At 42.2% G+C, this 69558-nt stretch overlaps 6 protein-coding genes across 12 annotated transcripts in view; 5 read left to right on the forward strand and 1 right to left on the reverse strand.

The window, feature by feature from the left end:
* Window positions 1-6416: 6416 nt before the first annotated feature.
* zmynd19 (zinc finger, MYND-type containing 19) lies at window positions 6417-9426 on the forward strand. The gene is made up of 6 exons (XM_080869339.1): window positions 6417-6697; window positions 7738-7797; window positions 7882-7988; window positions 8643-8783; window positions 8932-9112; window positions 9205-9426. The coding sequence occupies exons 1-6, from the start codon at window positions 6647-6649 to the stop codon at window positions 9346-9348; spliced, it is 684 nt and encodes a 227-aa protein (XP_080725465.1). The 5' UTR covers window positions 6417-6646; the 3' UTR covers window positions 9349-9426.
* Window positions 9427-16317: 6891 nt separating this feature from the next.
* On the forward strand, window positions 16318-19229 carry tmem141 (transmembrane protein 141). Its single transcript, XM_080867274.1, has 5 exons — window positions 16318-16494; window positions 16650-16716; window positions 18166-18249; window positions 18374-18484; window positions 18687-19229. Exons 1-5 carry the CDS (start codon window positions 16441-16443, stop codon window positions 18746-18748), a joined length of 378 nt encoding a protein of 125 aa, XP_080723400.1. The 5' UTR covers window positions 16318-16440; the 3' UTR covers window positions 18749-19229.
* A 13034-nt stretch (window positions 19230-32263) lies between these two features.
* On the forward strand, window positions 32264-43854 carry sapcd2 (suppressor APC domain containing 2). 2 transcript variants are annotated; one of them, XM_080875464.1, is made up of 6 exons: window positions 32264-33318; window positions 36472-36605; window positions 39009-39155; window positions 42136-42237; window positions 42961-43080; window positions 43182-43854. In XM_080875464.1, exons 1-6 carry the CDS (start codon window positions 32511-32513, stop codon window positions 43308-43310), a joined length of 1440 nt encoding a protein of 479 aa, XP_080731590.1. In that variant the 5' UTR covers window positions 32264-32510; the 3' UTR covers window positions 43311-43854. The 2 variants fall into 2 exon arrangements, with proteins under 2 accessions (XP_080731590.1, XP_080731591.1); XM_080875465.1 differs by having other exon boundaries at window positions 42964-43080.
* Window positions 43855-46729: 2875 nt separating this feature from the next.
* On the forward strand, window positions 46730-53042 carry hcar2 (hydroxycarboxylic acid receptor 2). Of its 4 annotated transcripts, XM_080869074.1 has the most exons (3): window positions 46730-47841; window positions 47978-48083; window positions 48875-53042. In XM_080869074.1, the coding sequence occupies exon 3, from the start codon at window positions 49875-49877 to the stop codon at window positions 50757-50759; it is 885 nt and encodes a 294-aa protein (XP_080725200.1). In that variant the 5' UTR covers window positions 46730-47841; window positions 47978-48083; window positions 48875-49874; the 3' UTR covers window positions 50760-53042. The 4 variants fall into 4 exon arrangements, with proteins under 4 accessions (XP_080725200.1, XP_080725197.1, XP_080725199.1 ...); XM_080869071.1 differs by having other exon boundaries at window positions 46730-48946; window positions 49825-53042; XM_080869073.1 differs by having other exon boundaries at window positions 46730-48083.
* A 126-nt stretch (window positions 53043-53168) lies between these two features.
* Window positions 53169-57455, reverse strand: LOC308388374 (uncharacterized protein). Of its 2 annotated transcripts, none has more exons than XM_080869047.1 (2): window positions 57144-57455; window positions 53169-55959 (listed from the first exon to the last, which is right to left on the reverse strand). In XM_080869047.1, exons 1-2 carry the CDS (start codon window positions 57340-57342, stop codon window positions 54368-54370), a joined length of 1791 nt encoding a protein of 596 aa, XP_080725173.1. In that variant the 5' UTR covers window positions 57343-57455; the 3' UTR covers window positions 53169-54367. The 2 variants fall into 2 exon arrangements, with proteins under 2 accessions (XP_080725173.1, XP_080725174.1); XM_080869048.1 differs by lacking the exon at window positions 57144-57455 and adding an exon at window positions 56049-57129.
* A 1815-nt stretch (window positions 57456-59270) lies between these two features.
* Window positions 59271-69558, forward strand: part of LOC308392211 (uncharacterized protein) — a 12763-nt gene continuing 2475 nt past the window's right edge. Inside the window, exons 1-15 of one of the 2 annotated variants that reach the window (XM_080875150.1) lie at window positions 59271-59399; window positions 59596-59654; window positions 61180-61825; window positions 62179-62251; window positions 62360-62690; window positions 64281-65210; window positions 66333-66413; window positions 66514-66626; window positions 66726-66784; window positions 66864-66953; window positions 67045-67088; window positions 67170-67336; window positions 69000-69070; window positions 69188-69333; window positions 69431-69558. The exon at window positions 69431-69558 is cut by the window's right edge and continues 17 nt beyond it. In XM_080875150.1, the coding sequence (XP_080731276.1) occupies window positions 61331-61825; window positions 62179-62251; window positions 62360-62690; window positions 64281-65210; window positions 66333-66413; window positions 66514-66626; window positions 66726-66784; window positions 66864-66953; window positions 67045-67088; window positions 67170-67336; window positions 69000-69070; window positions 69188-69333; window positions 69431-69558 (2728 nt within the window). In that variant the 5' untranslated portion in view covers window positions 59271-59399; window positions 59596-59654; window positions 61180-61330. The remainder of the gene's footprint in view (window positions 59400-59595; window positions 59655-61179; window positions 61826-62178; window positions 62252-62359; window positions 62691-64280; window positions 65211-66332; window positions 66414-66513; window positions 66627-66725; window positions 66785-66863; window positions 66954-67044; window positions 67089-67169; window positions 67337-68999; window positions 69071-69187; window positions 69334-69430) is intronic. The other variant, XM_080875151.1, reaches the window with a different exon arrangement.

Genomic DNA, 69558 nt, shown 5'->3' on the forward strand with positions numbered 1-69558 from the left:
CAAGACTTCTGGAACAATGTCCTTTGCAAGATGAGACCAAAGAGACCATTTTTGGCCATAAAGAATATCAATACAAAAATCTAAATTTAACAAAAATCAAACAAAGCATATCAGCACAAATGCCTCATATGAACTGTCAGTGTGGTGGGGGAGGGGAGATCATTTGGGCTTGTTTTGCAGTAACAGCACCTGAGCAACTCTGTATACCAAAGTATATGTCAAATGTGAGGCCATCTGTGCAAGAGGGATCCTAACAACAGCAGCAAATTTCAACAGAATAACTTAAAAAGAAAAGGAATAAAGAAATTCTTACATATTTGCTCTTTTATTAAGCATTTCTTCTACATTTTCAGTCTAACTCAAGCTGCTTGGTTTGAGGTTTCTGTAATACTGTTCCTGATCTCCAGAGGGCGCTGGCTCCCCTTAACTAAACATAACGTGTGTTGGTGTGAGGTTCCAGACTGAGAGACCACAAAGATTATTCTAAATGAGGACTCTACATGATAGGCTTCCTTAAAAAGGATTCATTTTTAATGGCTTCATATTCCAGATTTTCCATGTTTTCTCGGCACATTCACTTTGAAGAAAAAAAACTAATGGCATCTAAGCCATTAGTTTTACTTTGTCTCTTTTCTGCAATTGCAAAATTGTTAGGATGCTGTAATCAGGGGTGTCGAACTCCAGGCCTCGAGGCCCAGTGTCCTGCAGGTTTTAGATCTCACCCTGGGTCAACACACCCAAATAACACGATTAGTTTATTAGCAGGTTTCTGGAGAACTACAAGAGTTGAGGAGGTAATTTAGCAATTTGAACCAGCTGTGTTGGATCAAGGACACATCTAAAACCTGCAGGACAGCGGTCCTCCAGGCCTGGAGTTCGACACATGTGCTGTAAATTGTCATGATCCCTGGGTCTTGACCCAAGGTGTTGTTTGTCTGTGTGTTTTGTTTCCATTTTATCTTTAAGGATCACATCCCTGCGTCTCTCTGTGTTCTGTCACCATGTTTGTCTTCTGTTCCTGTAAAGTTTGCATGTTTTAGGCTCAGTCTCAAAAGTAGTTATGCTTTCTGTTTTATTGTGATAACCTCTTGTCTCATGTGCATTGTGTTGACTTTAACTTCCCTTGTCATGTTATTCCTGGTTTGCTCCCGCTGTGTTTTCCGCCCGTTTCCTCCTCCCTCGTTATCTGTGTGTATATATTGTCTTAGTCTTCCTTTGTTTTGTTGTCCCTTGTCTCACCTTTGTAACTTCCTAGTTAGCAATTTTCTAGTATCTCCCCAGTTTAAGTTCTTTTACATTTTTATGTAGGGAAGTCCATAAATAAAGCTGTATTATGAGATCAGTGCTGCTTCTGAGTCCTACAAAGTAACAAAATGTTTGAACTTGGAAAAGTAATTTTTAATTTGATGGCAGCAACAGATCTCAAAAATGTTTGGGACAGGGTTGTGTTTCTTTTAACAACAGGTCATAAGGTCTAGAAACTATGAAGGCTAGCTGATGGGCTTTTGGTAGAGAAATGTTGCACCTCACACTATAGAAGTGCAGGCTTTTGAATTGAGTGCTGATAACATGCCAAATGGTCCCAATCCTTTTTAGTCTAGAGCAGGGGTCCCCAATCCCAGTCCACGAGGGCCGGTGTCCCTGCAGGTTTTTTTTTTTTTTTTGCCTGTCCCATTTGGTTCTTTAGCCATCACAATTGTTGTCTGAAGACCAACAAGGATACCCAATGGATTTATTTTGCCAAATGGATCATCATGGCATTGCCGTATTGGTCCACTTGATCGACCTTTGTTTTTATTATTTATTTTATTTTATTTTCAGTTGTTACAGACAGGACAGACATGAGTGAGGGATAGGAAAGGGAGAAAGAAAGAGGAAGAAAAAGAAAAACAGAAGGGGAGAGGGACAGTGAGAAAGGGGAAAAAATCTCCTGGATCACCTGTTGAGAGAGAAAGAATAGAAAACAAGCAAAAAAAAACAAAGCAACATACTAAACACAACACCATCGCATTAATCTAGCTAAGTGTAAACAGCAGTACTACTAATACTAAATATTGAATGTTGTTGTGCAGCATGCAGGACAGACAGCACACAATGTGCTTTGAAGTAGCAGCCAAGAAAGGTGTAGTTTATGTCTATGAACAGTGAACACCCATGTGCACACCTGTGTGGATCAGCGCGCTTGTATTCAAATGGTTTTCACATGTAATGGTCTGCAAGAGGATGTAGAGAGCCATAGCCCTGTCCCCCAGGGCATGAAGCAGGCATGGAGGAGATCCAGGCCCCAGACATCCAGAGGCCCCAGAGTGCGAGAGCCCAAGGAGGACCACCAGAGGGGCATCCGTGCCACCCTCATGGGAAGGGCTGGGGATCCCCAGACTAGGGGTCACCCAGTAGCCACCGAGCAGAAGCTAGAGGGGGCTGCACTGGCGTGCCCGCCGGCTCTACCGGCAGCCAGCTGTGCCAGAGTGAACCGAGCCGCAGGCCCAGAGGCCGGAGGCCCGAGGGCCCCCCGCACCCCGGAAGAGGCCTGACTGAGCAACAGGCGCCAGGCCCCGCCAAGTAGCCACCGGGAGTGAGCCGGTACATACCTGAGCGCCCAGCCCCGGACACCCTGCAGGTTTTAGATCTCACCCTGGGTCAACACACCTGAATCAAATGATTAGTTCATTACCAGGCCTCTGGAGAACTTCAAGACATGTTGAGGTCATTTATCCATTTAAATCAGCTGTGATGGATCAAGGACACATCTAAACCCTGCAGGGACACCAGCCCTCGTGGACTGGGATTGGGGACCCCTGGTCTAGAGGATGCAGCATCCAGAATTTCCAAAAACAATTTCAAATTCTGACCAAAGAACATATGGCTTCTTCTTTGAATGATGGAGCTTTAATCTGCATTTTTGGATGCATGGTGTTGATAGGCAATGGTTTTTGGAAGCGTTCCTAAGCCAGTGCGGTAATTTCCATGACAGAATCATACTTGTGTTAGTGCATTTCCACCTGAAGACTTGAAGCTTTCAGGCTTCCAAGATTGATTTTTGGCCTTTATCCTTGCGCGCAGAGATTTCTCCAGGTTCTCTAAACCTTTTAATATATTACACACTATTCATGACACAATACTCAAAATCGTCACATTTTTACACTGTGGATCATTATTCTGTAATTGTTCCACTACCTGTGGATGCAGTCTTTTGTGGACTGGTGAATCTCTGCCTCTCTAAGATGCCCTTTTTATAACCAGAACCAAAATATTCCCGCAGGTGTTTCTTTTTATTACCACCTACTTTTGCAGTCTTTTGTTACCACATAACACATTTCTGGGATGTTTTACATACATTAAATTCAAAATAAGCCCATATTTTTCATGAAATAATTAAATATTTGATATATTTTTTATGATCTGTTGTCAATTTAAAAAGGGTTTTGAGAGATTAGCAAATCATTGCAGAATGCTTTTATTTACAATTTGCACAGCCTCCTAACTTTTTTGGAATTTGGTTAGTAGTTCCTGAAAACCCCCTTTTGTTTGATCATCTCTTAATAAATCTAATTACACTATATCTACTTCCTTCTCTAATATATATCTAATATCAACCAACGATTTCTTTTCAGCAATGTAGCCAGGCTGCTAAGAGTCAGAGCTCTCTTGAACCAAGTATTACTTTAATAATAATGACTTAAAATGACTTAGGTTAATGACCTCCAGGATACAAAGTATTGAATAATCAGGCCCCACCATATGTTAAAGACCTCATAACGCCATATTATCCAAACAGAGTACAGGCTTACTTATGGTTCTTTGTGTTTGGCAGAGGCAGACTATATGTATTGTGAAGAGTGGACCCAAAATGCAGACGCGAAGGAACTTGGACCAAAGCTTGAGTATTAACAAAAACCAAGCAGTTTAATAAGACTGGTAAAAAAGGTACAAACAAAGGGCAAGGCATACTAAAGTAAAACTAACATTAACCTAAACTGGGAGAACTAAACAAACAAACAAACAACAAGAAAAACCTAGACATGAAACATGGCGTGGACAACAGACGACCTGACCAGGAATGAACAGAAACACACAGACTAAATACACACAAGGGTGATTAGGGGAAGTGGAAACACATGGGGAAACAGCTGACACTAGTCTGACATAACAAAACAAAGGAAGCAAAGCTGACTACACTGACATAGGACACAGACCTTCAAAATAAAACAGAAAACATGAGACAATATAACCTTGACAACATAAGACACGGAGCATGAAACACATAAAGGGCAAAAGGAGACTAAAAGAAACTAAACAACCAAATAAACAATCTGGAGCACTCAGTCCAAACACAAGTGCATAGGAGTTCAAGAACATAGTTCAGGAAGGCGACCCAGATCTCGGTAGAACAGGAGTTCATGGCGAAGCTGTTCAGGTGGCTGACCAGGGGGTCGAGGGCACAACAGTCCGTAGTTGAAAAGTTCAGGGGGCCGACCCGGAGGCTGACAGCACAGGAGTTCATGACCGAAGAGTTCAGGCGGCCAGCCACAGGTCCAGCGATGGCGACGGAGCAGATCAGGGGGCCAGCCACGTGGAAAGTGGCGGTGGTGAAGCGGGCATGGCTGACCACACTTGGATGACTTGGCAGGCGGCTGGCGGCATGGACGAGACCTGTCAGGTGGCTCAGTCAAAGTCCAGACAGAAATGCTGTGGTGTGACCTTAAGAGAGCTATGTGTAAATGAATAGTCCGTCATAAAGAAGAGTGGGGTAAAATTCCAGTGCATTTATTTTACACCATATCACAACTGCTGACAAACACAGAATCCAGTATAAGGTGCTGAAAAGCCAAAATGTAATGGGGTTGTGTAGCAAGAAATGCTACACAATGTAGGAAGAAATGCCTTCTATTAACTATGAGCAAATGTTATGCAGTCAGTGAATTAAGTGATTGTAAAAAGAAACTGATCTTTCAAAATACACAAAGAACTATATCAGATTCAGTGCGTCTGTGTAGGTTCTCAGTCGTCCAGGTCATGGTAGGTCTGGCTAGGTCAGCTATATTCCACACATGTAAAGAAAGCTCTTGAAACATGTGGTTATCTCAACTGGGCCTTCATTAAATCATCAAAAATGCACAGAAGAGAAGGGCAGACGCCAACTAGGGACAAACAGAAAGACAGCTGGACAGCAATATTGTTTACCCTTGTGTAGCAGGTTTGTCAGAGAAACTTGGAAGAATTTTCTCCAAACTCCCAAACACAAGGTAAACAACATAGTGTATGCTGGGCAGTGCAGTGAGGCGTGTTCATACCTCAGTATTAGAGAAACCAAACTGCAAAAAAACCCCACAAACACATGGGCCCAAGACTCATCTCTAAGCCTGCACTTAAAGGACAATGGGCAGTCTTTTGAGGACGCAAATGTTGACATTTTGGACCGAGATGACAGATTGTTCGAGAGAAGAGTGAAGACACCCATCTACATCCCCTGTAAACGACCATCGTTGACCCCATTACCAGAACATAGTCTTGAGATCCCTTCCCAGGCTCTTAAACCCCCTTCCACACTCAGCCTTGACTCAGGTGACTTCAGTAGCTCACATGGGTTGAGCCAAGATCACACAGTGATTTCACCCATAACCCCGGGTGACAGTGAAGATTTCACCCTTTTTTCACACCTTGATGATGTGATTACTCACATGATCAATAACTGGTTAATGACCATATCCATGGCACACAACACTCACTAAGGTTTAAATAACCGGGACTCTCCACCTTTTGTTAGTAAAACAAATTAATCAATGAAAGATGAAACGTCTTCACAAACCTAAAGAACTGCAATTACCTTTTTAAGCTCTCCATATCAGGTTTTTCAATTTGTTTTTTGCTCCTTAGATGCTAAAGTAATAGTAAACTATCATCTGAACACTGGCCAATTTTCTCATTTTATTATGTTTTTGTTCTTGCATTGAGCTATAAACTGAATACACTGTGTACTTTATCCTTGATCCTGAACAGTAAGTGGCCCAGCTTTCTACTGACTCTTTTTTTTGTCCTTTTCTCTTTATTATATTTATCTCTATTTTTCCAGTCTTATGATGTTCTTTTATCCATGTGTACCAGTTTCTCTTATTCCACTGGGCTCAGTGTTTACCTTATGAATCATTGTTAGCCTCCTCTATAGGCTTACGCAATGCACATTCAATGCCTGTCGCCAAATTTAGCAGCAAACGGCGCATCATGACGTCAAAGCCCTCTGCAATAATCCCACCCAGCCATCAAACATTTCGCGCGAAAATGGCTGGAAGTGGTCACGAGAGTGTGATGACGTTATAACTGAAAATAGGCGGTCTTTTGAAACTGCCGCTTCCTATTTGGCAGCGTGAGGTGACGTGTTGTATTAAAAAGCCTTAACGCCACGCTTGATTGGACGCTGCGGTTAGAGGTACCTCCCGCCCCTCCCAGCAGCGGCAGCTCGTTCGGCTTTCCTGCGCCAGCGGCGGTGTGTCACCGAGGCTGGGCTGCTGCCGGAGAGATCCGGACTCAGAATATACCCAACCATTTAACGCAACCTGGCAAACGGGGCTAAGAGGCGGGTTTTGAACCTGAATACAGTTTAGGCTGGACCCTACGCTTCTTCTTGTCGCCTCCGCCCGTCCTCCTGATGTCGGATTTCAAGCTCGGGATCGTACGGCTCGGCCGTGTGGCCGGGAAGGTGAGCTGGATCCCAGGACTGCCATGTGCGGCCGGGGGAGGGCCCGCGGGGAAGAGAAAAGTCACCAGAAAAGATATAGTTAGCGATGCTCAATCAGCTCTAGCCAACAGAGTTGTTTATTATGAAGCAGTCGCAAATGCGGGAGTAGTTCGGCTTTACCGATTTAAAGGCGTTTGAGCGGATTAGAAAAGCCGGCCGTGCCGAGCCAGACTGGTTTCTCAAACTCCGCCGCTAACGCTAATTAGCATGTAGCGCGTTACGCTAGCCGCTGGCTAACATTTAACGACCAAACAGCGCCAGAAACGTAAACACGTGCTCAGTTTTTGTCACAGCCGCTGTCGGTGGACTGGAAACCCCTCGGCGGTCGTGTCATACCCAAACACTCGGCGGTGCAGTTAGCAGAGCCACGCTAGCCATGTTACTAGGATTACCCTCAAGTGTCGGCTAATGAGGAAGCCATTGCCATCAACTGATTCTTTTGTGCAGTGTGACAAAGCACCGGTAGGACGACACTGCCCAACATCTGTGCCTGTGTCGGCTTTGGCTTTAATCGTACTAATTAACGCTTGAAGCAGAAACTGTGGCGAGCGGTGGGTCAGAAAGCGCTCCCAGCTGCTAACGCTGAAGTCACGGGACACACTGGGAATAAACCGTATTTGAACCGTGAGCAGCCGGTTGCCCACCTGCTGAGTGGCAGGGCTCCGGTCACTCAGCTGTAAACATGATGTCACTCGTGGAAACGCCACACACATGCAATCATAGAAAGAAGAAAGTGTCACACAGGTTTCATCTGCTTCATGTTGTGTTGCTGGAGAAGAGCTCAGGTGTCTGTGAGACAACTGGGACTGCTTCAGAAACGTGTTGCTGCTGTGGTCAGTGTAAAAAGTTTGGAAGGTTGAAACTTGTCCTAGAAGTAGTGCCCCCGTTTATGACTCTGCTAGTGCTAATTCACAAACAATAAAGCTCCCCTGAGAGTGGGGATGCTGTTGTTGCAGTTGTAGGTTTAAACATGAAAATGAACCTGAATTTTCTTATTTCAGACAAAGTACACGCTGATCGATGAGCAGGACATACCACTGGTGGAGAACTATGCCTTTGAGGTAAGCGTGTTTGAGTTTTCACTACTGCTCTGATATCCGGATACAGTTGAGAAAAAATATAGAGCAGTGTTTTTCTGTTTCCAGGCACGCATGGAAGTAGATGCAGATGGCAATGGAGCTAAGATCTTTGCTTATGCTTTTGACGTCGGCAAAGGACGCTGGGCAGGAAGGCCGCTGCACGAGCTGCTCTGGTAAGTCTGTTTAAACTGTGTCAAGGTGTTGTTTTTTTCTTCTGTGACTGCATATCGTAGTCGTTTACACACTGCTTTAACAAGCGACAGGTCTCAGGTTTGCAAGCTTGTGGACTTGCATCTGGGATTTAAAAATAGACAACCTGCCAAATCAAACATGTGGAACTGCCTGCTGGAAATGGCTTCTTCTGTGGTTTATCCTCTGCTGGAAAATCTATGAGCATGCTTCTTGTGAAAGCGCCCTCCATTGTAAGGCTCATCTTAGTTTAATCAGTGTTAAAGTTGTCAGATAAGATAAGTGGGTGCTCATGAGAATTGCTTCAGCTTAACAAAAGTAGGGGAAGGGGCTAAAATGGCAAAACGAATTCTCTCGGCGCAGCGACACAGGTGTCACTTAAACCATCAACTGTTTAGCGAGCTAGCTTTTCAGTTTTATCACTAGTCGTGAGAAATAGAGGTTGTATAGTAAACTAGTGCATGCTCAAGCTCTGTAGTGGACTTGGCTTTCAATAACGCTTCATATTGGATAAGAAGTGTTCTGAGCTAGCATCAGCTCCTTACTGAGGAGTCCTTGGAATAAACACTCTTCTTATCAAAGGTCAGATTTTCGTCCTGCTGGTTGCAGACTGGCTAACTTTTAATGTCTTTACCCAGGGAGAAGCACAGAGGAGGCATCGCCCCTAGTTTTCAAGTTATCCACATCAACTCTGTGACGGTGGACAACCGACTAGACAACCTTCGACTGGTTCCAGTAGGCTGGAGCCCTAAACCAGAGGAGATTTCCAGCAAGCAGAGGTAAAACATTGCTTATAGGTACATGTGAAAATGCTAGAAAGGACACACTGCTGTTGAGGGGAAATGAGTCTTAAATCCTTTTGTGATTTATTCCAGGGTTATCCAAACAAGTAATGCATGCCGAACATTTCTCATGTTATCTGTACAGAGAGCAGTCCCTCTACTGGCTGGCTATCCAGCAGGTACCAGCCGACCCTGTGGAAGAGCAATATCTGGAGCTGAGTCGCACACGTTACTACAACGCAAATGGGGAGCTGGTGGAGGAAGAGGAGTGTTCTTGCACCTACTACGAGTGTCACTACCCTCCTTGTTCGCTCATTGAGAGGAGGGTATGTATTCCAACTCGTGTAGCAAAGCATTCCCATTCGAAAGCTCCGTGCTCTCAGAGCCAAAGATGATCTTCTTCCTTGTCTTTCCACAGCTGCGGGAGTTCAACATATGCGGCCGCTGCCAGGTGGCGCGCTACTGCGGGTCCCAGTGCCAGCAGAGGGACTGGCCGGCCCACAAGAAACAGTGTCGCGAGCGTAAGCGGGCGCTGGCCCTGGAGTCTGAGCCCGAGCGGTGATCCGTCTTCATCCTTGCTTGGAAGGGGAGGAGGAGGATGATCATCGGGGAGGGAATGGGGTTACACTTGGGAGGGGGAGCGGGGATTAAGTGCGGGGTGGGGGGGGCTTCCTGAGAAGAGACAATGTTGATTGGTTGAGTGATTGAAGGAGTTCAGGACTGAGAAGACGAGGGCACGGAGAATAACGCAAAAAGACATCTGCCACTTCCCAGGACTGGTAATTCTCCATAGCTTGCTTTTCATGTGGATGACAGGGATGGGATTTTTTTATTTTTTATTTTTCGGTTTGTTGGTTTTTGTTTTTTTTGGGGGGGGGGGGGGGGGGTCTTTGTTTTCTCTCGAGGGAGAACCTCGGGCACTACCTGCTGCTACGGTTTTGTATGTAAGGAGGAGAAAGTCATCTTGTTGATGAACTGAACAAGCTTCTCCGGACCACAGTCGGAATACAGACCGCCGTCATCCCATTGGGTGTCACTTCGTCTGTCCAAACAGGGGACTTGGGGGGGCTGCAGCATCTGTCATTCAGCTGGTACAATGGGACATGGACCTTTTCACTGTATCGCTCCCTTTTCTGACCTCTCTCGTGCACACGGCTGCTGCGCTCACAGTCATCGACACTTTAGCTGCCATCGCCGCGGCCTCCCTGTCTGTATTCCCCACACAGCAAACCACGACACAGATTATCAGAGATTTCACAGAGTCCCACTACCAGTATTGTGTGTGTGTGTGTGAGCGCCTGTGCTGCCAACATGTACAAAAAAGGACTTTGAGGTGGTCACCATTGCTAATGAGTCGAGGTTAACGGACATCTTTGCTCTACTTAAAGGGGGCCATATTACTTAATTTAAAAATGTCCTATTTAATTATAAATTGGTGGTCTGACAGTAAGATCATTGTTCTGTAATAAAGTAGCTGCCAAATAAAGGCGTCACTTTTTTATTTTTTATATATATAATTTTAATGGTTAAAGACTTCAGTTTGTGCTGGAAGTAGGTGGTGTGTGTGTGTGTGGGGTTTTTTTTTTTTTTTTTTTTTGTTTTGTTTTTTTTTTTAAGAATTTCCAGTTAACATTTAAAAAAGAAAAGTGGTTTCTATGGAAGCTTGTTTCTGCAACTGTAAAAAAAAAAAAAAATTAAATAAATACATTTGGGGTGGAAACAAACAAAACTAAAACATTTTTAAATTTATTGCATTTATGTTGAAATTTTGACTTATGAACTCAGTCTTCTGAGAAAGTAACTGGCGTTTTTGTTTGTTTGTTTTTCTACTTTGGCAGAAACCAGCTTCAGTACGACCAGTGTTGTTGATGCTCTTACACACAATTTGTCCCAGTAAAAGTGAGCACTGATGGCGTAATATAAAAGCAATTTATTATTTGATGTTCAATAGCTTAACCTGTAAGAATGATCTTTACCAAAGTCTTCTCTGACCTTCCGTAGCTTACCACTCCTGTCAGCTGGTATAAATCCCTCTTGGGCTCAGTTTGCTGGGTTTTTTTGGGGGGGAGGGGGTTGTTTCTTCCGAACAGACACCTGCCTTTTCAAACTGTATTTTTACATCTCCAGGGTTACGCTGAATGTGTGCATTGATTGGCGAGGAGGAGCTAGTGCTCAGTTTCTCGCATGTGTGTTTGTAAGGGTTTTTTTTTTTTTTTTTTTTTTTTGAAGAAAATCTTATCTATGGAGCTATATTTATTTTAAAAAATTGATTGTGAACCTTTCTTTTGTCCTGGTGATATTTGAAGGCATAAGTCATCGTTATAAAAAAGTGCTCATTGTGGGACCTTTTTTTTTTTTTTTGTTGTTGTATATCTGTGAGGTGATGAGGTTAGATGGGCTGAAACATTTCATCGCTGTTACTTGATTTATTTTACTTTCCTGATTCTAGATGGATGATTGAATGATTGAGTTCTGGCTGTTGCCTTCCCAGTGTTTTTTTTTTTTTTTTTTTTTTTTTTTTGTAAATCCCATGAGAACACTGCACACAGTCATGTGACAAAAAACAATCTTCCACGTGAGAGGTGTCTTGGAGTGTAAAACTTGAATCCCTCCCACGGCCCTCTTTTTGTGACTTTTATTTTGGAAAGTGGTTTGATGAACTGAACCATTTCCTGCTCTGGAGCTTTTTTTTTTTTTTTTTTTTTAATAGACATGGTGGTCCTTGTCGACTTTATCCACAAATCACCTGCCTTCCTTGTGTTACCTACAATGCACACCTGCTTAATGTGTCCTCTTGTTTCTTAGGTGAGAATTCCCAACACTTAATAAGCATGTGTATATGTGATTTATTTGCTTTCCTTGTGTGTGCGCGTGTGTGAATGTGAAAGTTTTTGAACACTGCACTAAAATTTGGCTCTCGTGTTGGCATACCTGTCGTAGATGAGGTGAGGGGTGTGGTGTGGATTTGGACAGCGTGTACAGATTGTGTCTAAAATAAATTTTTATTCTTTTTTTTTTTTTTTTTGGGTAAAAATATACGCATTAATCACCTAGAAATAAAGAGCTACAATATGTGAATGGAAGTACAACTGGGATAACCGACAGTTGCTTTTCCAATGTTAAATGATAATAAATAAAAATGAACCTCATTTGGTGGAGTTTGGTTTGATGTGCATACAGGGGCCACATACAGTGAGAGCAGGGAGCAGGTAGAGGTATGCACTGCAGAGATCGGTGATAAAAGCGAGACAAGGTGAATGAGAGGGAAGGTGGACAGGTTTAAATACCTGGGGTTGACATCCAACGCAATGGACAGGGCGCAAGAAGGGAGTGCAGGCAGGGTGGAGTGGTTGGAGATGAGTGTCAGAGGGTTATTTGTGAAAGAGGTTTAGAGGACCATAATGAGACCTGCTGTGATAACAAACAGGAGGCTGCGGTGCAGATGCTCAGTCTTTCTCTGGGAGTTAGGATTACAAATGAGTACATTAGATGGACAGCTCAGCTCGAGTGGGTTTGGACATGGTTTTGGTGCAAAGGAGGGATAGTGTTTTAAGGCGGGGGGGAAAGAAGATCACAGTGGTGATGGAGGCAGATGATCCGCTGTGGTGACTCCTGAACGGAGCAGTTGATTCCTAAAGTGTCTTGATTATCTGAACTCTTGGTATCACAAAGAAATGCCTCCAAGTACTAGAATAATTCATTAATTGAGTGGAGGGGATTCATCTGTGTAACTTTGTCATGCTCCGATCAAAAATATCTACAGTCACCAGTTCGCACCCGAGTTATACTTACAAATGTGCTGTCTTTCTGCTGCCTCAAAACCATACATCATTGCAGGTGTGAGCATCATAGTCCACAGAAACTCCTGCCTGACCTCATCTGTCAACCTGTCCATCACCATCGCAAACGAAAATGAACTCAAAGTCAATACGTGATGTAATCCACCTCCCCATCTTAAACCTGTGTCAATCCTACTGCACTCCTCACCGCAGTCTCACCACCCTCACTCCAGACTTCCTCATACAGTACCACAGTTCCTCTCTTGGCACCAGCCATACTGCTGCTCATCACTTCTCTTCATGACTGAGCATAACAACTCTTTCACAACTCTTTTAGATATTACAGCGCTGCACATCAGCCTGCTTCTTGACCATCAACACTTCATTTCTTCAAGCATGGTGTTAAATAATCTGGTCTTAAAGGCAACTGCTCTCTCTCCACTCTTCATAGCTGCCCTCACTTCCTCTGCACTTTACGATTCTCTAACTTTCCTCACTCAGCATACCCGGGACATCTTTCCCTTTTCTGAATTCACTTACGATTGAGATGAATAGTCACACAAATAGGGTGGCATTGGCAGCATTTGACAAATCAGAAAGGGAGGAGGGAGGTCCACGGATCATATGACTTTTCTTCCGCGGAAAACCATCACTGTGAGTGCCACCTACTCCAGACATGTCATCAAAGGGTAATAAAAAAATCTCTAAAGAGCATAAAAATATACCAGCAAAATCCAACACTGCTGTAAATGCAAATTCATCAGCTTAAATACAGTTTATGATTTTGTCACTGAGTGAGCTCTCAGTGCTGTTGATTATTTATAAGGTGACAGCAGCACATTAGATCTCTGATACTTTAAACTGGATCCATTTAAACATTAAAGCGTGCTGTGGACATCGCTGCAGTTTGTCGCAGATCAAAGTGCGATGAATGTGATTGGTTGAACGGGTTTCCTTTGTGTGTTTCCAGGAGTGTAAAACAAACCAATCAGCCGGTTAGAATGAAGCAGAACAACATTTATAATATTTTTTATGTCATTACGAACATTCCCGCGACAAAGAAACATTACACGACATTTATAAAATAAAATAAAAAGTACAGAAGTAGTACAGAAGAGTCAGGGCTAACCTGCAGTTACTTGGACAAACCAAAATCAGGTACGGGAGAGTCCGCTCGCTACTACTTCTTTCTCCATCTTTACCTCAACTTCCAGCACTTGTTTTCTCAGCTCCATTCTCTTCCGCGTCAAAATTTCTCGCCCGAACAGGGACTTGAACCCTGGACCCTCAGATTAAAAGTCTGATGCTCTACCGACTGAGCTATCCGGGCTCTGACGTGTGTTCAGCTAAAATGTAGACTTTACCAGGATGTAGTGTATTTAGCTATTTTTTTCATGTCCGCTGTATATGTTTCCATTCAGTCCAAAAGACCTCCTGGGGTAAAATATTCTTTTCATTATTATTATTATTATTATTATTATTATTATTATTATTATTATTATTATTGTTTTAATTTAGACCAAACTCTTCACAAATATGCATGTCTTGTAAATAACCCACTAAAATTAATACTAAAGATACAAAAACCAGCTTATGTTCTGTCATGCATATGATGTCTTAAAAGATGCATATAAAATGTAGCTAGTTTGCAATAATGACTGACGTCATTAGTGCTGCCTGAGAGGGGCAGCCAATCAGGAGCAAGTTGCTTTAAATGGAAGGAAAGAGATTATTTTGAACTGTGAATCAGCAAAGCTAGTCCACTTTAAGTAAAAATAAATACACTTAAGAGTATCAAACCCAAAATTTGACCAAAAACATACCAGCTGTATTATTTTACCCCAACTGTCTGAGGCAGAGCTATTACTATTTTATCACTCTGTTTCAAGGCAACAGACCCGAGTCTTAAATAGAGCCACTGGATAAATCAAAGGGAAAGGAAGAAAATAAGTAATCAGATCAGTATTTATTTTCAGTTACATTTTACATTTTATTGTGAAAAATTTCTTTATTAGTTATATGAATGAAAATAGAGAAGCTGAGAAGATTAAAGGGGAAGTCGCTCTTTAATGGAGCTGCTGTCTTCCATCACGTTGCTTTGGCACTGACTGAACCTATTAAGCCTATTAGCTCACTTTTAATCTCAATATTTATGCTCTTATTGTGAAAGTATGATGAATAATAAATGAAACATTATATGCATCATCACAGTCACCACCTTGAGAGCTAATGTTTTCTTACAGTCTATGCTTCATGTATCTCCAGCAGTCCTTTGCCCTTTGTTTTCTCTCCTCTGTAACAAGCAACAGATGTTCGGATGCTCTGCTGTGGCCTCCCTGTAACTCTACCCTTGGTGTTGTTTCTTGGGTCTCAGCAGTTGGATTCTTTCCATCTGCCTGTTCTTTCTCTTCTAGGACAGAAACTGCTCTCAGGTCTTTAAATCTTTTAGGCCACTGTGGTGTCAGAGTTCAACAGACCGGTCACAGACATCAGCAGAGAGTCTGGGCACTTGCAGATTATTGAGATTTGATCTATCTGACATTTTTGTAGTGCTAACAAGAAGAATTTTTATTTCTGAGTATAGATTAGAGACCATTTTGGTGAAGTAGTTCAACAGTGAAGCCCAGTGGTACCCAACAAAGGAGATAAATACAATCCTGAATGAAAAGTTTGATAGTTCAAGTCTGCATTTGTGCTGAAAGCGCCACATGTGGTGGTTTAGGTGCCCTTTGTTATGTGTCTGCTAGGCAAAGAAGTTTGGGTAGCACTGGCTAAACCATCTTTTTTAAACGTCGAGATAACATCCGAAACACCCAGAGGTCAGGTTCTGCACATGCGCACAACAAAGAGGAGAAAACCTTATTCTTATGGAAATGAGGAAAGTGTATTTCCATAAGAATACATTTTTTGCTTTGTGTGTGTGTGTTCCTTGTCTACTGCACGACTTAATGCTGGTATTGTCTGTTGCTCTAAATTGTGGACCTTTACCACTGCAGAAGATAAATCTCCCCATCATGTGTAAGTACAGCACTTAAATTTCTTCAGTCTGGGGGAAAATCTTAAATGGACCCTCTCTAATATATAAGTACTCCTTTCAGAATGAGTGTTTGTTGTCTCTCATATTATATATATATTTTTTCTTACTGTTGAACTTCACAACACCAGGCAAGGATTTTTTTTTTAAATGTTTTAATCTTCTGGGAGCTTGCATGATTTGTAGCCTCAGTTTCCTGTTCTTAGTTGACAGGAGTGGCAGTCTGCTTCTAGGTTCGGTATGTTATGTATTCAGAGATGTTCTTCTGCATACGTTGGTTTTAACAAGTGGTTATTTAAGTTACCATTGCCTTCTTATCAGCAGCTCAAAAAGTGGCTGTTTTTCCTCAGCCAGGCATTTTCTCACACAGAACCAATACATATTTCCTCTTTCCCCAGAGATGGCTGTGTGGGACAAACCCAGTAGATGAACAGTTTATGAAATCCTGAGACCAGCCAGTCTGGCACCAACAACCACACCACAATCAAAATCTGTTAAACTACCTTTCCTGACAATGCCCACCATGTGGTTGGCTGATTAGATATTTGCGTTAGTGAGTTAGTATATATTTCATTCATGTATGTATTTTCTTGTGTTTTTCTTTCTTGCAACCTCTAAAATGCTACCTTGAGTTAGCAAGGGTGCAGTACCACTCTCCCTCCATTAGATGACGCCACAGTTTTGGACAGACTGCTCTATTTTTCCTTCTTCGGTGTTTGTTGTTCTCAAACACGGAACTTTCTTAATAGTACATCTACAGCAAGCTGTGGACTAAGAAGTTAGGGAATGAGTTAAAGTGGTTATTTCTTATATATAAAAAAAAGTTACCTCCAGCTTCAACATGGTTAATCTGGGGCTCACCAAAGTGGACGACGCGTTGGTGGCCAAACATCCGGTGGGTTTTGTGTTTGTTTTTATGCGTTTTTATTACCTGTGCACTCTGGAGGACACTGTCCCTCTGCACACTTGGAATAAACCAGCAGCTGCTCACATTGATACAACAGAAATGTGTAACACAGGTGAGAGCTGTTTTTATTTGTTGTCTCTCAGGGTTTGGAGAGCTACGCCGCCTGTCAGTCTCATGCTTTCATGAAGGGGTCTGGGACCTTTGTGCTGGGTAATACTTTTATTTATTATTTATTAAAAGTCACACACTTAAAATAAGAAATATTTCAGTCCATGTTACAATCTTTGACTTTCTCCTATTTGTACATTCTTAATGCTTTCATGCTTTCATCCAAATTCTTGTTGGCTGTGTTGCTCTAACTTTGACCCAGTCAGTGCTGCTGTTTTTATGTGTAATTCTGAACCTCAGTTGTTATAATTTTTTTTCTGCATTGTGTTGACATTTTTAATGAAAATCAAGACACTGAAGTAAGGTCAAAGTGAATGTAGGCAAACAATACAGATGTCAGGATTTGCAGACAGAATGTACCACAAGAGGGAGCTGTATCACCCACAATGATCACACTGATCTCAGCACAGGGAGAAAATGATTGTATTATTAAAGTTAAAATAACTATTGTTGTTATTATATCTATTTATGTTTTTGATGTTGCTTTTTAGCATCCTGGACTGTTTTTGTTTTTATGCCAGCAGTTCATACTGTAAATGATTTAATGAAGAAATGATAACAGAAATGTACTGAAGGATACCCAAACATAGCTCTGACAATATACTCACCGATCACTTTGTAATGTACATTGATTTAACTGTTTCTTAATGCAAATATCTAATCAGCCAATCACATGGCAGCAACTCAGTGCATTTAGGCATGTAGACATGGTCAGGACGACCTGCTGGAGTTCAAACTGAGCATCAGTGTGGGGAAGAAAGGTGAAGCTGCTGTCCTAGTAAAAAAAATTGTAACAACCATCTCTATGATTGATAGAGGATAGTGTGAAAAAGACAAAATATCCCGTGATCAGCACTTTTCTGGTTGAAAATACCTTGTTGATGTCAGAGGTTGGAGGAGAATGGCCAGCCTGCTTTGAGTTGATAGGAAGTCTAGAGTAACTCACTGCTTCAGTAACTGACCATGTCCGTTCCTCTGTGACCACAGTGTAACCATCTTCTAATGGCTGTCACAAAGGTCAGGTCATCTTGAACTGGTTTCAAACACAAGGACATAGGACAAAGAAATAAGCCATTTTTGAAGGCCTTGTAATAATAAAGTGTCCAGTGAGAGGATTTATGCCTTTTTTGTCCAAGGGAAACTAGTACACCTACCACCCTCCAAACAAAAGCTTGACTGTTTGGCATTTTCAGTTTTATTCAGAGCCAACAAGAGACAAGAAAGTGAAAGAAAGTGTGGGAATGACAGTGAATGTCCAGTCAGCTGGGAATCAAATCCAGTGCCCACTGCTGATGGCATTTACCCGTCTGTGTCCTACCCACTCAGCTGTCAGGTCATCTGTCATTTTAGGTTTAACCTAGAAATTAGTTTAATTGAAAAAAACAAAACAAAAAAACCAACCAGCAGCAATAAGAAAATCTGCACAGTTACAAGTGTAAATGTTTCTCCCTGGTTTTAGATGTGTGACAGTGAGTTGTGTTGTTGGTGCAGGTGTTGCAGGTTTTTTTGCTATTCAGAAGGCCCTACAGAGGAAGCTTCCTTATCCCCTTCAGTGGAACCTGCTCATTTCAATAGGTGAGGAGTAAAATATTTGGATTGTGCTATTAAAAATACATAAAGAAATGTATTTAGCTCTCAAATGTAGATCTTACATCAGTGCTGCCCCTGAAACCACTGTCTCTCCCCTGTGTGCTCTCAGTGGCATCATCAGTGGGCAGTTACGCAGTGACTCGCTGGGAAACGCAGAAATGCTCAGACCTCTGGTTGCTCCTAGAAACAGGCAAAGTCCCAGACAGGTCACCACCTCCAGGTGAGCACAGTGCAGAACTGTATGAAATGTGAATTTAATGTTGTGTTAACTGTTGTCTTGGATATAAGATTGAAGAGTCAACCTATTGAGGTATATAGATTTATGATCAGAAAAGTTATCGGCGCGTATCATTTCATCACTTATGATTCACCAAATGAAGACCGTATGCTTCATCTCTACCTTTCTCTTTACTGTCTTTCAGTACCCCAACAAGAGGAACCAACAGCACCACAGAAGACAAAATATGGTGACGTGATGGAATGAAGAAGTTTCAAACAAATTTTATTATCTACAATATAAAGATTATAAATATGTAAAGAGAAAGAGCTCAGTGGTGCTCTGCACATTTTGCATGGCCCACATGATTGTGTATTATATTTATTCTGGTTGTGGAGCTCTTAAATTTCATAACAGTATCAATGTGTGGATTAAAAAAAAAAAACCCCTGGGTTTTCCTGACTCAGAGGTCAGGAATTAGTTGTGGGTTTTTAGTAGGAATTAGATGTAATGCTTGTAATCCGGTGTTGTTGTTATTAACAGGGTTCGTACGGGTGCTTGAAACCTTGAAAATGCTTGAATTTTAATGTTGTCTTCTCAAGGTTTGAAAAGTGCTTGAATTTCAGATGTGGTGCTTAAAAGTGCTTGAAAGTGTAACTGTATTTCATTCACCACACATAACTATCTGATTGAATAGTTTTCTTATCAGATAGAGAAATAAAATGAGTCGCAAAATGTAAAAGCAAAATTTCGCCGTCTGGGCTGCCTCGTGTCTGTTTCAACGTGTGACCCCGCCCCTCCGTCGGACAGTCGGGGATGAGTGCGCTAACATACCTGTAGGTTGCTGTTTTAATGAGTGTTTGATGGAACAAATGGCGGAGTTTGCGCTCTCCGGTCGCATGATGAGTCCTAGTAAATAATATTCCAGTGCGTGTACGTTACACACGCTATTTTTATTTTTTTTTAAATTACGATTATTATTTTGCCAGCTGTCAAACTCGCTGGAGAAATGATTGAAATACACTGAGTGTGATGCAGTATGGCAGCGCTATTATGGAATATGCTGTGAACTTGGCTAACATTACTTAGCAGTAATATGAGTTCATTTACTCAAGTGAAAGCTTTAAACATTAGCCCGATACATAACTAGCCAACTTAAGGCTTTCTGATTAACCCTCTGGGGTCGACGGACCCAGAGTCTCCATTTCAACTTGGGTCGAACGTGCGGACTTCAAACTATGTACCAGGTTTTAAATTGTGTTGATAGGCCACGTAAAGCCGATGTTTGTTTGTTTTTCTCTCTCTTCTGAATAGAACTGGCGTTTACTCCGGGAAGAAACGGTAAAAACAGCCTTTTCCAAGGAGAGCGCTAGCAAACACGCTTTGATTGTGAGTGAAAAAAGAAAAAGAAAAAACACTCCTTCCCTATTGGTGGAAAAATGTACCGTGTGGACCAATCAAAAAATCACATGGCAACATGTGGTATCTGGTTGTTTGGGAAGAGGGGGAAGTTTTAGGAGTGAGCGAAAGAGAGACAGAGAGTTTTGATACGTGAGAGATTTGTGACGTTTACGGTGTTTGGAGTCTCAAGTTAGTGTGTTGTCTTGTGTAGTTAGTGTGCGGTGTAGTCGTTGTTTTGTTTTGTGTGTCAGTTCTACTAGTGAACATCACAGTTGCTGCCTTAAAGCCACCAAAGGCAGATTGTAGTGTAAACACTGAGTGACACACCTGCTGTCAGACCTGCAGGTTTATCCCTGTGCTGTTCTCATCTGTGTTATAGTGGACACAAACAATTTTTTGGAGTTGCATAAATAATTTAAGTGCCTTCTTCTTTGATGCAGAACACCTGATTGTTCTGTAAATAGTTTGAAATGGTTATATTGTGGTGGACCAGTAGAGGGCTCCACTCACACCCAGTGTATAGGAAGTGTGTTCCTGTGTATTGTGGCACGATATGCGCAGTTGATGTTGGAGACGAATAAAGAAGGAGTGAGAACTGAGAGCTCTGTGTCGTTGATGCTTACCTCCACATTGGTGACCCCTGACTCGAGCATGCAACGAGCCGCAGATAACGCAGACTCCGCTATGGATGCATCAGCGGCCGCCGGACCTCCGCCTCCTGTTGCGGCTACGTTCGCTGTGGCGCTGAAACTGCCGGACTTTTGGCTCCATGACCCCCCGTCATGGTTTGTACTAGAGATGGACCGATCCGATATTACGTATCGGTATCGGTCCGATACTGACCTAAATTACTGGATCGGATATCGGAGAGAAATAAAAAATGTAATCCGATCCATTAAATATCAGAAAAGCACCTCACAAAACTTGCAACACAGCGCAACTCGGCTCATAACCGTAGCATGTCGGAGCAGTATGCGTCACGTGATAGAGCGGCTGTGTGTATTTGTAGCCTCACTACCAAACCAGCGTTTCATCTCTGAAGTGATCCCAGAGAGAAGTAAAGCAAGTGTCTAAGTTTATCTCTGAATGTTTGTAAAGCATTCCCACGCTAAGCTTAACAACCGATATATGGAGCGACTGGCTCTTCTCTCTTCCTCCCTCTCCTGCTGCTACTTCAATCATGAAACTGATCAATGATCAGCTGATCGGCTTTTCTGTTGTGAGTCTGTCTCTCTTCTTTGTTTTTGGCCCACTTTGCACCAGAAAGACGAAACCAGCGGCTGAACAACAGCAGCACGTTTAAGCTTGATAAGCTGTTGTTAGAATTTATTTAATATTACTTTCTACACCAGGATCCTTTTCTACGCAGCTGACGGCTAGTAACTGTGCAGGGGCGGATCTAGCAAAGTTTAGCCAGGGGGGGGCGATAGGGCATGAACAGGGAAAAGGGGGCACAAAGACATACTTTTCTTTCTTATTCTCATTTAAAATGTCTAGCTTTTAATAAATAATTATCTGAATCTTACACCCAAAATTTTAATCTGATGTAAAATGAATAAAAGTCCATTACTGTATATATTAACTATTAAGTCTAATATACCCTAGTAAGCTATACTACATTTTTCTTTGGGAAGGTACCATCTGTGCAGTCTGCAATTCTGTAGAAGAAAGATGTTGAATCTATTTAATTATTCTTGAAAAATAATTGATTTCTATGCATTTTTCCCCCACACTGCATCAAATTAAAGTTGATTACGTCGATTAAGCATCATGAGGTGGAGGATGGGTGGTGGTTCCCTATTTTTTTTTGCTGGGAGTTTGCAACCCTATTAGTTAGGTTGCTTAATATTTCTGCTAAGTACTATTTAAAATACCAGAATAGGGAGGATGGAGTAGGTTTAAGTTTATTAGATTGATCAGTATTGCTATTACTATGAAATATTTTGTTGTACTTTTTACATACAGGTATAACAGAATAGCTTTAGTGTTGTTGTTTATTTAAACTTGAGTATGAACTTATACAAAATGCAGCAAGATATAAAAAAACAGTTTTGTTGATTAAAAAACACTATATCGGATTCATATCGGTATCGGCAGATATCAAAATTTATGATATCGGTATCGGACATAAAAAAGTGGTATCGTGCCATCTCTAGTTTGTACACGTGGAGGCTCAGTTCGCCCTTTGCAGCATCTCGGCTGACGACACGAAGTATCACCATGTAGTGGCCTCGCTCGACCCGCTGGCCACCCGTCGCGCGATGGCGCTCCTCCGGGACCCACCCGCCCAAGGGAAATACGCCGCCCTCAAAGAGCTGCTTCTTCGGCGCTATGCCCTCTCCGACGCTGGACGAGCTGAAAAGCTCCTCAACCTGTCAGGCTTGAGTGGCGGTACCGCGCTTGAGCTCATGGAGAACATGCTATCGTTGCTTGGGCCGGATGACGGTGGTTTCCTCTTCGCCCACCTCTTCCTCCGCCAACTACCGGCCGCCGTGAGAGCTGTCCTCGCAAACTCCCCGCTTCTGCCTGCGAAGGATTATCGCTCTCTGGCTGAAGAAGCGGATCGCATTCTCCTGGCTAGCCGCACTTTCGACGTTCACGCCCTGGCTACGGACTCGCCGGCGGCACCTTCCACCATCAGCGTTTTGGCGACAGAGCGCGTCGCTGCCTGCCGCCTTGCGCTTTCACGGCCCAGGGAAACGGACCCGCCAGCGCGCCGTAGCAGCCGCGACCGCTGACAATACAGAAAGGCTGCTCTTCATAGAGGACTCGCACTCCGGGAGACGTTTTCTCGTGGACTCCGGCTCCCAGAAGAGCCTCCTTCCCCCTACCGCTGCCGACGGACTAGCAGCGAACTGTGGGCCGCAGCTCATTGCAGCTAATGGCTCTCCCATCAAAACGTTTGGGGAAAGGTTGGTGACTGTTTGTTTTCATGGCCGGGATTTCCAGTGGAACTTTGTTGTTGCCGCTAGCTCTGTACCTATTTTAGGTGCTGATTTCCTGTGTGCTCATGGACTACTTGTCGATGTCGCTAACAGACGTTTAATCGATGCTCTCTCGTTTTCTTCGCTACCCTGTTTTACTCGGGCAGCCGAGCCCCTGATTCGGGATAATGTAGTGACCTCCGGGGATGCTTTTCAGCATTTGCTTTTAGAGTTTCCATCGCTGTCTGTCCCTAATTTCTCTAGCACGGTAACGAAGCATGGGGTTGAGCATTATAGTCCCACGGTCGGGCCCCCGGTGTTTGCGCGCTGCCTCGACCCCGCGAAACTGTCCGTCGCTCGGGAAGAGTTTGCAACCATGGAGCGCCTTGGCATTGTACAGCGTTCGAACAGTGCATGGGCCTCTCCGCTTCACATGGTGCCCAAATCGGACGGTTGGTGGCGGCCATGCGGAGATTTCCGCCGTTTAAATAATGCCACGGAGAATGACCGTTACCCCATCCCCCACATTCAGGATTTTTCTGCCAATCTCGCCGGAACGTCGATTTTTTTCTAAAATTGACTTGGTGCGGGGGTATCACCAGGTTCCCGTGCGCGCCGAAGACGTTCCTAAAACCGCTGTCATTACCCCCTTCGGCTTGTTCGAGTTTTTGCGCATGCCGTTTGGCCTGAAAGGTGTCGCCCAGACCTTTCAGCGGTGGTTCCCCTTTCGTGGCGTCGTCGTGTTTTTGACTTGGTGCATGCCCTCTCTAATCCCGGCGTCCAGGCCTCGGTCAAACTGGTCAGCGCCAGGTTTGTTTGGCCGGGCCTTCGCAAGACGGTGAAAGAATGGGCGGCAGTTTGTATCCCATGCCAACGCTCGAAAATCCACCGGCACACACAGGCACCCCTCGAACCTTTCCGTGTCCCGGGTAGGCGTTTCGATCACGTACATGTGGACCTGGTTGGTCCCTTGCCGCAGTCACAGGGTTTCACGCACCTTTTGACTGTGGTGGACCGCACAACCAGGTGGCCGGAAGCGGTACCCCTGGCGTCCATGACAGCGGTGACGGTGGCCAGGGCATTTTTGTCAACATGGGTTTCACGTTTCGGGCCCCCTGCTGACATTACCTCGGACAGGGGCCCCCAGTTTGTTTCTGAGCTTTGGTCTGCTATGGCTGACGGCCTGGGAGTCAAGGTCCACTGCACCACAGCATACCACCCGCAAGCTAATGGGATGTGCGAACGGTTTCACCGGTCACTTAAGGCTGCGCTCTGGGCTTCCTTAACAAGTGGCGACTGGGTCGACCGTCTTCCGTGGGTTTTTCTGGGATTGCGTAGCGCGGTTAAAGAAGACCTCGGGGTTTCCCCGGCTGAACTGGTCCTCAGCCAGCCTCTCCAGGTCCCCGGGGAATTCTTACCTGAGAGCCCTCCCCCATGTTTCGATACCTCTTTGTTGCCTTTTCGCCCCCCAAGAGACTCATTTCCTGTTCCTGGTCCTGTGCACCACTTCCTGCCTGACACTTTTGTTCCGAGTTCGTTGGACTCTGCTCGTTTCGCTTTCGTCAGGCACGATGCCCATAGGACTCCGCTGCATCCACCATATGACGGGCCATACAGGGTTCTTAAACCAGGCAACAAACATTTCATTTTGGACTTTGGCAGGAGGTTGTCTCTGTTGACAGACTTAAGCCTGCACATGTTATGCAGGAGGATCAGGTGGTCCCGGCCCAGGCCCCTCGCCGCGGCCGCCTACCTGCCACCGGGCTGACGGATTCCGTTTTTCCCCCCAGGAGCGACCCAAAATCAACGGAGTCCGAGTCGTCTGCAGCTTTTTCTGACCGCCAGTGCCAGCCTCGCTCCCGGGCTGGGTTGCCCTCTGTCAGTTCCCCACCCCCCCAGTTCAGCCGTTTGCTTAAGCCCCGAGTCCTGGACTAGTTCTGCTGGGTGTTCGGGGGGGCATGTGTGGTGGACCACTAGAGGGCTCCACTCACACCCAGTGTATAGGAAGTGTGTTCCTGTGTATTGTGGCGCGATATGCGCAGTTGATGTTGGAGACGAATAAAGAAGGAGTGAGAACTGAGAGCTCTGTGTCGTTGATGCTTACCTCCACAATATAAAAACCGCCTGAGCCTTGGCTGCATTTTTAAGTAAATAGTACCATATAACTTTGTTGTTTGCTAAACTTGTGCATATTTTTAAAAAATGTACAATTTTTATTTGCATTTCAAGTTATGAAAATGATTCATTAAACATGCTTGTGGTTTTTACAGTCAGAAATATATCACTTTCTACTCATGTTTTAAGCACAATATTTACATATTTACAGTATGTCAAAATGAGTAAATAACAGATTGGCAAGATAAACAGTTTTTAAAGGTGAAATATAGAGGCCAAATCAAAAGTAGTCAGAAACGGCCAGTTATACCCTGGACCCCAGAGGGTTAAAGGCTAAAAGCAAAGTTGCCACCAAGTACTGTTTATATTTGTGTGTATTGCTGCAGCTTTTTTGAATATTAATTTGGTGCCTTTGGGTGAAATAATGGTAATATGAGTGATCCATATGGTCACAAAGAATAGCCACTTGTTTCTGTGCTACCAAAGTTTCATTCAAAATGTGTTTATGGTCGGCACCTACACATTAAACTACTTAAACATTATAAATGTCTTCAAGCTCACACTGAGGCCTGTGGGGCACTATCAGCCACTGAGACAGTACACACATTTATATGTGTATTTGTATATGAATATTTCATACTTTAAGGCTGCCTGTTTATTTAAGTGAGATGAACAAAATACATTAGAATTGTACATAATAATATGACAGATGATAAATTAAATAGATTTTAAGTAGATGCTTGTGCATTCTTAAAGTCTTATATGTTGAATTGAACTATGTGATCTGTTCAAAGCCTCCCAGTCAGTGCTGTTCTCCATGCCTGTCTGACTGTACATGATGGTATTAGCACAAACACTTTGAACGTGACGTTTAGGACTTCAGCAATAATACAGACAGCAATGTAGTTAGCAATAAAACAGTTTTATTGGGAATTAACTTAAAAAACAAACAAACATCTGTCTCCTATTTTCTGTCACACAGGAAAGAAGCATCAATATCTGATGAGAAGACTTATTTATTTCTTTTTGGGCTTTTTTTTTTCAACAGGAGAAGAATATCCCTAACAAGTTGATTTGTTCACATCTTAATTTTTAAGTGAAATGTGCATTTTGAGTTTATACACTATGTACATAAGGCGACCGTCCTTTTGCAGTATTTTTGTGTGGTGTGTTTCTCTGTCTTAACAAAAGGGGATCAAAGGTGTTCAAGTTCACCTAGGATGATTTGTTTTAATTTTCACATGGTCTTACAGAGGTGATGCGAATTGAAACATGCACTTTTTGGGGGGGGTGCTGGAAAAAAGCTTGAAAAGGGACCTTGAAAGTACTTAACAAGTACTTGAATTTCACCCTGAAAAAGGTGTATGAACCCTGTATTAATATTTGGATGTGTTGGGTTGTCGTGCAACAGAATTAACAGTGCACTTCCAAAACCAGCTTCTACTTGTTACTGTAAAGCTAATGATGTAGAGCTGCTTATTGGACTCTCTGGTGGGCCAAACCAGTAAATGACAAGCAAGTTACTAACCTTTTATTTAAACATGTGCCTGAACTACACAGAGTAAATCATGTGGGGACAGTTATTCCTTTTAAATCCTTGCTTTCTCAGAGTAGCAGCATATTAATCCTGACAACATTTAGCTTTCAGCCCCTGGACGTCTAATGGTTCAGGTGTGCTGTAATAGAGTCTTTAGGTTACCTTTTTTTGTCTGCATTATGACAGACTGAGAAGAATTCAGTGTTTTTCCTTTGGAAGTTTTTGCTTTAACTCTATTCTGCTAATAACCTTGTAATATTTTCTTCAATAATATGTAAAAATTACAAAGTATTCTGTTTTTCAGTATTTAAACTATACGGCCACTATTTAAAATATACAGTACCAGAACCAAACATTTATTTCATACATTGCATTCATTCCACACGTCCACGCATCAGATTGAGGAAGAAAGGAGACTTAAGTGACTTTAAATGTGGCGTGGTTGTTGGTGCCAGAAGCGTCTGAGTGTTTTAGAAACTGCTGGGATTTCCCCACTCAGCCATCTCTAAGGTTCACAGAGAATGGTCTGAAAATGAGAAAATGGCTTATTGATACCAGAGGTCAGAGGAAAATGACCAGGCTTCTTTAAGCTATTGTAGATGGACAACAGCAGCAGAAGACTGCTGTTGGCTATTAGGCTACTTTCATGCAAAAAGAAGACTTGCATTGTCATGCCAGATGCAAAACAAAATCTAATGTAAATATGAATAGACTCGAGCTATTTATATAACAACCAACTAAATACTGCAAATCCTGCATTACTGAGACTGCATTATTTTAAGATTACAAGGATACCTCGAAAATGGGGACCATAAATATTCACAAAGATAGTATTCTATCAATATGGGATTTAGTGGACGCAAACATGAGCAGTCTGTTTTCTCCTGACTTATTTGCACAATAAGGCATTAGTAGTGTAAATTCTGAACCATGCAGTGCAACCCATTGAAACAATAGAGTCTTTCAAGCATACTTTTAATACCTTAAGTGAATGAAAAATCCAAAGTTCAAGCCTTCGAAATATAGAGAATTATTCTGAGAGCTGGAAACACAAACTCAAACCAGAGATGTGGAAAGCACGTTTGAGAGAGACAGCGGATATGGGAGATTCTCATAGTAAATGAAAATCTGAATAATGAACCATTTTGGCTTCGTTATAATATTCCTTTTATTTTTCCTGCTGCTCAGCTTGAGTCAACCCCCACTCTTTTAATTCCTCTCGCTCTCTTCCTCCCACAATATTTCAGATTTGATTTAACACCTCCAGCATTTGAAGGTTTTGAAGTCTCTTTGTGTCTTTCCAAAAAAAAAAAAAAAAAAATCATGCATCATGTACTGAATAAGCTCTCAAATCCTTTGTCACATGCACACCGATACTGCTGAAGGGGAAGACTTTGAGAATCAGAGCAAACAGGAGATAATGAGAGGAGAGAGAGTGTTACATGAGAGGACTGACTGGCCAGTGAAGCAAAGGATCAGTACATGACCACAAAACCCCCCCCAAAACCTTAAACAGCATTATGGACTGGCCTTTCGGGGCACCCTCAGCAAAACCTGGCATGATTAACAATGCCCAGTGTTTGTTGGTTCGAGTCTGTCTGTGTGTCTGGCACGTGCATGACAACATGAGAGGGAGAGATGGGGGAGAGCAGGAGTAAGCGCTCAGTTGTCTGACCCTGTGAGCGATTACGCTGAGCTGTAGCTGGACAGTGCATCCGTCTCTCCTATTTCTTTCACTCTCTTTCAATGGTTACATAAAAATTGAGCCAGGGATGCAAAAAAATCCTAAAAACGATCTTGGGCCCACAGTGGAAAAATCAAAACCTCTTTAATTTTTTGGCTCTTCTTTGTGGCCTGCAGTGGCGATCAATCCACAGAAATCGATGTGTTAAGAAGAAGAACTGGTGTGTGATTGACGTGCACTGGAGGGGCAGGGGGTGGTATTGATTATGTGTCCTGACTGTGCATTTGGTACACGAGGCAAGGAAAGCGTGCAATTTAAAATCTGGACCAACAGGAAAAATAACTGTAAAGTAAGCATTAGATGGTAATTACAAGACATTCTTTAGGACACGGCATGTTTCAGGTAAATCACCGGTTCACCCTGTGTTGATGACAATGGTAAGGAAAGTTCAAGCCTGGGCAGGTCCGAGATAAACATACATCTGTGCACACAGTTTTTCCATGTTACTCACTGCTAAAGTGGGAGGAAAAGTGTCAGAAAAGATGTGTTTCGACTCTGTGTAAACATTGGATATAAAGACTGAGTCAACTCGCTGAAAGAAAACCTTGTCATAATGCATGTTACATAATATTTAAGCTGATGTATGATGAAGGAAGTCGTAAAGATGCATAGCACACCCTGTAACCTGATTTAAAGGCCAGCCTTTAAATCAGGTTACTATCAATTCCTATTTACATACTGACAGAATCTCCCCTGTTAAAGGTGTATAACAATAATCTTTTATCTGATGAGAACGGTTCTTGTGCCATTTTAGTGTTGATGGACCTCAATCAACCATAACATTCTTTTAAAACATTTGGTGCTTGTGGTCAGTCTACAGGGTCACGTTTTACGTGGGTTTTCCTCATATTTGAAAAATATAGACCTTTTCTGTTCTTGTGGGAAACCCTTATCCCCAGCTTCCGTTAACCTTGGTATCCCTCAAGGATCCGTTTTAGGTCCTCTTTTTTTCATGATATGTGTTACCTCCTTGGCTTCATCTTTCAAAAACACAAAATTGACAATCACTGTTATGCAGATGACACACATTTTTATCTATCTGCCACACCTAAACAGTGACCACTCCATTAGGAACATACACTGAACAAAAATATAAATGCAACACTTTTGTTTTTGCTCCCATTCCCCATGGGATGGACGTAGAGACCTAAAATTCATTCCAGATACACAATATAACCATCCCTCCCAAACAGTGGTCACAAATCAGTCCAAATGTGTGGTAGTGGGCACATCTGCCATATTGAGATAATCCATCCCACCTCACAGGTGTGCCACATCAGGATGCTGATCTGACATCATGAGTAGTGCACAGGTGTACCTCAGACTGCCCACAACAAAAGGCCACCCTGGAATGTGCAGTTTTGTCTCACAGCAAAATGCCACAGATGCCACAAGCAATGAGGGAGCGTGCAATTGGCATGCTGACAGCAGGAATGTCAACCAGATCTGTCGCCCGTGCATTGAATGTTCATTTCTCAACCATAAGCCGTCTCCACAGGCGTTTCAGAGAATATGGCAGCACATCCAACCGGCCTCACAACCGCAGACCTCGTGTAACCACACCAGCCCAGGACCTCCACATCCAGCAGGTTCACCTCCAAGATCGTCTGAGACCAGCCACCCAGACAGCTGCTGGAACAATTGGTTTGCACAACCAAACAATTTCTGCACAAACTGTCAGAAACCGTCTCAGGGACGCTCAACTGCATGCCCGTCGTCCTCATCGGGGTCTTGACCTGACTCCAGCTCGTCGCCGTAACAGACTTGTGTGGGCAAATGCTCACATTCGATGGCGTCTGGCACGTTGGAGAGGTGTGCGCTTCACGGATGAATCATGGTTCACATTGTTCAGGGCAGATGGCAGCTGAGAATGTCCCAGTTCTTGCATGGCCAGCATACTCACCGGACATGTCACCCATTGAGCATGTTCGGGATGTGCTTGACCGGCGTATACGACAGCGTGTACCAGTTCCCACGAATATCCAACAACCTCGCACAGCCATTGAAGTGGAGTGGACCAACATTCCACAGGCCACAATTGACAATCTGATAGACTCCATGCGACGATGTGTTGCACTGCATGAGGCAAATGGTGGTCACACCAGATACTGACCGGTTCTGGGTCCCCAGACCCCCAATAGCGCAAAAAACTGCACATTCCAGGGTGGCCTTTTGTTGTGGGCAGTCTGAGGTACACCTGTGCACTACTCATGATGTCAGATCAGCATCCTGATGTGGCACACCTGTGAGGTGGGATGGATTATCTCAATATGGCAGATGTGCCCACTACCACACATTTGGACTGATTTGTGACCACTGTTTGGGAGGGATGGTTATATTGTGTATCTGGAATGAATTTTAGGTCTCTACGTCCATCCCATGGGGAATGGGAGCAGTAACAAAGGTGTTGCGTTTATATTTTTGTTGAGTGTATTTGACTGTTTGGGTGGTTTGAAATCCTGAATGGCAAAAAAAATAAAAAATCCTTCAGCTAATGAACTGAAAAACTGAAGTTTTTCTATTCAGCTTGGATTGTTTTTTATCCAGATGTGGACAAACTGTAGTGAAAAATGTTGGGGTTTTTTTAAATGTAGATTTCCTTGTCTTTTAAATTAAATCTGGAAATTTTGTTATGGGAAGCTTTTACCAAATGAGAACCATGACTAAATTAAAACCTGCTTTGACACCAAAAGATTTTGAAACAGTTATCCACACCTTTATTACCTTTTGAGTGTATTACTGGAACTCCCTATAGGATTGCCCAATTCCACTCTCTCTCGCTCTGGTTTGCAGATAATTCAGAATATGGCTGTTTGTCAAGAACACAAAGGATCGTCTCACATAAAAAAAAAAAAACATTCTGATGATCCCCAGGCCTTTTGGGAAAATATTCTATAGAATGGAGATAAAAAAAATAATAATAATAATAATTTTGGAAGATTTGTGTTGCGTCACATCTGGCATAAAACTAAAACAGCATTTCATAAAACATAAAAAGAGCAATGCAGCAACATGGTGGTGGTAGTGTGATGGTCTGGGGCTGCATTGTTGCTTCAGGACCTAAACAAAGGCATATTTGATGAAAACATGAACTCTGTTCTCTACCAAACAAATTCTGAAATAGAATGACTGGTCATCACGGGACAATAATCTGAAAAGATACTAGCAAGTCCACCTCTGAATTAATAAAATAAATAAATAAAATAAAGGTTTTGTGGTGGCATAGTGAAAATTTGGACTTAAATCAAATTGACATACTTTAGCATGACCTTAAACAGACTGTTTATGCTCCAAAACTCTACAATTCTGCAAAGAAGTATGAGCCAATTTCCTCCACAGTGATGCAGAGACATGTTTCCAGATATTGCAAATGCTTGACTGCAGTTCTTGTTGCCAAGGTCGGCACAACCATTTATTAGGTTTAGGGGACACATATCAAGACTTTTAAATCATCATTTAAAAACAGCATTTGTATTTATTCTGGCTTTCTTTGTCTAATATCAAAAATATTGAATGATTAAAACATGTTAATGTGACAAATATGCCAAACAAAAATTAAGAAACCAGGAAGAGAGCAAATACTTTTATTGCAATACTTGACACTGCTGCCTGCAATGAATATCTAAACCATGCATGCAGGCACCAGAATGATGAGGAGATAACTTGAATACCTGCAACAAGCAACTTTCTACTGTCTTGTAGAATACTTGCCTTTATTTTTGCCTGCTAGACTTCTTTATGGAGCACAGAAGTATTTTTATACACAGTCGGTATGTGTTAGTCAGTTTAATGCAGACAAAGAGATGTTAAACAAATGTTAATGTTAAACAAAGGGGTTCTGTATCGGATATGACGTGTGTAAGGTGAAAGTTTGCACGTCTTTTTTATTTAAAAACGCCCTGTATGTAATTATATCCAGGCTTTATGAATAACGTCTGCGCAGCTTTAGTAATAACAAAAGCACAACTCAAACTGGAGCCTACCTAAGGTCAGAGCCAATGAGCGCGGAGCTCGTGCACACCGCGGCCAATGGCTGGTCCCGGGATGCTCGCGCACAACCGTTTGAAGGGCGGTCCTGGGCAGAAAAAGGAAAGTATGGATCTCAGAGCGGCGGAGGTAGTTATTCCCGAAATATATGCAGCGGAGGCGTTTTGGGGGATAAAAGTTAATGAACATATATGTTTTCTTGCTCAGTAAGTAAGCGGGAATTTATTTTACACTCTGTATCTTCATCTTTGCGTTTACACGCAGTTAGGCAACCCGTGTAGTGTGTTTTTGACTGATTAGCTGGGGACTATCAATACCTTCATGGCTCTGATCGCGACTGACCAGAGCTGCAAGCTGAACGGGACTTCAGTGATTTACGGCAGAGCTGGTTCGAGGAAAGAGGTGTTTCGGGGACCCGCGGACGGCTTTAAAACTGCCAAAATGCAGCCCAAAGAAAGTGAGTATTCAACAGATGGTTTGCCCAAAGCCTTTCTGCACAGCCTGAGGACCCTCTTTGACATTTTGGATGACGGTGGTCGGGGCTACGTCCATATCTCAGAGATCGAGAGCCGCTGGCAGGGCGCAGACACTCGGGACCTGCCAGGCGGAGTGCTGGGCTGCCTCAGGAGGGTCACACCACCGCACGGCTGCCTCACTTTTGAGCGCTTTGTTGCCGGGCTCCGGTACTCCATGCTCAACCCGGAGAACAGCTCCAACTTCAAGGCCCAGGCGGCCGTGCACCCGCAGCAGGCTCCGAAGCAGCACCACAAACTCGCACCACTGTCCAAATGCAATGTCGGGACTCGGGTTGAGAACAAGGTCCGCCCGCTGGGGCCGAGTAACGTAACGAACACCCAGCAGCACCGGGCACCCCCTCAGCACAACCGGGCCAGGCCGGAGGAAGGGTCCGGGTACCCGGCGTGTGGACCGGCGCGGTACAGCGCGGGCCTCGATAGACCCGGGCGGAGTTTGGAGCGGATTCCCGTCGCTCCAGAGGGTGGGTGTTACCGCACCGACACGAGCCATGTTACCAACCCGAGCCATGTTACCAACCCGGCACAGCACCAGCAGAGCAGGGGCAGGTCCATTGAGTCGCTGGCATTGGAGTCTCCACAGCTCCAGAGACCAAGTAAGTGCCACTAGAAAACTGCAAGTGTGTGAGGGGGCAGCGAGTTCATGCAGGACTCATTATGTCATCATTTATAACAGCAACTCATAACTGCTCACTGAAAACAGATCCATATTTGCTCAGTTATGGATCTGTTTCTCATGCTCAGATGCAAAGACTCACAATATGCTGCTTTCATGTAATTATATGAAATTCCGCGACCTCTGAAATTTCTAGCCAGAGCGATGAATCTTTCAAAGTGTTAATAACTTACTAATAAATGCCAGACATAATTATCAAAGTCCAGTATGATGGCTTTAAATTAGTCTGACTGGCAGAGATTGATCTGAGGTCTGTAAAACAAAGACATTTCTGGCATTTCTTAACCAAAATTAACAATCATTTATTAATGTGCTCGCAGATATTTTGGGGGGCGCATTAACTAAATCGATTTTTATTGTTCCAAAACTAAAGCATCTAATCTGCATCTGAGAAGCTGCTAATTAAGAACACCAGGGCTCAGAAGTAATGACACTAAATTTCTGTGATGAGTCCTTACATTGCATGCATAACCTGAGCTGATATGTCCACTGCAGTCCTACGCTCTTCATTCCCCTATTATAATTTGACTGGGGCTACTGAACCGTGATGTCCACACAAGTGCACAATATCTTCAGAGTTTCTTGCAAGTCACTGTTTGTTATTCAGCTGGGGTTTTTCACATGTGAAAAAAGGGAACATTGAAGAGAGTCCAGTAACAGTCTCTGGGATTTTGATAGCACGTTATGGCATTATGTCATGGCTTAAACAGAGGGTCTGCTGCAGTCACGAGTGCTTAGTTGAATAATTGCCATCGTTAACCCTAAGATAGGTCAGAGATTATGTTAGAAACTACAGAGATTTAGAGTTTCATTCGAGTCTTCAGTATTTAGCTTTCTGGTCTTACACCACTACTGTGGTGAAGTTCTTAAATATATACATGCTGTCATATATGGAATGACAGTTCTTTTTTGCCCTTTCATATAGTCACATACACTCAGCTTGAGTCTGTTCGAGTTTGCATCATATCTGTACACTCAGGCCTGTGCGGAGCTACAATAAGAGTGACACTCTTGCCATCTCTCTGTTGAGCCCACAGGGCTTTAGTTGCATATACCATTTGAGAACAGTGTGAATTCTGATTTTCACTCATGCTCAGATGCAAAGACTCACATACGTCTATTCTGCTTTTTGTCTTTTGTGGCGCTGTGATTAAATGAAATCGAGGGAAACCCTTACATTTTAAACAGCATTGTTCTTCCAGCTTTGTGACCCCACCTCTGGGATGAACTGGAATTAGGTGCTGACTACGATCCGGATTCCAAAATCAGCAAAAGTTTGCATGCTGATATAATGGCGCATTAATGGCAGAAATGTTAAAGCATCAAAGCAAGAGTGTGCAGCTTATGTGTCCACACACTTTGGGGCATAATACAGACTGACCAGCAGTGTTCATGCTGTAATCTCTCACATGCAGCCAAACCCTGTTGGATTAGTCCAGATTACAGCACACAGGCCAGGACTTTCTGAATCACGGCAGCAGTGAAATCCTCCTCAACGCTGTGAACTTCATCACATATCCCAGACACTCACTCTGTCTTTCTCTGTCTCCTGGTTTAGTGAAAGCTGTGCACTCTAATCTAAAAATCTGATGATGATAAAATACCACAGAGTACCACTGAGATGTGGTACATATAGATTTTGAATAGTTTGGAGATAGTGCCCACTTAACGTGAACCTGCATGTACTTCAGCTGTGACAGCATGATCTTGGAAAGAGGAAGACATTCACTTAACTCCACATTCATAGGTATAGAGGCCAGGAGAAGAGTTAAAGTAGATGTGGGCAAAAGAATAAGGATGATTTTTAATTAGATTAGACTGATACCAGCGCTGCTGTCGAATCAGTTCACAGCTTTGATTCTTTATTGATTCGCTCACTGATTCCTGATTATTATTCATGTGGAAAAAAGCAGGCCTGTGCAGATTCAGTGTCAGTGATGCAAGAGTTTCATTAACTCTCTGTCTGAATGGAGTGTAGAAACAGTATTTAAAAAAAAAAGGGCTTGACTGCCTCAAGTTTGACATCACTGTTTTGCAATTTGCTACTGTTAGACAAACATTCAAGCATTGGTGAAAGAATGTGATACACCTCAAGGGAAGAGATTGTGACGGATTAGACAATCTGGAACCAGTTTGCAACCTGAACCGCTTCTCTGTCACTGCAGAGAAACCTTGTTAGATCTATAGAGTAACTGGAAGCAGATCTACACCTGCTTGGACTGAAATCAAAGTCTGTCCCTTTTTTTTAAGAAATAATCCTAACCCGATGTCTTCTGTCAGTCCTTCCCTTGTTAAACATTAAAGTGCTGCACACTGCTGGCTTTAGAAGCACCAACAAGGCTCAGGAAACAGCTCAGATGCTTTACATCCCTATAAGCATTCACACAAGGGACAATGACCATATGCACACTTTAAAATAAAACAGAAAATAGAAATGCTGCCACATCAGTGCACATTTACAGAGTGCAGCTCCCTCCTGTGGTAAAAACTGGCAGCCCAAATACATCAGTTCAAGCATTTTCTTACTCTTTGTGAACTGTTAGAGTAACATGCATTCTCATATGCGACGTTTTTCATCTGAAAGTACTTTGGAAATCAGAGTATGACAAACAATTAAATAAATAAATTAAAAAAATCTTTTAAAATAACTGGAAAAAAGCAGCCAGTGTCCAAAGAAAACATTTGATTTGAAAGACCTTCAAATAGCCTGAAGAGATATTGCTCAAGACAACAAAAAATTACAAGAAAGTTTCCTAGAAAGAAATGAGGAGTGGCTCAAGAGGAACAGAGTGTTGGTGTGACAGAGGAGGATGCTGAGGATAGTGTGAGATGGAGGCAGGTGATCCATTGTGGCGACCCTTAAAGCGAGCAGCCAAAAGAAGAATAATTATAGAAGTATGTCATAGTGCAGCAAAGAATAGGAGTATTTTTACTTTACTGTGCAAGATTGTCACTTTTTCAAATGTTTTTACAGCGCAGTGTATTGTGTTTTTAATCCACTGTCATCAGGAATAACCGAGTGCACGCCAGACTGCATTGCTATGCTGAAACTGTCTGTTTCACGTTTGTCTAGGTGTTGTGAAATCAGGTTTGCCGAGGTCTCAAAGTGAATCAGCTACAGGATTTACCGGCGGCTCAAGGCGACACGGGCGGAGCCGGGAAGAGCAGAGGAGGCATACCATTTCCAATGGAGTGGATTACGGAATGGTTGGTGAATGAAAAGCAGACAAACACATTCGTTTCAGGTTTTTATGAAGTTACCATGCAAACGGGAATAAACAGACCAGCTGGAAAATGTTACATGTTTAAGCCTGTTTGGAAAAGCAAAGATAAGTTAAGCAGTGACCCTTAAGCCATATACACGTTGTAGTTTAGCAGGCGGCCCTTTTCACTGTTTTATTTGTGCTGGAGTTTCATAGAGAGACTGAGGCCTGTGTGGAAACTTAATGAAAAACAGACAAATATCTATTTTGACAAGTTTAGAAAACATTTCCAGAGCAGGCTCTATTCTGCTTCACCTCCTATTGGCCCACACATTCCCCTCCCATCCCTCTGCCCCCCTGCCTCCCCCTCTGACTCCGCCCCTCCCACCCTCTGGTCCAGCGCTCGCGCTCCCTCTCTCCCCCTGCCTCAACGTTTTCCACTCTTTCCAGCTCACCTCTTCTCCCTCTTCCTTTTGCGTGTTTTTGTCAGCGTCTCCGTGTCTTTCTTTTTCCCCTGGCCTCTGTGTCTGGAGAAATTTACTGACCGGCTCCCCTCCTTCTTCCTCTATCCCAGCCCCTTTCCTCCTCCTCCCCTCACTCCCCTCTGTCCCTCCCACCCCAGGCCGGCTTGGCCCGCTGCTGCCCTGATGGTAGTGAGCCGAGTTGGGCCCAGGGGCCTAGTAGAAGTAGAGGACTCGCTTGGCAGGCCTGGCCCAGCTTTAACGGCTGTGTGGGTGGCCTACACTACCGTCTTCATCCCCCTCAGCAGTAGCCTCTACAGCAGCAAGGCCCTGCACTTTTTCCTCTGGGTGAGTAGGTTGAGAGGGATGGAGAAGGAGAGGGAGAGATAGCCTCTATCCTCTTTGACTATCTGTGAGATGGTTTTGTAAAGAAAAGGTTACACTGTTGAAGATTTTGTATTGGTATTTAATTGTGTCAGCGTCAGTAAAGATTTCCCAGTAGCTTTTTGATGTATGAGCTGAAATGGACAGTAGAAATTAACGATTTGTACTTATGAGGTTTTTCTTTGTGCCCAAAATTGTGAGAAAGTTACAAAGTAACAAAGATTTTTTTTTGGTGGTTACAGTGTCTCCATTGTGAGGATTTGATACAGTTTGAGTGTAAGTTTGACTTTTTGGGTTATGATTTTTAAAAAAAAGTCTCTAAGAAGTCTGATTAATTAAAGAAAATGTAACTAAATGATGTGAGTTAGCTGATTGACAGCATGCCATTTTAAACCATTTCTTCACCAATGTATGCACTTCCTGCCTTAGTTTCTTTAATATTCAGGTATATTAAATATGTCAGGAAAGGAGACTTGCCAATTAATCAAATGATCAGAATAAGTCTTCATAAATATCCTTGTTTTTATCACTTTTAGCTTGAAAACACCTTGTGTTCTTTGAATCAGTTTGGTATCAAATCTGTGCTTTTGTGTGCATTCATGACAGCACGGAAGCACAAGTCTTCCATAACCCTTTAAGCTTTTTGCTGTTCTACTTCTTCTGTGAGTATTTTCTCTTTTTTGCACCCTTTGGGAGATTTGATACTGGTGCTTCATTCTAAACATGGTCTCCCCCCTCCGACCATTTCATTATCAGAGGCCCCCTCCTCTCCTCTTCATTTGTGAACACTCTCACTTTAGTGTGAGTGAGAGTGAGTTTTGGTGAAGGATTTTAGTGTGTTGTCAGGCAGTGTTTCCTGCATGTTTACTGGTGTATGAGCGATGATCTGTGGAATGTAGGGAGCTGTGCAGGGTTGGCTGGATGGATGGAGCCATGGGTGGATAGATAGACATAGATGACACACCAGGTGGCTGAATGCCAACAGTGAGGCCTTGACTGTGGCTGCTTGCTGCATGGACAGCCTGGTCAGCACAACTCATTGCAGCCTTGCTGGGCTGCAAACACACACACACACAAACATGCTTTTTCTCTCACACATCTCTTCCTCTCTGTCTCTCTTTCACAAACACTGGGGTGGCCATAGCTGAAGTGCTGTTTACCCCATTCTTAGGTTGCTGTGCGGTTGCCATAGGGCTGGGGGTGATTGCTCCTCTAAACATTGTTCATGATGGGAGAGAGTCCCACACAATTGGTGTGGCGCCATTGTCTCAGCCAGCACAAAAGAGCGTGCTGCGGATGCCCTTGTGAAAGGACTGGAGTTTGTCTACCATGCAGAGTGCTGGCAAAAAAATAAAAATAAATCAGTGATTAGATTTCATCTTGATTCGAAAGCGCACTTAGTGATGTCACGAAACTTAAATGTTTTCATTCATTAGAGTCTCAGTGGGGAATCTATCCAGAAATTAACTTCAGGCGAGTTTGGTTTAGGTTCTTAACCAAGCTTTTCTCTTCCTCTTTCTTTTCACTCTCCTACATCTGCTTTTCAATTTCAACTCACGCAGTTGAAGCAAATGAAAGAGCTGGAGCAGGAGAAGGATTCCCTGCTGGCGGGCCTGGAAGTGGTGGAGCGGGCCCGAGAATGGTACCAGGACCAAATCCACAATGTCACAGAGAGACAGCGGCACATCGGCCAAAGCTCACACTGTGCGGTCAGTTCAAACACTACTGTGAAACAGCTACAAAGTGTGATATGCATTTAAAATAAAACTTATAGACCATGTTGCATCACAAGACGGTGCTTCTGAAATATCTAGAATAAGGACTAATTGTTTAAAACAATTATAAATTGTTAGTCTGTGAAATGAATGAAAACACTAAGAATGAGGCTGCGACTGTCTCAGTAATTTGTTGTGATATTGCATTCAGTGTGAACTGGAGGTTGCACGGTTTGAGTGCTCTTCATGAAAATTGAAGTAGGCAATATGTTTTGTTTTATTTTATTTTTTTTAAATTAACACAAGTTGCCCAACAGGGATCTACGACCGTGCACTATTTCAGGCTTTAGAAAATCTAGTTAATTATGGGCGACTTTAGGGAATCACATTTCTTAAAAGATCAGCTGAATATTATGAAGCATTAGAAAAAGTACAAAAGGCTGTATTCTATCATTGTAAAGTCTTTACCTTTCAATATAAAGCACCTTAAGGCAACTCCTGTGATTTCATGATATGAATAAAAATGTGAATATAAATAATAGACATGGTGATGGAGCTGATTAAAGAGAAGACTTTCATGTCAGAAAGTTGGGTTTGAAATGTTGTATTTATTTGTTTTTTTAATTGAAGGGCTTATAGTAATCTGCAGGATGATGGTGGAGTCTTTATTTTCTTATTTCTGCCTACTGCAGCTTTGATATGATTTGACTTTGCTTCAAATCAGTTATTAATTAATCAACTTTGCTCACCTCGTGTCACAGAAGTATGACATTTTTTCAGTCATTTATATAGACTGTATATAAAAGATGGATGTGGCTAACATCTGATCCTTTTTTGAAGTCACTAATTTAGTAGTGCATTGTTAGTCACAGAGTAAAAGAAAGTGCTTACCAAGGTTATTATCGTTAACGAAAACTAACGAAATAACGAAAACTAGAAGTGAAAAAACATTTTCGTTAACGGAAATAAAAATAAAAACAAAAAAAGGAAAACTAACTAAAACTGTAATGAGTGTTCACAAAACTAACTAAAATTAACTGAATTTATAGCAAAAATGTGTTTAGTTTTCATTGATGTGTGCGTGTCATACAATAGTCAAGGGTGAAAATGAAGTTTAGTGTCCAGATTTTTTTCTTGCTGTGTCTCATTATGCCAGCAGGTGGCAGTACGTTAGTCGAGTCGTCTGTGTTGCTGCTCCGTCCACGCGCAGAATCATGTCAGGAAAAGTCGGGAGAAAGCGCCAGAGTCCAATTTGGGATTACTTTGAATATGACTGTGTTTTGGATAAAGCAAGTGTCTTGTAGTGGAAAGAGACAAATTATGAGGGACATTTCTAAAGGGGAAAAAAATCCCACAAACCTTAAAGTGCACTTGAAAAGCTCACACAAGAAGGCTAACCTAGCTTACCTTGAGAAGGTAAGGGAGCGCACTCAAACCTCATCCCCAGAAAACAGAAGCTAACCCCAGGCAGGCAGCGTGATGCATCCCGAGACAACAGGACGGGGATATCTACATAACTGTGTGAGTCAATTGCCTTCAAAAGGTTTATCAATTCACTTGAACCAAAATTACGAACACCCGGTGCTGCAAGAGTTAATAGTCTCATTGGGGCCAAGATATAAATTTTATATTTGCCTGGTATCAATGGTTGTTCATCTGCCTTTATTTATTTATTTAAAGAACCCATAGGTGGGAATGTGAGTTGTCTGTCTCTGCGTGTTAGCCCTGCGACAGACAGGCGACCTGTCCAGAGTGCAGGGTATGGTAGCTGGAATAGCAACATACCCAAGGATAAGCAGAAGAGCATGACTGATATGATGAAACTGGGATTTTGTTGCACTTAATTATTGCAAACACAACTAAAACTATAACTGAAACTAATCAAAACTAAACTGAAACTAAGGATTTTCAAAAAAATAAAAACTAAACTAAACTAGCAAACAATTGGTAAAAACTAATTAAAACTGATATAAAATTGAAAATCTGAAGTCAAAACTAAATAAAAATAAAAACTAATGAAAATTGCAAAACTATTAAAACCCTGGTGCTTACTGAGCAAATAAATCAAAGTCACTTTCACAGTGGTAGGCTGTAATGGTACTGGAGGTGGGGTGAGGGGTCATTTAAAAGTTTTTTTTAAAAAATATAATAATAACAACAACAACAACAACAACAACAATAATAATATGAATAATAAAATATATAAGATTATATAAGAATTTAAGATTTAAAAAAATATATAAATACAAAGGAATTCATAATGTTAAAAATGGCAACTTAAAAAAAACTAGTAGCACAAGCTGATATATACATATATACATTTTTCCCCCATTATGTTTTTCTTTTGAAATCCTGGGGGGAAAAAAACGTTAGTATCTAAAAGTGATTTTTCATTTTTCTGACCAATTTTTGATCTTAAACTTGTCTTATCTTTTGTTATTAGCTTGAAAGAAATTTAAATGGGAAAGTAAGGCTGTTGATGGAAAATCATCAGGATTAATGAATGAGGACACATAGGAAATGCTTTATTTTCCACAGAGTCTCAGTTTTAAGGTTGGGCGGATTAAGCAGTGTGAAGTTTGGGAATGGCTGCTACATACAAAAAGAAGTGACCCCCTGCTGGCCATTAGAAAGAATGCAGGTTTAAGGCACTACTTCCATCTTTTATATACAACTTTCTGCTATAGCCTTTCCAGTCACTGCTTGTAAATGTGAGCGAGAAATGCAGGAAACTGATAATTTAAGGGCAGGAGAAGAGTAATTCAGTTACCTCAGACAAAATAAAAATATGTAACAAGGCTTGGTTTATGTCTCTGCAACTGTTTTTCAAGCACTTTTACCTGATTGGACACAATTTTTGACCTGAGCTTACAAATGCTTTGTCAAGTCACCATCCCAGCTTGCCATGGGATCTTTCTTTCTCTTGATGCTTGAATGTCATCCTGATCGTTTTTTCATGCTCTCTCGTTTGCAGGATTTTTTCACAGAAGCCAATCAGAGTCGCATGAATGCTCTCATTCCCAAATTACAAGAAGCCAACCGCTGCCTTAATGAGCTTATTTCCTGCACGGGAATGGTGAGTTTATCTTTTGTTTTTCTTTGTTTTAGGATTTAAGCAGAGTCAGGCATTGCTAATGAGTTGGGATTTATTAGTGTAATCTAATTACAACCCCTAAGTTTGGATTTAAACTTTTCTCGACCTTTTCAAAATGTCCAATAGCCAGAACATGCTTAGCACGCCCAGCTCCTGAGGAACTCTTTATGTGGGGTTTCAATATTGTCTTTCTCTGTTGTCTGTAGATAAAGTGCAATGTCAGCTTGTGTAAATTGTGTAATGTTGTAATGTATGTGTTTGTAATAAGCCAACCACAACCCTACCAGGCCTGAATATTTGCTACTCTAATGAAAGACTTGGGGTTAAGAATCAGCATTTTTTAGAATAAAATCCCCGAGAGTCACAAAACCTGAGAAACAGTATGCTTATAATCATTTAGCTGTAATAAAGCACGTGGGTCTCGGCATTATCAGAGTTTTATTAAATGACATCAAATGAAAGAAATTAAATAAAAATAAGTGGAATGTATTTAAAACCTAATTTTGTCCTACTCAGAGTATCTCTTTTCTTTTTGTTACCTGGAAATGTTGAATGCAGTAAATATTTCTCAAAATAATAATAAATAGCCTGAAGCAGGCAAAGCAGTTAAAGGGAAGCCAGGTTAATGTTCAACATGTTAATTTTGTTACTCTGTGACACACTGTGGCAGAGCTGAAGTGTAACAGGTTCCTGTTCGTTTCTTAGCAGCCATTTCCTTCCAGCGGCGCTCAGACAGCAGCTCTCTCAGCTAACGCCCAGCCTCCTGCTCCAGCTCCTCCACAAGCCATTCAGAGACTGAAGGACCAGAACCGCCTCCTCACGCAGGTTTTATATATTTAATCTGTCACCAATAACCAACCAAACATACTGTTTGTTTGTTTTTTTTAAGCCTGCACACTTATTTTCTCTTCTACCTTTTCTTTAAGGAGGTGACGGAGAAAAGCGAGCGGATCACCCAGCTGGAGCAGGAGAAGTCTGCTTTGATAAAGCAGCTTTTTGAGGCCCGAGCCCGCAGTGCACAAGACACAAGCACCTTGGATTCCACCTTTATCTGAAAAAAAAAGAAACTCCACCCAACACCAAACGTCAGCTAGGAGACAACACGATGATGTCATATCAGCACGCCGGTAATCTGAAACTGACTCCTGTTTACCCAGCTGCCCGTTCAGGACAGTGATGCACATTTAGCCATAAATGCGAGCACTCCAACCCAAATCAAACCACGCACTGCTGCTAGATGCAAGCGCTCCTGATCCTAACCCTGATCTTGTCTAAATCCGTTTTCTTTTTTTTTCTTTTTTTACTTCTCGTTGTACGAGTACTGCAGTAACACTCCTGGTAGGGTTAGAAACTTGAGGCTCATGGTCCCATCACTCCATTTCTTGCAGGATTAGAGGATCTCCACTGCACAACAAACAAATAACGAGAACGTTTACATTCACCGGGAGTCCACCATCGCTCCTTAAGTAGCGGTTTGAGAAGCTATTGGACAGTGGAAGTGGCAGGGAGGAGACATTTCTCTTGGAATAAAACGCCATACTCTTAAACAAGGAAAACAAATCATTAGCTGGATACACTTGCTGTGACCTACATACATTTTTTTTTAAGTTTGGTACTTTTATTTCAATCTGTATAAGAAACACTGTGTCCCCGACTTTCAGTATTTCTCCCCTTTGATGTAAATGAATCCTTAATAGCACGTTTCCCTGATTTCAAAAGCTGACAGAGATGAATTAATGAAAGAGCGGTTTGTATTTCATAGTAGCATGTTAAATGTTCCTCAATTTTTGAATGTTATTATCTTTTTTTAAAGACTGGAGAAAAAAAATATGGAAGGATAGCCTACTATCCAATGAGAGGCAGAGGTGGATTAGGGAAATTTGGAAGTTTGCATGTGGAAGAAAGCTGCGGAGCATGAACGTAGTAGATGGTGAATGTTTCGGAAAAGCTGCTGCCAGAAAAAAACCCAGTAATACAGATAAACAAAAGAAGCACTGATCACTTCGATACAATGGAGTGTTCTGTTGGGAAATATTATTCCCTAGAATTTGCGCTGGTGTTGCTTTGACTTATAACATTTGCTTAACACTCCTGATGGTCAAACTGATAGCAGCAGCCTGCCACCCTGCGAACGCAGCTGAAGAGAATGGCAGACATCTGGCTTCCAGCCTCGCTGATGCAGGACAAGCTAGGGCTGTGCGATATGACCAAAATCTCATATCCCAATATAAGAATTCTATCGTCCGATAACGATATAAATCACAAAAATGTAACATTTTCTGTAAATTCTGTGAATCTCGGGCAGCTTGTCTTGCGGGAAGTGTTTCCAGCTGCGCGTCATGTAGCTGGAGTCGAGTGTTTTAACCGATGCATGAAACGATACATTTTTAGACATAAGTTGTAACGGCCGCCGTTTTCTTTGTGAGTATTTATTACACGGCGTGCTGCGGGGAAAAGCCTGTTCTAACGTTTGAGTCTACGGTTTAGTTTTTAGCACCTGGAGGCTCTTTTTTACTTCTCATCCGTAAATAATCTGCTCTTTCACGTGATTCAGTTTATTTTGAAAAGTCTCAACAGGATCTTGAGCTTTATTGTGAAAGGTTTATGTGGAACATAAACAAGCGGACACGCGATGCTGTTACCGTCGTTGTTGTTAACCACAACGCATAAAAACAGGCGCTTGTCCGTCCGTAGTGTGGTTATATTACATATAAGAGAAGGAGAGAACTTTAAGAAATTAATATAGCCACAACAGTGACCATCAAAATGATGAAAAAATATTGCCGTAAAGTTTATTTTGCGACACCACGAAACAAACGATAGCGTAAAATGAAACGATAGATGTTTTTATATCGTCATCCGATATATATCGTTATATCGAACAGCCCTAGGACAACTTGATCCACAGAGGCTCAAACGATCTGGTGCCAGACACCACAGGACACCCCTGGAGGACCTGCCTCGATGACCTGAGGGATCAGATTTTAGGATTTAGAAGCCAGGTGGGGGAACTATACTAAATCACTCTATTCTCTGAAAAGATTTCACTTTGAATCTTAGAGATTAAAACACTAGCACAGATGTGAAAACCCTGTTTTGTCCTGTTATGTTTCCCCTTTTACCAGCAGTCTGCAAGTTTACAGGAGTACTGTTTAGTTTGTGGGTGGAAATAGAAATAATTAAACACATTATGGTTTAATAGCAACTGTATGGTACTGCTGGGATGTCTGCGTATAACAGTTTCTGTGCCGTGTGGGTGTCCAGCCCCAACTTGTTTGATTGTATGTTTCTTGCTGCTCAAACTGCATGATGTGTGAAACTCTTTTTCCTTCTGCTTTCTATTGAGAGGACTTCAGGTTAAATGTCAGAAATAAACATGACAGCGATGACACTGGTTCTGTGGTTCTTCGAGATGCATTTTCCCACAAGCTTTGCTGACGCTAAACACTTAAATTAAAGAATAAACATTATAAAAACAGCACAATATGACACAAACGAATGATAGTTGTTTGAATCTGAGCTCTTTTCATATCGATTATCTTTCAGTGTGAACAAAGCTTATTTAAAAGAAATGTGGATGCTGATGCAAACGCAATATCAGCTAGTCTCTATATCAGAAAAGATGAGCAGCTCTGTGGTCTTGCTTCTCTTTTTCTGCTCCCACATTTTGATGCAGTTTGCTAGTCACGAACTGCAATTGCAATTTACACGACAAAGCAGTTAAATATCTTTACAAAAGAAAAACTCAAGTAGAACTGATATTCAAGGATAATCTGACCCGTTTAGCTCTGCTGTGAATTGTGCTGTTAATTCTGGTCATAATTCCAGGAGATTTCCCTTGTTGGCTGTTAGTGATGATTACCTGATGTAATTAATGCAACACATTTGCACTTCTCCCACAGATGGCAACAACTCACTGCCTTTATGCATGTAGACACGATCCAGATGATCTGCTGAAGTTTAAACTGAACTTCAGAATAGGGAAGAAAGAGGATTTAAGTGACTTTAAATGGGGTGTGTTTTTTTTTTCCTGGTTTCTGGTGTTTATTTGGATGGTAGGGTCAGAATTTGTTGCACCGTACATGAATATTTAGGTTTGTGGTGCTGTAATGGTGTGGCAGATATTTTCTTGGCGCACTTTGGACCCCTTGGGACCAACTGAGCATCATTTAAAGGAACCTAATCCAAGGGAGGAACCATTGTTGTGTCTACACATAACTTTGGTACTAGCAGCCTGTTGCAAAAATGCATGATTTATTTCCATGTCTTTAGTTCAATCTGCAAAAAATGCCAAAGATAGCACAGTTTGACAGGCATAAAACAGTATTTGTGCATCAACAAGCTGATTCCCAAAGAGCTATTAACTGAAAACTTGGCATATCTCAGTGTGGTGTGCAGTCTGTCCAAGTGGAGGACAAAAAAGAACCACGAGGAATAAAATGAATCCTATCTACTGAAAACGTACAGTATCTAAAGTTCATTACCTTAATAAATAAGACAAAGACCTGACACAGGACTGAGCGATACATCTATCAGTGCGCCCCAGGGCAGCTGTGGCTACAATGTAGCTTGCCATCGCCAGTGTGTGTGAATGGGTGAATGACTGAATGTAGTGTGAAGCGCTTTGGGGTCCTTAGGGACTAGAAAAGCGCTATACAAATGCAGGCTATCTAGACCTTCAGTGGATCCATCTACTGTTCACTGAAAGCACTTCAGAAATAGCTTCAGTGGAAAGGTGGAGAAACGCCTGAGGTATGCCAAACATCACAAAAACTGGACTGAAAACCAGTGACAACAGGTGGAGGCTCTGCCTCTGGCTTCATTTCAGTCAAAGGTGTTGGAGATCTTGTGAAAATCTACAGAATTATGAACACAGAAAAGTGCCGTCAAATTCTGATCCACTGTGCAATACCATCTGGAAAACGTTTTATTGGCAATGGCTTCATTTTTTAGCACGACAATGATCCCAAACACATAGCAAATGCAGTACAAATATAACTGGATAGAAAAACAGTGAAGCATTCGTGGATTGGCCTCCCCAGAGCCCAGACCTCATCATTATTGAAGCAGTGTGGGATCATGTGGACAGAGAACAGAACAAAAGGCATCCAACATCCAAAGAAGAGCTTTGAAGAAGCCTGGAAAACTATTCCAGAAAACTATTTAAACAAAATACAGGAAAGCTGCCTAAGAGAGTTCACGCTTTGTTAAAGAATGAATGTGATCCTTCTAACAAGTTGTTCCCAATTCACACTATTTTCTCCTAGAAAAAATTGTAAATAAAATACTTTATAAAGACGCTGCACTGTCATGGACTGCGAAACCTTGGCGGTCCAAACAATGTAACTCAGTGTGACGTTTAATGTCAAACTGCTCGCAGCCAGATGGTCATACGATGCAACAGATGTGGAAAATCACGCTGTTCCTGGACAGGTCTGTGTGCGCACAAGGAGGCTCGCCAAGTCTAACTTATACTCGAGTCACCGTCGACACCGACAACTGACACCGATGAGGGATATCAGTGTGATCATTATCTGCACAGGAACAGCATAGATATAAAGGATTATGCTCTACAATATGACCAAGGTAAGAGTCTTTGAACTTGATGAAAAACACTAATATTCATTTAAAAGTTATGTGAAGCCACAAAAAGTGTCTGGATTCAGAAAACAGCTGACATGTTGCTTTCATTGCCATCTGCTTTTGTTCTTTCTGATGATAGAGTATCAGAGCAAACCTGTGGAAATCTTCCATCTTTCATGAGGGAGAAACACCTCCTGTATACCTGACAACAACACACACACACACACACACACTCAAACTCAAAGGTAAGCAAACCTCAGCAGGCACCTTGTAAAGCTGTTCAAACAACCCAAACCAATGAAACGCTATAAACGAGCAGGACGCCATGAAGGGACTGACAGAATGATTTACAGGCATTTACATATTCAGAGACTGTAAACTTCACAGCGGTCTTTTAAATTAATTGTGATTAGTTGCGAAAAGGTCAAAGGTCACCTGAGAGGTAATTCTGTAATCCTCCACATCAAAGGTCTCCATAGATCCTCAAAGCATTCATGGTGTAACTGTGAATCACTGCGTGAGGTGACGTGCAGTATTTCAGTAGGAATAGGGACGCGTCCCCCATTTGGCGTGCTTGATAACCCACCCGGTAGACATCACACCGTGAAACCTGACAGTCTCATGTAACCTGTTACACATGTTACACCAATCAGAAGTGATTTTTCTGGACTGTTGCATCAGTTGTTTACTGCCGATTTTCCGTCAGGCACCATTAGTTTGTTGCATCATTGCCAATCGCTGTGAATGGATGACGACTTGCCGCAACATCTGCTCCTCCCTTAATCTTTGTTTTAACCTGTTTTTCTTTCCCTTTAGCTGTTTATTTCAAACCGCTTCAACTACCTTTCACCCATTTGAGAAATTACTTGCGTTAGTTTTGTCAGTGTTAATTTTAAAGGTGGTGCACGCGGGCCCAAAAAGACATCGTGGCATCCAGAGGGAAAGCCTCAGCCTCCACGCCCTCATCTCCACGCTGTGATTGGATGATCCCCGAAGTGTTGGCTCATGTTCCTTCATATGTTTCTTAATCATTTAGAGGTAAACAGGAGACACATGAATGATTCGTGGAGATTTTGGGCACCAGCCGCTTCAGGAAGACATTAATCAGGTGAGCACCCGGTAACTCCTGATCGCTAGATTACAGTAGAAACAGTTTTGCTTAAGTGTCTGCATCCTGTGTTAGCTCATAAGTCTTGGTGGCCATGTTTTCTTCATTCGCTAGCGCTGCAACCTTTATGAGCACTTTTGTTCTACATGAAATGGAGCTCTGTTCAGCTTAGGCTGCACATTTACATGCCACAAATAGAAATGGTGTGGTGCATGGAAACATGCACAAACCCACACACACAATTCCAGCAGCTGTTTATTGAACGTTTGATAATATTATGCACAGTCTCGTCACAGCTCTGTGGGGGGGTGTAAAAACTTTGTATATGAGGTTGCGAGGCTATTGAGGGTGTCATACTTGAACAGTTAAAGGCAAAAGAGGCTGAAAGGTAAGACGATTTCTGTTCATAACAATATGAATAAAGGGTGAGAGGTGTATCATTACTGAATTAATCAGCTGTAACTCATTCTGTTTATGATATTTCTAACATTAGCCAGCTGTTATTAGTAAAAAAAAAAATTAAATAAGACTTCAGTTTTACTTGCAGCATCAGGATGTTCACTTGGGTATTGAAGAGGTTATTCTTCACGCGTTCATTTATCTCTGGCTCAAGTGTCAAAAATACAAAAATAGGTGCCGTGCTGCTGTAAATGCAAACGCATGTATTGTGACAGTATAACTCCCAATATAGCAACAAAATTAGCCACACATAACTTAAGCTTAAAGAGACACAGTAAAGTAAAATGTTAAAGCAGCAGTAGGATAGCAACAGCTCTATGTCAACTCGCCTCTACCAACCATCACCCTGAAACACTTCAATACTGTGTTCCTGCTTGACTCTTGATTCTAACGGGCCTTGCTGGCCTCTTATCTTACAGATCTTTGCACATCTTCTCAATACTTCCCTTTCTGATCTAGTTGAGAGGTCATGGAGGTTTTCTACATCAATTCGTCTCTGCTCTTCATCTCTCACAGACCGCTCAACTCCACTGCGGTTGAGAAGACAGTGTATGAGTCCTGCAGAAACATGCCTGCCGTACTTATCTGGTATCTGAGCCTGCAGTTCACTAACATGTTCCTAGGCATCCCAGCCAACGTCACGGTGCTGTGGCTCATCCACAAGAACAAACGCGACTCTTCCACCTCTGACATCTTCATCCTTCATCTGGCAGTTCTGGACGTCCTCTTCTGTCTCATCCCTCCCCTGGAGCTCGTAAACCTCGTCTTCCTCACCACGACTACCAGCACCTGGTACGTCCTGCGCTTCTTCTACGGCATCAAAGACTCCTCGCCCCTCTTCCTTTCTTGCATCTGCCTGGACCGCTACATGGCCGTGGTCCACCCCATCATCTTCACTAAGCTCAAAGACCGTCTGCACAGGGCAGTCCTGGCCATTGTGGTCTGGCTGATCATTCTGGTCTACGCAGCTGCCAAATGCGCAGGAAACATTGTTAACTTCGACAAGGTTTTCACGGTGATGATCCTCGGAGCGTTCGCCTTCATGGTGTACTGCAACGTAGCGATCCTCTGGGTGCTGAGGCAGTCGCGGCCTGGCGGAGATGCCATGCATCCCGTGAAGAAGAAAGCCTTCAAGATGGTCCTCATTATCCTGGCCATCATAGTGTTCAACTACTTCCCACCTGTCGCACTCTTCCCGTTCAAAGAGTACTTTTCCCCCGATGTGTTTCGCTGCTATATTCACTACATCGCCTTCGGCTTGATGGACTTCAGCAGCACCATTCAGCCTGTGCTGTATCTGTCCAAGGAGGGGCTGCCATGGAGCATCACCTGCAGCCAGAGGAGCAACACTTAAATCCAGCGGGGCTACATGTATGTTGGATGTATTCGAACAAATGTACTGCTCCTGCTTGATTGCATGTTGAAAATTATGATTAATGAAACATTTACCAATGAGGTAAATAGATCTAAGCGCCCTACAAGACCCCAGAATTTTGAAGTTCTTGGTTTAATTAACAAGAAAGGTCAGACCTACAGATAGCTCTGAAATAATACATCTTTAAGGGCTGTGGGAAGTTATAAAAATCATTGTTATTTTACTAGATTTCATAGGATAATTAATAAAGGAATGAGTATCTTAGAGGTTAGTTAGTGACACCCTCAAACAGCAGTTACAGTGGGTGCTGTCAGTAGGTGTGCTGTGACACTTTATGTGATTTCACTCTGCCACTGTAACATTTTCTTTAATTCAATTTTTTAAAAGAAAACCATGCACACCTATTTCTTTATATATCTGATTAAATAAACATGCATGCCCTTTTCGTCCTCGCGTGTAGCCATGTCCTCAGTTTGAGTCGCAAACTACAAGGAATCTAATGCACATGAGCGCAGACAACAGAGACTAATTGCATTTAAGGCAACGAGGAACACCAGCGATAAAATATCATGTTTGGAAATCAGGCAAAAACAATGGTGGACAGATATGAGTACACGTTGGTGAGATGATGTCGCCGCTTCCTTTTGGCAATATTTTACATATTCAAACCTCAGATACCTGCAGTCTGACCGCGATGAGGCAACAGGTCATAAATCCCTTTCATAAAGATGATAAATTTTCACATGCAGCCTCCCTTAAAATTCACGGTGCCATGATCTTCCCTTTAAATTCACACAAATACTTGATACTGGTAGCAGCAGTGGAACATTTGATGGTGTTGTGGAAAATCTAACAATAACCTGCAACACACCCAGTGAGCTTGATTTGAAGTGGGTTTAGTAAACGCACTGCAATGTGGAGAGAGCATCCCAGTGAAACACTAGGTCCATCTGAATTGTGGCCACCGCCCTAACATCTTATATACAGAGACACAGACAAAGAACATTCCACAAACTCTTACATGTTGGCCCTCTCACGGGGGGGGGCTATACCTCCTCCCTCACAGAGCCAATTATGACCTTGTTTTCTGCTTGATCCCTGATAAGCAGAAGGAGTCCCACTATCTGTTTAACGTCTCCCATTACAATGGAGTGCTCTTACTATAGTAAAGTGAGAAAGTGATATTACTGTAACTAATGTGATATGATTAAATATGTGATTAATACACGAGAAAAGAAATCTGCCACCACAATGGCTGAAAGGACTTGAACCTAGAAGACAGGGAATGTGTAACCATTTTGCACAGAAGCTATTATCTAATTATTCAAGGCTCTTTATTTTATGATTTTAAAATAAACTTTTTTTTTAAAATTATCAGTAAAACCTACACTCAGTAACTCTTAGGCGGGTTTTTTTTCTAAATGTATTAAAATCCAAAAATGAAGCTCCAATTTTCTCACATTTGTTTAGTAGAAATCACTCTAGCTGCGCTTACAGCCCAGTCTTTATGTTTCTGCAAGCATTGCACACCTGGATTCTAGCACTGTTACATACCTATCAATGCATGAGACACTTCAGTGAAAGTAAAATCAGTTCACCTTACCACAATCTGAATACCACACTGTGGTGTGTTTTATTTTCATCGTGCACTGAATGCGTTTGAATGTTTCTGTGTTTTTTGTGCTTTTTTTTTAAACGTATAAAAGCTCAATAAAACATGAAAATCTGTTTTCGTTAATGCATCTCTTTAATTTAGACACAGATCACACAAACAGGCTTTAAGTAGCACACAGGCGGACAAATCTGTTCATATAAACTGATATACAACAAGCAGGTCCCACAACAATCATGAAGATGGGCTTTTACCCAGCCGTAATGTAACTGTTAGCAAGCCTAAGCTAATCCTCTAAGATCAGCATGACTTACAAAACAGTTACAATATTTATAGAAACATTCTTTTAGTGACGTTATTACACAGATACATTCCTCTCAGGTCAAAGGATCATGTGCTAACTCTATAGTTAAAGCTATATACAGCATTAAATTAATCTAATTTGACCACGCTGCTTATTATTAAGTGAATGTGCCTGTGAGTGACATAATTATAGTGTTATTCTGGTTAAATTAAAAATTTTAGACAGAGCCACTGTTGAAGTTAATCTTGTAGCAACGACTTAGTGTCTTAAACAAAGTCAATAATTTGTCTTTCAAAGTAAAGCATTTTTAAAAACAAGTCACCATAATGGTAACATAGAGGTACATTAAAAAAAACAGTGTGTTATGACAGACAGGGCTACAAAGGAAACAGATTTTCTTCCATTGACAATACATTAATACAGCACAGACTGGACAACAGTGTATTGCACTGAACACACACACACACACACACACACACACACACACACACACACACACACACACACACACACACACACACACACACACACACACACACACACACACCAGTATCAGTAGTTGCACAAATTAATGTTAACTTCAGTTCCACTTACAGGCTTTTCAGAGCTTTTAACCACAGCTCACAGTACTGCAGTACTGTGAAGAAACCTTCAGTCTGTTGTTTTCATGCCAGAATTAAATGATAGATTTTTTTTCTGCAGATGAGGCTTTAGAGGTTCATACAATGAAGCAGGATTTGGGCTTATCAAGGTAACTTCAGGATTAACCCTGTGTTTTAGCATTAACGGGGTTCATGCTGAAACACGTGGTTAACGGGGGTATATCACTGGGGGTTTATCACTACGGTAACTCCAGAGGGAATAATCTTTCAGATCAAACTCCACTGACCAATCAACTCTCTGGAAAACTGGATCAACAATCCTGGAAGATCCCTCAGTGCAACGACACTAAGAATGTTTGTAGTTTTTAAAGACCATCTAAAATCTTTATATTTATGTGACAAGCACCAGTAAGAAATACTATAAGATTATTATATGCACATTTTTTCCTTTATTACAACCATATTATGACAATGTAACAATATTATTGTTTTATAAGCATTCATATATGGTCAACATATATGATCCTAGAGAGGGCGGTGTGTTCAAATCTGCAGGCCGGATAGTTTGGCTTTTATTTTCTATTACATTTTAAGTTTTTTAATTATGATAAGCCAAGTGATGGAGTCGTGACCAGCGCCCTTGCAACCCTGAACTGGATTTTGTTTTTTCAATAGATGGAGAATTTATGAGACACTAGCAGTACAGCATTTACATTAGGAGTTTGTGCTTAGTGGCTCTAGACGACTTTGGCACCTGAAGTCACAACTGGCTCTGTTGCTTATGTAAATGCAAGTTTTTTTTCTGCTTTCTGATCAAGTTAGAAATCCGCCACTTACTCAGCGTCTTGTCTCACATCCTTTCACTGGAATTCCCCCTAAGCTGAGATATAAAAGGTGACAGCTCATGCATCTCATTTACATGTAGTACACTCAAACTCCGTCTGCAGAAGTAGGCAGCTAGATGTGCTTAAAAAGCCCTAAAAAAGCTTGTAAGTGTACCATTATCGCATTGACTACAGTCACATACAGCACTCATTGTCAGTTTTTAAATGACTCACCTCCTACAGTTTTAATTTCTAAGAGTGTCTGAAAGCATCTCTGAGGCTGCGGGTCGTTCCGAGTTCCTTTCAGCCCGACACGTGTCTCCTTCACTCTGAGCCTCCTGCTCTTTTGTTACGTGCATCTTCAGGTGCTTCTTCAGGGAGGACTGGTCAGTGTAGGTCTTCCCGCACTGACTACAGAGGAAGATCTTCTCCTTGGTGTGGACTAGCTCATGTCTCTTCAGGTGACCGGACCTGCTAAAGTTCTTGCTACAGTATGAGCAGCTGTACTCCTTCTCGCCCGTGTGAGTCCTCTGGTGCAATTTAAGGCTGCTGGCCACTGTAAACTTCTTGCCGCACTCGTTGCAGCTGTACGGTCTTTCCCCCGTGTGCATCCGCATGTGGATGGTGAGGTGGCCCGCCTGGCTGAAGGTCTTCTTGCACAGCTCGCAGCTGTACGGCCTCTCTCCAGTGTGGATCCTGTAATGTGTTTTCAGGTCACCCAGGCCATTGAACCTCTTACCACACTGGGCGCAGCAATACGGCTTCTCACCGGTGTGGATCCGCTCATGGATGCGCAGGTTTCCCGCGTTGCTGAATGTTTTGCCACACTCCTGGCAGCCGTATGGCCTCTCCCCGGTGTGGGTCCGCAGGTGGACTTTCAGCTGGTTGTGTTCGTTGAAGCGTTTCCCGCAATGCGAACAACAATATGGCTTCTCTCCGGTGTGGCTGCGTTTGTGTATCCGGAGCTGGCTGGGGTGAGCGTAGGTTTTACTGCACAGATTGCAGCTGTAGGGTCTTTCTCCCGTGTGAGTGCGCTTGTGGGCTTTGAGGAGGTCGGCCCGGCTGAAGCATTTTCCGCAGTAGCTGCAGCTGTGAGCCTTCTCGCCGCTGTGGGTCTTGATGTGAATGTTGAGCGAGGTCGCTCGACTAAACGTTTTGGGACAGGTGGGACAACGCAAAAAGTTGTCACAAACTTCTAAAAACTCCTCTACAGGAACAGCAGGTAAATCGTCTCCTTTAGGGGTCACTGCTTCTGGCTCAGACACATGCCTCGTCCCCACCGCTGAATCCCCCTCTGCTTCTGGGTAATTTTTTGACGCATACTTCAGTTCATGCTGGTGGAAACTGTCCCCATTCTGCTCCTCTTCCTCAGTCTTTATGAACTGACCGTCCTGCATGTATTGATCTGAAACAATGGTGACTTTAACATCGCCTTCATCACCACCGTACTCATGCCTGGGCCCCGGGGATGGCTGCTGATGTGCGTATTCATCACGACTGTCACACCTGACCTCTGTGCTCTCATTTTTTATTGGCTTCATTGTCATATTCAGAAGCACTGACGCCTGAGAGAGATCAATAGCCTGGCTTTCCTCCATATCTGACTTTATGGATATCCCAGTTTCCATACCTGTTGAGTTCACACACAGATGCTGTACTGTGTGGTTAGTCTGCAGAAAAAGGGTTGAAGGTGGCAACTCCCCCCTCATCTTTTCTTTGCTCTTCCTCTTGACGCTCTTCTTGTCACTGCTGCATATGGACACCTTGAACATACCATTGGGATGACTCCCCCATTCTGCAGCTGAGAAGTTTTCAGTGGCCTCTTCTTCATGTAGATCTGTGAATTTCAAGCAAAATAATGAGCAAAGCAGCAGCTTTTAACACAGCTAAATGTATGAATAGTATACATTAGTAAGTAGAACTGACCTAACCCCACTGACTGCATGTCTCTGGACTGTGGGAGAACATCAAACTGCACACTGAAAAGCCCCGGCCAGATGGTCGATTTGAACTCAGGACCTTGCTGTGAGGCAACAGTACTTTCTTGCTATGTTTGCACATGTTTCAATAAATCCCTGCATCTACTTTCAATTTTTTCTGGCAAAAAATATAAATAAATGATAGGTTGCTCAAGACGTTTACATTGTACTGTATTTTTTGCTGGTTCTATACTAATTAGCATCCATACTATACACAGTATTACTACTACATATTACAGTAGACATAATTGTCCTTTACAGCGTTGGCTATAAATGCATTGTGCGGTGAATTTGCGCATCAAAAATCTATTTTATGCACAAATATATAAATCCAACTGCTTAAACTATTGTTTGTTTGTTTGTTTATTTTATAATTATGGTCATTTTATTTGGGGGAAGGCCTAAACCTCTTAGCACAAAATCTGCTTTTTACCTCATAAACATTTTGGCACTGAAACTAATTGCTGTGTTCTTTACTGATAAATAATTGGACAGTTTTGCCAATTATTCAGTCATTCTTTTGGCAACAAACAGTTGAAATAAGTTAAGTTTAATATTCATAATTGATAGAGGATTCAGTTTTCTTCTCATATTTTATTTTCTTCTTCCGGCTGCTCCCTGTAGGTGTCACCACAGTTGAACATCTGCTTCCTCTCTGTCCCTAGCATTCTCCTCTGTCACACCAACCCTCTGCCATGTCCTCCTTCACTACATCTACGATTCTCCTTTGAGGTCTTCCTCTTTTCCTCCTGCCTGGTAGCCCCAGCTCTTCATCATCCTTTGTCCAGTATATCCACTATCCCTCATCAAACCATCTCAACCTCACTTGTCTAACTTTGTCTCCAAACTAAACCTGAGCTTCCAGTCAAAGAAGTAAAGTAATCAGCTGAAGTTGTAGCTGTAAAACATGCACAGCTCCATTATTTGCATGTAAATGTTCATGGGTATAGTGTCACGTGGTTCCCTTGTACATAAGTCTATCTGATGATGGTCCAGGGCATGCTTTAACTAACATGTCATGAGCGACAGCAGGTCACCATACCTCCAGGTGCAGACTCTGTGCTTGTCTGTGCAAAAAGCAGCCGCTTCAGGCCCTCGTTTTCAGACTCGATCCTTTGTATTGTGCCCTGGTACTCGGACAGTGTCCGGTCGACTGAGTCCAGGATGTCGCTCACCGTGGCTTTAAAAATCTCATTCAGTGAAGACTCTAGGAACGTTTTTAGATCCACGGTCTTGGCCATTGTAGCCTGAGCGGACACAGCTGCACACACTTCACCAGATGTGTGTTTGCGCAAGGTTGAAAGTCTCTGGGTAAAAGTGGGTGTGTGCGACCCTGCTGCCGTGTGCGGAACAAACAAAGCAGAGACAGCGAGGAGAGGACGATTCTGCTTGTAAGACGACTCCCAGGTTTGTAGCGCCCCTGCTGGTGTGGAGGGCAATTGACTGTTTGTGTTTGTACAATAGTGTTAAAGTTTCTTTAACAGCAACAAACGTACTTGTAGGAGCAGTAATAATCCGCATTACCCCAGCGGCAAGGATGTTCACCTAAAATGTTAGGTAATACTAATATTTTGATACCAAAGGCCATCCTGATGCTAATAATGCTAATAAATTTCTAGAGTATAGGTAACAAAGCAGTTCCTGGGATTCATATTTATATGTTAAATATATAAACCAACTTAACGGTATAAAAATGGTAACAGGGAATAAAAGCTTCAGTAAAACATCAGTTATTCGTTAGCAAACTCTTGCTATGAGTTACTGCAGTTAATGTGTTTGCTAACTGCTAACGAAGCTAACCGAGTGCTAATGCTAATAATATTAATGCCATTTAGAGATATTTAGAGATAAAAATTGACATGTTAATATAGCTATCACCGGACATTTTTATGTATATATTTGTAGGGCTTTCAATAAAATTCTTCATCTTTAGTTGCAAATTAAATTGAATGAAACTACCATAGATAGTTGCTCACCTCCCATTTTTTCGTATGTATACAGGAAACAGACTAACGTAAAGAAACATTTTATTTTATGAGCATTTTTCATGACTGACATGGGCAATTTTCACAAATGTAACACATATGTCAAAGTGCAGGCCTGTGCAGTCACAGACAGCTCCTTCATGGTACTGCAGCAAGGTGCCAATAATAACAATTAGATAGTATAGCTAAACATTTACACTTTTCATTCATAAACACAGAATTTGTATACACCCAAATACAGGCTATCCTCTTGCTTGGTACTTGTTGGACTGGCTTCTGTGAAAGTGCTGAGTAGACAACTGCTAAAGGAAACATTACATTTGCAAGTCAGTATCCAGCCAACCTACCAGGAAAACAGTAACAGTGAAGTGTAGCTCTACTGAACAAGAAACATTATAGACATAGAAAACCAATAAATGCAATTTAAGTATAATAAAAGTGCTATAAGGTCGTAAAACAGACAAAGTTGAATGATTTCTCTATTGATACCTTGAAAAGGTCTATAGCTAGGTTACATTGACATTACATTGATTATTGTTGCTCTATGTTTATAATAGATACTTGTGCTTGTGCTAGTTTTAGTTAAACAGGTGTATGATTGGATATGGTGCTATCATTTGTAGGCCATTAACTCTAGAAATTATACACAAACAACACCTGTCTCAACGGTTATTCTCGCTTTGTCACACGCAGTTTTTTGCTGGTTTTACAACTAGTGAGATACAGAGAGGCCAATTTACGTGGTTCCTCACCCCAAGTTTTTTTTTTTTTTTTGTAAGATATTTCTTTGCATTTTACACCAGTGAAATAAAATGCATACGCACAACTCTCTGAGTGATTTGATGCTAAATATAGGATGAATTGATGTGTGAGAGAGGAATGTCTTAAAAAATGTCTTGTATGTGTCAAACAGGCTTTTCTGCTCACAGTTGGCACCAGCAGAAAGAGTAACTGCTAATGAGTCTGGATACCTTCTGGTTTTTCCACATTGTTCCTAGTGGCATCTGAAAGAATGAAGTCGGGCCACTCCCCTTACCTCACTGGTGTCTCTGTGGTTGTGTGTGTATGTGTGTGTGTTTGCATGCATGCCTTTAGGCCAGTGGGGCGGGGGCCAGGCCTCTCAGGTGTCCTTTTAGTTCCTGAGTCATCTGCCAATCACAATGAACCTTTCCTTCCTCCTTGTTGCTGCCATTCAGCAGATCTTTTCCTCCTTTCCCTCCCTTTACTTGCTGTTCAGAGTGAAAAAAACGACGCAGGGAGACGTAACCACGAGTTTGGTCTAGTTAATATGGACAGGAAGCATGATGAAGAAGGTAAGGGAAGATGGTCCAGACTTGGGCTTGTAACCTACACTTAAAGGCTGCTAGGTGGATATGAGACTTGTTTGCTATACACAGCTCTGAGGCTTACTTGCAGGCTTCTCTGTGTCTGCGTGTTGAGTGGCTGTTTCTGTGAGTGCACAGCGATATAAAGCCGGTATAACACAGTGGTTTGCTTTTCTCTCCACAGGACTTGAGAACTCACAAGCTGGCTGATCATATGATGTCGCTTTAAAGAACCCAGAGGGGGTAAGTCACGCTTCACATTTGAAAATATTCCTCCTATAATGAGATTGGTTTTACTTTTATTTCTCTGAATACTATTATTATTATTAAGCCATTTCAAAACTTTTACTTCATTCGATGTGCCTGTGTTCCCTTTTTTCCCTCTAGTATCTTTTTTTCCGTTACCATTTATACTTCTCCTTTAATTTGTGTTAACCATCCCCCTAGCATGTAATTTTGGTGAGTATATTCCCATGCAATCTAAGCAACTTCTCGTGACCACACTCAGCTCAGTCAGAATATGTCTAAATGTTGTGGCTGAAGTCACCAAGTTTTATTCTTGTTCTCTCTTTTATTGTGTCTGAGGAATGTTTCCGCAAAGCTTCACAGCCGTCTGGCTTTCACTGGTAAAGTTTTTATCATCAACAATGCTACCGCATATAATCTGGTGCAAAACTGTTGCTGTATGAAACAAAAGTCTATCAAGGAGAGATTGAAATCAGGACAGCGCCATCGATGTTCAATGTGTGAGGGCTGCCCGTTACTTTTTAATTTTTATACCGTGCATTTTTATTACCGTCTGGAGAAATTAAAAGAAAAAGAAAAGCAACAATTTAAGCATTTTGTTTTCAAACACAATCTGACTCATTTAGAGTTTTCTCTCTTTGTTGCCTCCCATAATGTAGCACTTGCTGCACGCTAACAGGAACTGAGAAGTGAGCACCCACACAGGAAATGTGGTCTATCCCGGATGTTGGTTATCTGACGTGAATAAAATAATGAAGATAGACAGAAACTTTTCAATAAAAAGGCATTTTCCAGAGAGAGAGTGGCATAGATGAAGGTGACATTAAAGTAGTTGAATAATACTGATTATTATTTCCTCCCAAAGTGCAAAGGCAGGTGGTATTTTGGCCTCTGTGTTGACAGGAGAGACATCCATGACACTCTTTTGTTTGTGTCGATAACAAGCATTGTAATTAAAGCAGAGACCCGGCTTTATCCACAAGCCAGGTTCGCAGTGCGATTTGGCGATAAAACGATAAACGCAGATTGCAGACAGTTAAACTGCTCACCAGAAGCAACCCCTCAGCCCCTCCCTAGGCCTCGATTCTCTATCCTCACCATGTACACCTCTGACTCTCTCTTGCTTGGCTGATTTTCTGTGGTCAGGAAGTACAAGCGTGCTTCTGTGACATTTTACTTAAAGCTTGTTGCACTGCATAACTGCAAACACACACCAAGAGTTTGAGATCCTTGCCAAATGAACATGATGGGATAAAAATAAAATTACAGACAAAACTGGATTATGTTGCCATACAAGTGGTGAGTGCAGTTTAACTATAATGATAATCTGTATTTGAATGGCGGCAGTTTCTTTACAACTAAATATAGCAGCGTTTTATGAATGGCTTTTTTGTCTGTCAGCTAATCATCTCCCCCCGGGGGTGTTTCTCCATTTTCTTTTTAATGCGAGATTCAAAGAGCTTTAAAACGTGGTAGTAGTTTGATCTTTTGTATTTTTTTCCTTTTTTTAAAATTGTTACAGATCTGTGAAAGGCAGCACCCGGAAGGGGGCTCACCTTAAAAAGTTCCTGTCTGTCATTTGGCCAACGAGGACATTTTGTAGCCATACATCTGCAGATTTTACACCTCTCACCACAACCCACAAATACACTGATAACTACTGAGAGGCGCTTATGGAGGAGGACAGCTTGTGCACCTCTCAGACAGTTGCTACAGATTCAGTGCTTCAGCAAGAATCGAGTAACTGTATAGATCATCAGTCCATCAATTGGGAAGAGGAGGCAGCAGCATTGTCGGATCAGGCCAATCTCAGCCCTAAGAAGGGCTGTGATGCCTCTGAGGAGGCGGAACAGTGGGGCCAAATGATGTGGCCAGTGTGTCATGTCAACTGTACCAGCCCCCCACTTTCCTTTGCTACAGTTCAATGGGACATGCCCGATCCTGCTGCAGAGCAGCCTCTGCTCATGACTGACAGCAGCTCAGCCAATGAGCTGGACTTTGAGGATGTCAGCGCTGTGACGAATGAAGGCAGCACTTCCCCATCACTTCACGAGTCTCAAGAGGATGTCAGCGCTGAGCTTTTCAAAGCGGAGAGCAGGGAGGAAGAAGCTGGCCTCGATCCACAACCTCTGAATTCAGAACCTGAGTGGACAGGAAGTGACACTGAGGTAAGGTTTTTTATTTATTTATTTATTTTTAGATAGATAAATAAATAAAGATAGATGGATATAAAGAAGGTGTGTGTGAGGTTGTTAGGTTGTTTAGGATTTTCTTTTTCCTGAGTGAATGTTCACACATTTACCTACAGTTTCCTGTATCGTTAACCCTTTCTTTACTGAGCATAACTCAGCATCTCTGTCTTTGGGTTGCTGTGGCAGGTTGAGCAGAGTTAGGTGGATCAGGGTGGATGTAATGTTAGTCAGATGAGCCTCAGCATGTATCTTCCTGCTCGCAAACCCACGGGCAATCACAAGTTTTTCTCTCGCAACTAATGTTCAGTGGCTCGTCTTGCAATTTTCAGCCATGTGATGCTGCAGATGTGCAAGAGCTGGAGACACGGTGGAAAGAAGACGAGCTGGTAGAGAGTAATAACGGTATGTATCACTCAGAGTTGTTGTTAAACATTCATGGCCTTGATGGCTTGCCTTTCAGTAATATTTTCTATAAGTTAACTGCATGCAGTCGTATTCACACGCTTCTAGTCCCATTGAGAGCAGAATCGGAAGAAGAGGAGGGTCGCTCAGTGACATCACATCCCGCTGAAACTGAGGAACTAATCGATACTGCTCTGGGAACTGGAAGCTCGGATGAATATGTGGACAGCTTTGTAGATTTAAAGCTAGAAGAGGAACAGAAAGACTCCTGTGTTCTGCTGACTGGGCAGGAGGAGTCAGGAGAGTCGGAGGAAAAGCGAACTTCAGCAAATGGTGACAAAACCGAGGAAGAGAACGAGCAGTGGGGCGAGGTAGAAGAAGGGCAGAGTGAGGCAAACGCATCCTGCAGTGAAGAAAGTGTCATTTGTCTGATGAATGTGTGAGTATCATGAGCTTGAAAAAGAGGAACAGGAAGCATGTGCTAACATTAAACCCACTGAGTGAAAAGTGTGAATAAATCATCTGTAAAACGCTGTTGATATTCTATACCGTCACTTGATTCTGAAACCAAAAAGAACTCGGTATGTTTAACACCGATTGCATGACAGAACATCGTTTAATCATTTCTGACACCAAGTCAGCAATGATTTTTCAAAAAAAGCTTTCTGGGTGAGGTCGACTTATTACAGTAACTAAATAAAACCAAGAAAAATCTTTAAGTCTACAAGATTGAGAACTTGACATTGTTCACAACATGTCAGTAAATTTAAAGGAGATTTGTTCAGCATTTAATGAAAAATGAAAATGAAAAATATGTTTGCAGAATGTCAGCTCAAATATAATTATCACATTATTTTTCTTAACAAGAGTGTGACTGGGTATTAGGTCCATACTGAAAGAACCAGAGACTTAATTTTGCCAGAACATCTTGAAAGTACTAGCAAATGTTGTCTCGTCTCCCGAGAGGAGGATGTTTTCACACCCATACAAAAATTTCTGCTTTCTGACCAAAGTATCAAATTCTTACTGACCTTTTGATAGTCAATTCTGCATTTTATTTAAATTCAGGTAACAAAATCTGCCACAATCATACTCTCAGCTACTCCTGTCTTCCTCAAAGGGGGTCGACAAAGAAGGATCCACGCTAGCTTTTGACCCCATGAGGCTGGGTTTGGGTCTCCTCCCAGTCCCAATTCTACATTGCTCACTCAGAAAATTTAAGTTATTCTGACTGCTGTCCATTCTCAAGAAACAATTTCTCCTAATTTAACCATGTAGTCTAAACTGTATGCAGATTTTCTAAGGAAACGAGTTTGCATAATTTTTTAAATAAATGTTAATCTAGATATTATGAGGAGGGAGTTGCATAGCAACATAACAGCTCCTATGCAACATAACGATTTCTGTGCAACTGAGTGTGGTGGCGATATATTTTGATATATTTCCTGGTAATTTCTAATAATAGCTCAATACTGCTTTTAATAATAAATGCCACCACTGTTGAATTTTAGGTGATGATTATTAGAATAGTAGGTAGTTAAACTGTAAAAATAGAACAATGATGGCACTGACACCTATCAAATAGTGCTATCACAACTCCAAAAGACCCGAAGATTGTGGTTGGTATGTAATGGTATGTCTTTAACGCCTACGTGCTGTTAGCTAAATATACTTCTTTGACCGAAGACCTCCTACTCCTCATCTGGGTTTTTGTGATATAACACTTAATGGTTACTAATACACAGTTTCTCAGCTGCATTTTGATGTTTCTATGTTGCATTTAAATTATTTTGTCATCTAACACCAAACAAGTTGCGAGCATGATCGCTAAGAGCAGCTTTATTTAAAGTAGTGGTGTTGACAGAAGCCACACAGAGAAACAAGTCAGTAAATATCATGCAGAAGAGGTTGATTGACATCTCTGGCCCTCGCTAACTTCGTATCCTTCCATTGTGTCATGCAAGTTTTGTTTTTTTACTGTATAGTATTTTTTGCAATAACTGCACTGCATATTTCGTGCACTTTTTAGGGAGGTACATCCAGAGCCCCTTCCAACTGATGACACTGGAGTGTCGACAGAGGCAGATAAGCTAGTGGATCTGCCACCCCCAGAGCTTTTGGAGGAAAGCCTGCAGTTCAGCGCTGAAGAGGACCAAGAGATACTGAACCAGTTACATGAAGATCTCACCAGTCGGACAGAAATGTGTGAAGATGTCGAACAGAACGTGGAGCCTGAACAGCCAGAAGCTGTGGACAATGACGAGGGAGCAGCGTTACAGGTTTTAGAAAATGCAGAGAGGATAGAAAACAAACAAGAGCTGGTTGAAAAACTGGAGGATTTAAATTGTTTAGAGCAACAAGACTGTGTTCAAACAGCTTTGCAGGACACAGACACTTCACTGCAGCTTGAGGTGCAGGACAGAGAGCCCGAGCATCTCGAGGTGACTGAAAACCCAGAGCAGATACCAGTAGAGGGGTCACATGAAACCGAGGAAGACGCTGACCACTTAGAACCACCCCAGCATCTGGAAGAGTCACCAGAGATGGAACTGACAGACCAGGTAATCCAACCTGACGATGCAGAGCAGCCAGAGGAGTCTCCTCAGTTGGAGCAGGCTGTTTGTGTTGAAGCTGAAGACCCTGGAAAGGCAGGGCAGCAAGAAGAGACAGCGCCTTCAGAAGACGATAAGGAACCAGTAAATACAACCGAAACTCAGGAGTTAAATGAGGAGGAAAAACAGGGTGAGACTTCAGATCTAACAGAAGATGTTAGGGGGACTGAGGATGGAGATTTAGAAACAGTAGTGGCAAACGGAAAGCAGCCCACGTCCCTGGAGATAGCGGTGCCTCTTATGAATGGAGGCGAGGTGGACAGAGAGAAGGCCCGCATCCTCGCTGAAAAGCTGTTCAAGTTGGACGAGATTCAACGTGGAGATGTGGTGAAGCACTTAGACAAAGAGTAAGAGTATATATTTTAATAGATTTGAATCATTTTAGTCTTTTGGTGGTGGCTCCACAGAAGAGCTCCAAGATCCGTATGTTTGCAAATGTGTGCTCAAACACAACAGATTATATCTATGTTAAATTTTATTTTTGTGACACATTTACAGTTTCCAACTTGTGAAACGCTTTAAATTAACTATAACCAGGTTACTTAAATCCATGTTCAAATGCTAAAGAAATCCAGAAGTGGAGACTTCGACAAATCTTCACACCTTTTTAAATGCAAAAGCATCCATTATTATTATGATTATATTATAATTTAAGCGTGCATACGTGTAGTAAATATCTCATAATTTTAATCTACATTGAGTCCTATCTGTTTTTGTGCAGAATACTTTTAAAAATGTAAAAGAAAATTCTGAATTTTGGACTAAATACTAGGACATATGTTTGTGTCTATGCTAGCTACCACCTCTCACCACTGCCAGGTGACAGAAGTAGGCTATGACGCACATATTATATGCTTTTTTTAAGTCAGCATATGGGTTTCACATTTTTTCAGATGTATATATAAATTGTTACTAATCATCTAGTTTTCTGCCAAAGGCGGTGGGCCACTGCTATATATTGTATATTTTAAATTATTTCATTTATGATCTTAAATCATCATAATTTGCCCAAAAGAGACAACTTTGCGTTGTTTCGAAGGTGCTGATTTACTCTCAGCACCTTAGGGTTAGGTGCTGAGAGCAGGCAAGAGCAGCCAGGGATCGCACACCAACCCTCTGAGTAGCAGATGACCTCCTCTACCTCCTCAGTTGCAGCCACCCCAAACATATGAAACCTTAAGACCTAAAAGGCCCGCCTGAATTAAAACTCACTCTTCCCTCAAATTGAAAAAGCCTCATAACATTGAGTCACTGAAGCTGTTGCGGAGTGGGGTTGGGTAAGGAGGTTTGGGTGTGTTAATGCTTTGCCGTTGTATTGAAGAAGTCAGTATTTTTTCGTAACACCACATCCTTCCCCATGAAATAAAATTACAGATGAATGTGGCAGATAAATAAAGCGGTGACAGTGCTGACGTAGTTTATTTTTTCTTCTTCTCTCTTTTATTTATTTATCAATTGTTTTTATTTAGTAACGACTTCAGCCGCGCTGTCGGAGAGGAATACCTGAAATTCTTTGACTTCACCGGCCAAACTCTGGATCACTCCCTGAGGTAATAAAACAAACAGAAGCTTGGATTGCCTCCACCGACATCTCCTTTTAAAACGGAGAGGTTCAGAGAGCGTCTCCTAGTCATTTTCTTTCTTTCTTAGGTCTTTTCTCAAAGTGGTGGTGCTGATAGGAGAGACGCAGGAGAGAGAGCGCGTGCTGCAGCATTTCTCCTGCCGCTTCCATCAGTGCAACCCTGACTCCTTTTCCTCCTCGGGTGAGCCTGTTGTGTCGTGCTGCGAGATACAGAGATAGGAACTTACATTTAACAGATTCTTGCGTCAACATCACTTTTCTGTTTTTTTAATGTCCTCAGGGGCTGTGTTGGCTCTGACATGTGCCCTGATGCTTCTCAACACTGACTTGCATGGACAGGTAGCAGACATTTGTGGCATTTAGAGCAATCATTGTAAACTTTGTGCTGTAATCAAACATGTGTTGTGTGTGTTGACAGCATGTAGGAAAATCCATGTCGTCTTCTAAGTTTGTGTCAAACCTGGATGGAATGAATGATGGAGTGAACTTCAACAAGGATCTCTTGAAAGTAATACTTTCCTAGATTTTCAGTTTTTCCTTTGGAGAGCTCCTTGAGAAAAGTTCAGTCCTGATTGATGAAGCTTTTTCTCTCTTTGCAGAGTCTTTACAACTCCATAAAGAACGAGCCGCTGGAATGGGCTGTGTAAGTAAAGCGATTGTGCGTTAGTCCTCCTCGATTTTAATGCGTGATCTCACTCGCATATTCTTCCATTTTATGTCAAAGTGATGAGGATGAGCTGAAGAACGTGGTGAATGAAGATCCGGGCGACAATCCACGGCTGCGCTCAAAGGTTAACCCCTTCCTGGACATTCCTCATGACAAAAAGGCTGCCGTCGTCAAAAACGGGTTTCTCCAGAGAAAGCTACACGCTGACATCGATGGCAAACGCAGTGAGTGCGACACAGATACACATCTGAGATTCACGCTGCAGCTTTAGATACACCATCTACACATTACAGCTACAGAAGCTGCTCATGCCACGAAGCTCCCAGTGCACTGTTTCTGTGCACCAGAGGAGGTTTGGAGCTCTGCAGTTATTATGTCAGCAGAGCGTTGCTGACTTTTGCTCACAAAGCGCCTCAGCACACTGTGACTTCACGTGGTCTTCCACTTTGTGGCTAAGTTGCTGTGATGCCTAAATGCTTCCACTTTGCAATAATTCCACTTCCACAACTAGTCATGAAATATCTGTGAGTTAGGGACTTCCTAACAAAGTATTCCTTCCTCAGGATGTTTTCCATGTTTTAGAACAGATAAATAAGGTATGTTTTATCCCATCTGGTCTGAAACTTTGAATTTGAATTTGAAACTGTAGATTTTAAACAATAAAAGTGAAACTGAAAAGACTAAATCTGCTCTGGAAACCAACAAAATCTTAAATTAATTTGAAAATAAACTAAAAATAATCCCCTAAACTTTACTCTTTACTTGCCTCAAACATATAACGCTCTTAAAAAAATGGAAATAAATGTATAGATGTGCGCATGAGTACAGTTATTTTGAATTATCAAGAATATTTTGTAAATCGTTTGACGTTTTATCGTTCCAGTCTGTGCCTCAAAGTTACCGCTTAACCTCGTGAGGCAGAACTCTTACTTGTAACACCTCAAACTGAGAATGAAGCAGATGGTACAGTGGTGTAACGAGATTTTACAGTCACTGGCCACTTTATTGAGTACACAGGTTCAACTGCTCGGTAACACAAAGATCTAACCATCCAGTCGCATAGCAAAAACTCATGTGAATAAGATCACACAATGAAGTTCAAAACAAACATTAGAATGAAATGAGATGAGGTTGGTTGTTCGTGACAGACGGGATCATCTCATATTTCAGAAACTGCTGACCTTCTGGGATTTTCCCCACACAACCACCTCTAGGGTTTACAGTAAATGGGCTGAAAAAAGGAGACAGTAAGCAGCAGTTGATGCCAGAGGTCAGATGTATTGATGCAGCAGCTGAGTGATGCTGTCATGTCAGCGTAAAGCGTAATCTCTGAGGAATGTTTCCAGCAAATTGTTGAATCTGTGCCATGAAGACTTAAAGCAGGTCTGAAAGCAAAAGCAAAGTGAAACTAATAAACTTCCCACGAGGGTTTATTTAACTAAACTGTGATTTAGTGATGCAGTCAGATATTGTTTTGAACGCTTAGCTGTAAAAGGCTAAGCGTTCAAAACAACGCTTAGCCTTCCCTGCCGGGCGGTCGGCACGGACACCTCAGTTTATAAATGCAAGAAGTTGAGAATGAGGCGATGTAGGATTTGAAATTGACACCATAGGTGCATCTACTAAAGATCTCGAAAAACAGTTTTGAATCTCAGTGACCTTGAACAAGATTTTCAGAATGTTTTGAAAACCTTGTGAATGCGATAATTTGAGAAGGAAATCAGCTATGATTTTGAGATTTATACCATATGTGCATCTGAAGGCTGAGGGCTAACGCTGGCAGCCACCAGTATTTCTTTGCAGGAGGAGGTTTGGCGAATTTTAAAGAAGTTAACGTCTCCTTTGCATGAGTTTTGTTACTAAATGCTGGATGCTTCTGTGTGGTAGCACCATGGGGAAAGAGAAGCTGGAAGACTTTTGATGGAGTGCTTAAAGGAATGGTCCTTTACTTACAGAAGGTCAGTAACTCCATTCCTGCTTTGTTAATAGTGTAACAGAGTCTATTATACAGAATATAGCATTATTTCCTGTGTTTTGTGATTGTGCGTTTCTTTATGTTCCTTCTTATGTGTTAGAATGATTATCGAAGGGATCAGCACATTATAGAGGAGGTGGTGAGCGTGCATCACTCTCTGGCTGAACCAGCAGCTGATTACACCAAGAAGCCACACGTCTTCCGTTTGCAGACGGCCGACTGGAGGGTTTTTCTCTTTCAGGCCTCGTAAGTCGCAGCACGTCCAAGCCGAGCATACATATGCGGGTTTGTGCCAAAGAGTCCAACAGCCGGTGTCAGAACAGCCATTTGTTTTTCTTGTCAGGTCCAAAGCGGAGATGAATTCGTGGATCAGCCGCATCAACTTAGTCTCGGCTCTTCACTCGTCGCCTCCGTTCCCCGCTGCCGTCGGCTCCCAGAGGAAGTTCCGCAGACCGATCCTCCCCGCATCGC

This window comes from Rhamphochromis sp. 'chilingali' (assembly GCF_963969265.1).
Source record: "Rhamphochromis sp. 'chilingali' genome assembly, chromosome: 2".
Classification (NCBI taxonomy): Eukaryota; Metazoa; Chordata; class Actinopteri; order Cichliformes; family Cichlidae; genus Rhamphochromis; species Rhamphochromis sp. 'chilingali'.

Coding starts and splice junctions, on each gene's coding strand:
- hcar2 (XM_080869071.1), top strand. CDS start 49,875: ATGGAGGTTTTCTACATCAATTCGTCTCTGCTCTTCATCTCTCACAGA.
- tmem141 (XM_080867274.1), top strand. CDS start 16,441: ATGGTTAATCTGGGGCTCACCAAAGTGGACGACGCGTTGGTGGCCAAA. Junction 16,495..16,649: donor CGTTGGTGGCCAAACATCCG/GTGGGTTTTGTG, acceptor GTTGTCTCTCAG/GGTTTGGAGAGCTACGCCGC. Junction 16,717..18,165: donor GTCTGGGACCTTTGTGCTGG/GTAATACTTTTA, acceptor TTGTTGGTGCAG/GTGTTGCAGGTTTTTTTGCT.
- sapcd2 (XM_080875464.1), top strand. CDS start 32,511: ATGGCTCTGATCGCGACTGACCAGAGCTGCAAGCTGAACGGGACTTCA. Junction 33,319..36,471: donor TCCACAGCTCCAGAGACCAA/GTAAGTGCCACT, acceptor ACGTTTGTCTAG/GTGTTGTGAAATCAGGTTTG. Junction 43,081..43,181: donor AGAACCGCCTCCTCACGCAG/GTTTTATATATT, acceptor CTTTTCTTTAAG/GAGGTGACGGAGAAAAGCGA.
- zmynd19 (XM_080869339.1), top strand. CDS start 6,647: ATGTCGGATTTCAAGCTCGGGATCGTACGGCTCGGCCGTGTGGCCGGG. Junction 6,698..7,737: donor TCGGCCGTGTGGCCGGGAAG/GTGAGCTGGATC, acceptor TTCTTATTTCAG/ACAAAGTACACGCTGATCGA. Junction 9,113..9,204: donor GTTCGCTCATTGAGAGGAGG/GTATGTATTCCA, acceptor GTCTTTCCACAG/CTGCGGGAGTTCAACATATG.
- LOC308388374 (XM_080869047.1), bottom strand. CDS start 57,342: ATGGCCAAGACCGTGGATCTAAAAACGTTCCTAGAGTCTTCACTGAAT. Junction 55,960..57,143: donor CACAGAGTCTGCACCTGGAG/GTATGGTGACCT, acceptor TGAAATTCACAG/ATCTACATGAAGAAGAGGCC.